The 72,089-nt window shown below is 35.5% G+C and overlaps 2 protein-coding genes across 2 annotated transcripts; one reads left to right on the top strand and one right to left on the bottom strand.

Moving 5' to 3' along the window:
- The first annotated feature begins 21,863 nt into the window (after positions 1-21,863).
- On the top strand, positions 21,864-54,279 carry LOC145165763 (GDSL esterase/lipase At5g45670-like). Its single transcript, XM_079084618.1, has 5 exons — positions 21,864-22,170; positions 22,334-22,458; positions 33,718-33,969; positions 53,528-53,753; positions 53,872-54,279. The coding sequence occupies exons 1-5, from the start codon at positions 21,933-21,935 to the stop codon at positions 54,120-54,122; spliced, it is 1,092 nt and encodes a 363-aa protein (XP_078940744.1). The 5' UTR covers positions 21,864-21,932; the 3' UTR covers positions 54,123-54,279.
- LOC145165758 (uncharacterized) lies at positions 27,674-30,538 on the bottom strand. Its single transcript, XM_079084602.1, has 6 exons — positions 30,294-30,538; positions 30,133-30,203; positions 29,697-29,852; positions 29,329-29,562; positions 28,690-28,934; positions 27,674-27,990 (listed from the first exon to the last, which is right to left on the bottom strand). Exons 3-6 carry the CDS (start codon positions 29,700-29,702, stop codon positions 27,861-27,863), a joined length of 615 nt encoding a protein of 204 aa, XP_078940728.1. The 5' UTR covers positions 29,703-29,852; positions 30,133-30,203; positions 30,294-30,538; the 3' UTR covers positions 27,674-27,860.
- Positions 54,280-72,089: the final 17,810 nt, after the last annotated feature.

Genomic DNA, 72,089 nt, shown 5'->3' with positions numbered 1-72,089 from the left:
TGGACTTAAGCAAGCGTCTCGAGATGGAATCTTTGTTTTGACGAGAAGGTCAAAGAGTTTGGTTTTCTGCGAAGCGAAGATGAATCGTGTGTATATGTCAAAGCCAGTGGGAGTGTAGTAAGCTTTCTCGTATTGTATGTCGATAACATACTACTCATAGGAAATGACATCCCAACATTGCAGGAGGTTAAGTCCTGGCTCGGGAAGTGCTTCGCTATGAAGGACCTCGGAGAGGCTTCCAATATTCTGGGAATAAGGATAGTGAGAGACAGAAGTAAGAGACTAATAGGACTTAGTCAGAATACTTACTTGGACAAGGTACTAAAACGTTTTAGTATGGAGAATTCAAAGAAAGGGGAATTACCAATCCAGAGTAATGCCAAGTTGAGTAAGACTGAGAGTCCGAGTACCGAAGTCGAGATAGTAGAAATGAGCCTAGTACCATACGCTTCCGCAGTTGGCTCAATCATGTTTGCTATGACTTGTACTCGCCCTGATGTTGCCTTCGCTTTGAGCATGGTCAACAGATATCAAGGGAACCCTGGCAGAGCGCATTGGATCATGGTCAAGAATATTCTTAAGTACCTTCGGAGGACCAAGGAATGGTTTCTAGTCCTCGGTGGGAGTGATGACTTAAAGGAATGGTTTCTAGTCCTCGGTGGGAGTGCTCGGTGGGAGTGACAACTATCGTTCGCAGTCGGGCTGGGTCTTTACCTTCAATGGAGGAGCAGTAACTTGGAAGAGTTCTAAGCAGGAAACCGTAGCTGATTCAACGTGCGAATCAGAGTACATTGCAGCAAGCGAAGCGTCAAAGGAGGCAATATGGTTGAAGAACTTCATTGGAGACCCTGGAGTTGTGCCAGCCATAAAGGAGCCAATGGATATTTTCTGTGATAATGAAGGAGCGGTTGCCTTGACCAAGGAACCAAGAGATCACGGTAGATCTCGACATATCGACAGAAAATATCACTTTATTCGAAATCGGGTGGAAGAAGGACTCCTCGTAGTGAAGAGGGTATCGTCAGAGGATAACCCAGCAGATCCGCTTACGAAGGGACTGAGCAGGGTTAAGCACTTGCAGCACGCTAGGAGCATTGGGCTGAAGGATGATATTAGTTTAGATTAGATAGTTTGGAAACGTGTAATAGATAAGTTGTTATTAACATTTGATGATTAAATAAAGGAGTATTATTTATTAGTAATGTTACTGTCTTATGTTAATCTTTTACCTATTGTTTCATTTTGCATGTTTTGACTTCCTGAATAATTGAGTTATTTGATAATTATTCGAATGGTCCACAGTCGTTCATATGTTGGAAGTAGATATGAATGAAGACTGTCATGAATTGGTGTGTAGATTGTCTAAAATGTATCAGACATAGCAAAAGTTAGCTATAACGTTCATGAGTGCTAATGAACTTGATTTGAGCATTGGAATAAACCCACACTTGCTGGAATCACTTCATGGAATTTATCACGAGTGATCGCAAGATGGTAATATCTTATGGTCTTAAAACCTAGATATATGGTTTATTGTTTGCTAATTGGTTGTGCATTGATAATGCGTAAACGCATCAGTAACTTGATGTTATAAAACGCATTATTGTGTATGATTTGATTAGTGGATAGTAAATGCATATAAGTCGAAGTTTATCTGCTCCTTTTATCCTAAGAGGGTAAAAGTGATATCAGGGCCCCTCGATGATTTGATTTGACTTATGTGTCGGGCCCGGTCAGGAATGAATTGATGTGTTCAATTAAGTTCTATGTTAAATGAATCTGAGATCGAGAAGCCAATTGCTGGACAATAAGTATGACAATGTTCCATGTAATTGTCCGCACGATATCTAGAACAGAGGATTATACGATCCCTTATCTGCAGGACAAGTTACTGATAAGATAAGAGTTTGACAGCGTCTTTGAGAGCTATGATTGCTAATCGGATAGTGCTTGCATTTATAGTTACTAGACTTATCCAAGTGGGAGACTGTTGGATTAGTGTCTAAGCCCGTAACTATATTTGGTAAGTACTTGACCCGGTTGTGCATGGTCCTTTTGGGTTGCCTTCACCATAGCAACTTGACTGGGTGATTTATGAAGAGAGAAGAGATATTATTAATATATATTATGAGAATAATATATTAAAGGAATAATAATATTATTTGATTAATATTAGTCATAGATTAATTAAGAATTAATTAGGTGACTAAAAGAGGTTAATTAAATAAAGGGGCTTAAACTGGCAAATGTGTGATAGTTGTATTTTGGGCTAGGAAACCCTATGGAACAAGGGGTGGACGAAATCATGGGAGGATCCCATCTAGATTTCGTCCAAGGGCCTTAACCCAGAAGGTTCCATGGGCTGCTTGGTGATTAAGTTGTCCATTAGGGTTTTGGCTGAAACCCTAGAAGCTCACAGTATAAATAAACCCCATGGGTTGGAGAAATCAATCACCTTGCTTCCTTGGGAACCCTAGAGCCTATTTCTACATCCCTCCTCTCTCTCCAAATCAACCTCTTGCTAGTTGGTGTTTGTAAGCCATTAGAGGAGTGACAATTGTGACTCTAAGCTCCAAGAACAAGAAGATTCAAGCAAGCAATCAAAGGTATTCATCTAGATCTGATTTCATATGTTATGTTTCAATTGTATTCACTAGATCTAGGATTGTAAGCCTTGGATACATTGCATGTTCAATTAGAGAAACCTAGATCCAAGCATTAGGGTTTGCATATGCACATAGGAAAGTTCTTATGGCTCAAACCCATCAATAATTAGATCATGTATTGTTCTTCTGCTATAGCATCTTAGTATGTTCTTACTGTTATAGTATCTTAATATGTTCTTACTGTTATCGTGTATTGTATCTTCCTCCCTGTTTCTCTTTATAGTATGTTCTAGTATCTAGTATGAACTGAACCCCTAAACTATACCTATTATAGTTTACTAGTATGATTACTTGAACTGTTACTTGAAAAAGACTCATTTATCTACTAAGTTATGATTGTACTTTAAAAATAGAGTTTTATAAACTATAAAGTAACATAACTTAAAAAGAGTTTTTGAAATACTTTGATCACTTATAAAAACATAAGTAATCCTTTGAAAGATGTTTATAACAAACATTTACACAATTGTCATTGTGTTCAACTTGTATTTGTTGGATTAATGTCTAAGTCCATAACTATAATTGGTAAGACTTGACCCGACCCGGCATGGTCCATTTGGGTTGCATGGCATCATGCATTTGGATAGACTATAATGAGAGAAATAACACTTAAGGTTGGTTAATATATTATAAGTTCTAATATATTAATAAGGTTATTTAATTAGTATTGATCAAGAATTAATTTGGAATTAATTAAGTGATCAAAAGGAGACTAATTAAATATATGGGTTTATTGTGTAAATCATTCATTCTTATATATGTGGGCTTGTGATCCAAGATTTCTTATGTTGGACTAAGTCCATGGGGTGACCCATGGATACTCCATGGAGGTTAAAATCCATGGAGCATAAGGAATGGGTAAAGTTAAGAGTTACATGGTGTAACCCTAATAGCCACCATATAAAAGAATCCCATGGCTCAAGAAATCGTGCACTAATGTGTGAATATGAGGGCTAGACGATTTCAAGGAGTGTTCCATTTCTCTCAAGTCATTCCATGTGCATTTGGTGTTGTGTGAACCATTTGAGGTGTCACACTTGGGGCACTAGGCACTCAAGCTTCATGGAGACAAGCTATATCAAACAAAGGTATGTATTCTATCCATTTGATTACCCAAGTATCAAGTATTGTATGCTAGATAGGGTAATACCTTGGAAAGTTCATAATTGCATGTATAATAGAGAAAACATAGATCCAAGGTATTTAGGGTTGCATGTACACTTAGGAGTGTTAGAATGCGCAAAATCCATCAGTATTCCCCCCTTAAAAGCATTTAAAACAGTTTAAAATGTTGATTATAGGGGTATGAACTCACCTTATGTGGGCGATTCAAACGAATATGCGCGTAAGGATGAGAAGTTCCACGAATGAAGTCCCGAGACACAAACGAGTCCTAAATGACATATATGGCATATAATGGCATGAATATAGTGTTTAAAAGCAACTATATGCAAGGAAACACGTTTAGGGACTAGGAAACACTTGGACCAAGTGTTAGAATCACATGTGATTCATCTAATGGGAGTGTACGGCCACTAAATGGAGTGTGCGGCCATGGGTGTACGGCCATGGAGTGTACGGCCGTACACTCATGGTCACAAGTGCACAAAAGTTTGCTTGAATGATAAGGAAGCTTGTGGGACTATTGCTCATCAAGTGTTGAAGCTAGATTTACACTTTGGAGGCCCTTTAGGGGTGTACGGCCACACATGGGTGTACGGCCGTACACTCCTTATGATCTTGAGTTTTGGTCATTTTTAGGGTGTTAATAAAGTGTTACTAACAGGTACTAAGCATAGGGAAAGAGTACTTACGATTTGGAAGCTCAAAAGGGTTCACAATCACCAAGAACAAGTGTGTGTTCTTGGTGTTCTTGGTGAAATGGATGAAGATTTGAAGATCTAGTCAAAAGATGATTTCCATGGATGAAATCAAAGGGTGTTACTAGGTTAAGAAGGATAACAACAAATCAAAACGGAAGAAAGGCTTACATTCTTGAAGATCGGGGTGAAAAGCTTGATGATAGTTGAGAGAAAACTCGAGTTCTTTACTTGGAAACTGAAGAAATGATTGGAAGGATATCACTCTTATGGAGGGGGTGTACGGCCCACATGGGTGTACGGTCGTACACTAATGTGTATGGCCGTACACTCATGTGTACGATCGTACACTCCCTCAAATGGAGTGTTCGGCTCGATTTCAACGCGAAGAACTTACGCAACTCAATCCTATACTCAATGCTTGAATTTACTGAGCTTAGAACCCTTAAACAGACTCTAAACAATGCTAACTGATAGTAGAAACGAGTCTGACACTCGGTTGAGTTGAATGGTTGGGCTTTACAAGGAAAGAATTTTCGGGTTGTCACAGTTGTGGAATTGATTCACAACTCATTTCGTCAAAACACTCACTCGTCATTAGTATGGTTCTTGTGGCACAAGATCACTTGCTCACTTGGATCTATTTTTTGATGTTCGAGGTAGCCTTCGTATTCTCTGGTGGAATAGGGTCACCTGGCCACTAGCTGAATGTCGATAGTACAATTTTTAAAGAGGATAAAAACAGATTTGGTGATAGATGTTTAATTAATTTCACTGACAACTTTATTTGTTATTGTTGAAACCTTTGATTTGCTCAAATTGTTTCATAGTAAAGATTGAGATTCAACTTAATGATATCATCATTAACCTTTCCTTGTGATAAAGAAAATGAGTTTTGTAAACCAAGTCTTCTTGGAATATCTTAGGAGTTGTGGAATTGATTCACAACTCATTTCGTCAAAACACTCACTCGTCATTGGTATGGTTCTTGTGGCACAAGATCACCTAGTCACTTTAATCTATCTTTTGATGTTCGAGGTAGCCTTCTTATTCTCTAGTGGAATAGCGTCACCTGGCCACTAGTTGAATGTCGATAGTACAAGTTTTGAAGAGGATAAAAATAGACCCTTCAATCTATTATATGATGTTTTTAAAAGAACTATTTACTTTATAAAATTTTAGAATTATGCTCACTGTATATATATATATATATATATATATATATATATATATATATATATATATTCCAACCAAACAAGTGGATTAAATACTTTCATTAGACTAAGGATGTAACAGTTTGTCCTTATCTAAAATGAATGGAGTTATAGAGCTTATATTAGACAATGAGCTTAACTACTCTAGCATCTACTAATTGCATTTATGTAGAATATCATAAATGATTGTTTAAGATGAAGTCTCCACTAATCTCACTAATTGTCATTCCAGAAGACAAGTGCTTAAAAAGTTCTTTTTCTAAGTGGGAGCTATTCTGAACTTTAAGTGCTAAAGATCCATAAGATAAATGCATCATAGTTTGGAACTAGCATGTTTTCAACTATTGTTGAATCTGCTCAATAGTTGATCAGAAACTAATAAACACATAGAGATGCATTCATGTATGATAATAAAGTATGGGCTTGATTAATCTTCCTCGATATATATTATGAATATAAAGAGTAAGTGATTTTTTAGATGAGAAAACATACATGAATGAAAATCTTTCCAAAATTTAAGCTAACATCTCAAAGTAAGAATCTTATTTCTTATAAGATAATTACATAGTGTAATTTTATTATAAATTAAGAAGAATCTTGTGTTTTCTACAAAGCTAGTGGGAGCACAGGAACATTCCTAGTTTTATATGTAGTCGACATACTAATTATTGGAATAAGGATCGATATAGATAGGTCATGGCAACTTAAAGGAGTAAGTAAAATTGCATTAAAAAGCTTAAGATAAAGGACTCTAAGAGAGTTATCTTGTCAAATACCATATGAAATTATTTTGAGAAAAATCCTAGTGAAAATGTTTTGAACTATATGATTGTATTCAATGTGTTGTTTCAACTGGAATTAATCATATATGTCATGATTATGCATAAAGGCCAAATAAGTCGTATGCTTAGAGCATGTCGATTGATACCAGTATAATCCGAGAACAAGTCATTGTGTGACTTGTGGGAACATTCTAAGGTACTTGAAAGAACTAGAGAAATATTCCTAATATGTGGAGTATTTGAAAGAAAGTTATGTTTAAAGATGTTACACATGTGCTAAACTTTCAAATAGATTGAGATGACTCTCAGTCACAATCGGACGTATCCTCATTATGAATGAAGAGAAAGTTACATGGATAGTGTTTCCATGTAGATTTTAGTTACAATTATACATCAGAGTTAGAGTATATTGTGGTTTGGAGAACCACATACAAAGATGCTTAATGTATAGTTCTTTATGACTGTGAGTAATCCCATTAAGCAAGTATTGGTATCTAAGTTATATTTAAGCATCTAATACATTCTCAATAGTTTTCTTTATATATGAGTTATATATAAAACTGAATATGTTTGTATTCGCAAAGTTTACAAAAATCAAGTTTGAAAAATCTACTTGACAAAGCTCCTTCTTTAGCTAAAGCATGAAAGTCAAGTTGGTGCTATAAGGCCTTGTTGATATAAGTAGATGTATATGATTGAAATTTAGTATTTGCATATTGGAACAGTACAAGCAACATATATTGTAATGAATTGATATATTTGATATGAGTCTTTCATTGAATAATTGTTATATTCTATATTAATATGTTTAAATCCTTAAATAACTAGGTTATTCTAAATGTCCATAGTCGTTCATAGCTGTGGGAGCATCTATGAAGTAAGACTAATATGAGTGGATTGGTGGATTCTCATAGAGATGAGAATAGTGTCACAACCCGAAAATTTTATTCTTAAAAGTCAACTTTGGTCAAAATTATTCCTTCCTTTATCTCAATTTAGACGGATTATTTGGTTTATAAGTTCTAAACCTAGAAACTAAGTGTGTTATAGTTTGGAAGAGAAAAAGCATAAGGAATTGAGAAGCTTCGCAGCCATAAACAAGACCAAGACCTCGCAGCCATGAACGAGGCCGTGAACGGCTTCGGACCGTGAACACCGAGCCGTGAACCTGCGAAGCCGTGAACATCTTCGAACCGCGATCAAGCCTCGGACCGTGAACCCTCGGTTGACGCCCGTGAACTCCTCGGCCGCAATCACTTCGCTATATATAAGTGTTTGATGTGTTTTATCTTCATTTCTTCTTCATTTGGCCGCAAACAACCCATTCTCTCTCAAGTATCATCCTCAAGAACACCATCTTTCACTCTTAAACACCCTTTTTCCTTGCTAATCCTTAGAAGCTTACTAGGGTCTTCAAACACTTGCCAAAACACCAAGATCTTCAAGTGTTCTTCAGTTACGCAGTGAACCATTCAAGTTGGGCCATGAACCATTCAAGTTGGGCCGTGAACCATTCATCAAATTGGGCCGTCAACACCCCATTGGACCGTGAACACCTCAAGCCCAGTCGTGACCACCCTTTCAGCCTCCTAGCTTGCTTCTACCACTATTTTGGTGAGTTATTCTTGCATCCTAGGTTGTTTCCCAATCACCTTTGTAGTTAGATTCACTAATTACATGCCAATATGTATCATTATATGTCATTTAGGACTCATTTGTGCCTCAGGACTTCATTCGTGGAACTTGTCATCCTTATTCGAATCTTCAATTGAATCACCCACATAAGGTGAGTTCATACCCCCATGTCTTTTTCCAACTTTTTAAATGTTTTAGGGTGGAGAATACAAGTATAACACAAGAATTGTTGTGTTATAAATTATAAATTGCTTATTATGTCTCTGTACCAATAAACTGTATTTAGAACATGAAACTTTCATTAGAACATAGTAATGAGCTTATAAACTTTAATAAGTTTAGCTTAAGGAACAAAAGGATCTTTTTATAAACTTATCTATTAATTATAAAAAGGGTTTTCTGCATTATTACTTGTAAAGTCGTTAATCTAACTTGTGATATACGTCTTCGAGTACTCACATAAGTACCAGTGGAAGTCTACCCTTACGACCAGAGTCTCCTGGAGGTAGAGCATGAGTTTATGTATAGATCTGTACGGGATTGACAATCCCGCACCTCACTGTTAGCTACAACCGGACCGGCAGGTCTGCGGGTGACAAATGTCATATTCTTTTCGACGTCTACAATACGTCGTGTTTAACCGGTCCAATTAGTATGGTCGTAAAACTCACAATAGATAACAACGATATATTTACGTAGTAATATACTTTTCATGAACAAATCTCAAAGGATATTAACTATGTGCTTACCCAAAGTATACTTTAGGGTTAGATAAAACTAAAGTCCGATAGACAGTGGAATGTGTGCTTTCTGCCTTACTTCCTGTTCCTTGTTTGGTTGTGGGCTTAGGGCAGATTCACCCATTCAAATGTCTATTCGATCTCGGTTATATGCAACTCGTATGTATTAGGTAATTATAGGAGGGTAGTATCGTCGTATCAGGTATCCAGAACAACCAAGTCTTTATTTAGTTTAACATATCAACAAAACTAGACATCATTGTAGTAAGTATATGGAGTATACTTGTGCTTTTCAAACTTAGATCAACATGGACATCCAGTTGGTTTTTATAGAAAATATAGGATTTTCTATGGTAAACATCATTCTTTTAAGGTAAACAGTTTTTTATTGAACTTTATGAAAACAATAGCATTTGTACCAAAAACAATGTTTCACGATAGAGTTAGTGAAACTTGAAACTCATTTATAAATGGTTTAATGCTTATTATTAAACTAGTATAACATAAAGGACCTTAAGTGGTTAATTCTATAATACCTTAGTTTATACATCAGGGTTATATATAATTAATATCCGACAGACAATTGGATGTGTGTTTTCCGCCTTACTTCCTGTTCCTTGTTTGGTTGTGGGCTTAGGGCAGATTCACACATTTAACTGTCTGTTTGATATTAGATTATATATAGCTAGTATAAACTAAGTGATTATAGAAGGAACTATTGTGGTTACCATTTTACTAAAAGGAAATATATGATTTTCTTAAGGAATGTTTTCTTCGAATATAAAAGAACTATTACAGTTAACTTCGTAAGTACCAAATGAATACGCCAGGGTTATATACAATGAAGATCTAACAAACAATGGGATGTGTGTTTCCGCTTCATTTCATGTTCCTTGTTTGGTTGTGGGCTTAGGGCAGATTCACACAATCGATTGTCTGTTTACTCTAAATTGTATATAACTTGTATCCACTTAGTACTCATAGAAGGAATCGTACAGTCATTTTTACTTATCATTCATCACATCAGAAAATATAGGATTTTGTGGAGGAACAGACGAACTTTTCAAAAGAACTTATAGTTTACTTGTCATAACCAAAATACTTATGAACTCAACAACTTAAATGTTGATCTACCCTTTCAAAATAACTTTTATTCTCAGGAAACTAGTAGACAGGTACGCGCACTGGGATTCAGAAGATGGAGTATAGTAGCTTCATGTCTTGTTTTGTTATTTACTTTTGGAGTCAATCTTTTGTGAATCACATACTTTGTAAACACTTTAATATTAATGCAATGGTTGTTTGTTACTTTTATTACTATGATGCATGTGTTGTGATACTAAGCATGACGTCCTCTGCCCCCGAACGTTTCCGCCGTTCCGGTTTGGGGTTGTGACAGATTGTTATGAGAGCATTGTTTATAGTGAACTAAGTATATCAACCCATAAAATATATACAACTATAAATGCAATGGGGCCGAAGTGCTCTGACTAAAAGTATATTTTAAAATATAACAATATTTTATAAAAGTATACATACCTGCTTATACATATATACATACTAGAACAAGTATCACAAGAAGAACAAAACAGAAGTATTTAAAGTTTGGACACTACGGTCAAACCTGGACAGTTATGTAATCATATCTGGGATCAATATAGCCTGATCAACTATATTCATTTGAGATATGACTAACATGTGTTTGGGAGTGATGTGGTGTTGCAACAGTCTTAAAATTTACCTAACTCTATACACGAAGGATTTCTGGATCATAACATAAAGTTAAAATACTATAGGAGTATTTTTATGATACTCTAAGATAACAACAAGTTTAAAAATTACTAAGTTCATATTATTAAAATACTATATGAGTATTTTAGGCACTATAAATAACTTATGTGATAATTTAAAAGACCCTTCTGGTAGGTTTATAATTCCGGAGTGTATACTCCCAAGGTTTTATATAATTAAGGCTTTATAGACTTAGAATTTGTAATCTATGCTCTACTTCCTGTTCCTTGTTTGGTTGTTCTTTTAGAGTAGGATCACTTATTCGAAGATCTGTTTAATCTTAAAATTATATGCAACTTGTATACATTGCCAATTATAGGAGGACCCGGTAAGGATCACCCCATAAAGGTTTCACTTAATCTCATAGATTTTTTAAATACTTCCATTCTCGCACGAAAAACCCAGATAGATGTAACCACTCCATCATAGCAGTCAGTAGAGGAGTCAAGGAGGAACAAGAAGAGATTCATGAGGAGTTTTCCAAAGAGGGATCAGCCGAAGGAACCAAGCGTCCTATACGTCACACTAATAAATAATAATCTAAAATGACTTAGTGAGCTAGTGAATACACTACTCACACTATGTGTTAAGATTATTTATTTTTCATGCAGCCAGTACCAGATATTCAATTCACAGAAATTCATTCAAGGATAGCCACTTCTGATTCATAAAATTTATTTTATATAGACTCTCATTATGAATTGTTTTTTAGAACCCTATGAAAGTCAGAACCAGATGCAATCAGATCTAGGATAACTTAGTCATTCAGTATTCGGCTTATAACCACTGCTATAGACTTATTTCCGTTTCATCTTGTATTCATTATAGCAAAAGATGCCTCGCGGTAGACCTGTAAGGCGCGTAGTCAATACCACAACAGAGAATCCACCACCACAACACGACCCTGCTGCTCTCCAAGCAGCGATAACAACCGCAGTGACAACTGCTATGAATCAAATCCACGCAAGTGGTACCGGTGGATCTGGTAGCGGTACCCACCTAACTAACCCCGGAGTTACCCACGGACACCCACGGGAGTGTTCGTACAAGGACTTCATGAACTGCAAACCCAAGTCCTTTAATGGAAATGGGGGATTCATTGCTTTAATGCGATGGTTCGAGAAAACAGATTCGGTTTTCAAAATCTGTCTGTGCCCAGAAGGGAGCAAAGTGAAGTTTGCTGCCTACACCTTCTCCGACAGAGCCCTAACATGGTAGAATAGCTATGTTAAGTCACTGACCCTATCAGTGGCTAACTCGATGGGTTGGGAGAACCTGAAAGAGATGATGTTGGAAGAATACTGCCCTAGGGGTGAAATTCAAAAGCTGGAGCAAGAGCTATGGGAGCATACCATGGTCGGCTCATACATAGTGGCCTACACTGACAGGTTTAGCGACCTGGCAGCACTGTGCCCTGGAATGGTTACCCCGGAGAGTAAGAAGATAGAAAAGTACATATGGGGCTTATCTACCCCGATTCAAGGGGATGTACTGTCTTCTAATCTAACTACCTTCGATAGCGCCAAATGTCTGGCTCAACGAATCATTGACCATGGAGTCCTCCATGATGTGGTGGTCCCCGTTCCTGAGCCATCAAGGGGAGGGGACTATAAACGAAAGTCAGGAAAAAAGGAATGAGCGAACAACACAGGAACCCCCGCAAGAGCAACAAATGGTTACTGTACACGCCGCTACAACACCTGCCACTCCAACATCTGTCAGTCGATATGCTGGAACTCTCCCGAAGTGTGGTAAGTGTAACTACCACCACACCGGAGTATGTCGGGAAATGCAGTGCATGAATTGCCGCAGGAAGGGGCACAATGCCCGTTTTTGCAGGGCACCGGCACAACCGATCTCCTAAGTCCCCGGAATAGAAGTAAACCAGGCCTGCTATGGTTGTGGTAAGACTGGGCATTACAAGAGGGACTGCCCGATAACGAAGAACTCTGGCGCGGATGGACGAATTCTGATGATCACCACAGGAGAAGCTGCCCCGGAATCACCAGCGAACAGCGGTACGTCTTGTAAATAAAAATTTCTTTAAAAATTTAATTTATATTTTATATTAAGATTAAAATTTGGGGGATGTTAAAAGTAATTATAATAACTCACTCGTCCTCACAAGTCACAACATTCATAAGAGAACTAATGATCCGTACATGTGAGCTATGATGGCTTAGTATATACATCAGGGTTGTGCATACCTAAGATTTTGCTGACTAAGAGTGAGTGATTCCGCCTTAATTCATGTTCCTTGTTTGGTTGTGGCTTTAGGACAGAGTCACTCAGTCGTCCGTCTTATTCATCTTAATTATACATGACTTGTATATGCCCAACGATCATAGAGGTACCGAGGAGGATCATAATATAAAGTATCGACACTAGTTATCAAAGCACTTTCACCGTTAGTACTCGCTTATCGTGGTACAATTTGTGGCAGTGGTAATATCAAGGAGAAAGCTGAAAGCATTAGAAAATCTTCATAGAGTACATTGTCGATCACACCAAGGATACACCATCATATAACAAACGTTTCTTTCAAATCGGCCTAACATTTGTTTCTATAAAGAGTCTGTCGGCATCATTCTTCATGGATTGGCGTGGTCCTCACCATACCAAGTTCATGTGTTTCGAAATTCCTTCGCCTTAACCGACCGATTAACGAAACCCTCGTCATTCGTAAAGACAACACGACTCAGACCTCATAAATTGTCTCTTGACTTCTAAACCCCGAAGTAGTCATGCGAGGAGTACCATGCCCTCCAAAACCTTGCGGCCATATACTCAACAGACCTTCCCGAACTACCACTCATCTAGCAGATCAAGTTCAAGAACAGAGGCTAAGGACGAATACAACCCACCTATCACTATTAAGTGTATACGCGAGGGTGGTATATAATTATGATTATGCAGATTTAGTATGTGTGTTTCCGCCCTATCTCCTGTTCCTTGTTTGGTTGTGGACCTGGGGCAGAGTCGCACATCCGACCGTCTTACTAATCTTAATTATATACGACTTGTATACACGAGGTGATGATAGATGGACCATGGATGAATCCTATCATGAATGTCAGGGAAAAGTTGCCCAGGTCTACGAATGGATATTCTACCATTCAGAGGAATACGACCCCAAGAGTACTGCTGAGAAAGCTAATTTCGGGATGAAATTCCATCTAACGGGGGGATGATGTCACAACCCAAAAATTTTATTCTTAAAAGTCAACTTAGGTCAAACTTATTCCTTCCTTTATCTCAATTTAGATGGATTATTTGGTTTATAAGTTCTAAACCTAGCAACTAAGTGTGTGATAGTTTGGAAGAGAAAAAGCATAAGGAATTGAGAAGCTTCGCAGCCGTAAACAGGACCAAGACCTCGCAGCCGTGAACGGCTTCGAACCGTGAACCTGCGAAGCCGTGAACATCTTCGGACCGTGATCAAGCCTCGGACCGTGAACCCTCGGTTCATGCCCGTGAACTCCTCGACCGCAATAACTTCGCTATATATAAGTGTTTGATGCATTTTATCTTCATTTCTTCATCATTTGGCCTCAAACAACCCATTCTCTCTCAAGTATCATCCTCAAGAACACCATCTTTCACCCTTAAACACCCTTTTTCCTTGCTAATCCTTAGAAGCTTACTAGGGTCTTCAAACACTTGCCAAAACACCAAGATCTTCAAGTGTTCTTCAGTTGGGTCGTGAACCATTCAAGTTGGGTCGTGAACCATTCACCAAATTGGGCCGTCAACACCCCATTGGGCCGTGAACACCTCAATCCCAGTCGTGAACACCCTTTCAGCCTCCTAGCTTGCTTCTAGCGCTCTTTTGGTGAGTTATTCTTGCATCCTAGGTTGTTTCCCAATCACCTTTGTAGTTATATTCACTAATTACATGCCAATATGTATCATTATATGTCATTTAGGACTCGTTTGTGCCTCGGGACTTCATTCGTGGAACTTGTCATCCTTATTCGAATCTTCAATTGAATCACCCACATAAGGTGAGTTCATACCCCCATGTTTTTTTCCAACTTTTTAAATGTTTTAGGGGGGAGAATACAAGTATAACACTAGAATTGTGGTGTTATAAATTATAAATTGCTTATTATGTCTTTGTACCAATAAATTGTATTTAGAACATGAAACTTTCATTAGAACATAGTAATGAGCTTATAAACTTTAATAAGTTTAGCTTAAGGAACAAAAGGATCTTTTTATAAACTTATCTGTTAATTATAAAAAGGGTTTTCTGCATTATTACTTGTAAAGTTGTTAATCTAACTTGTGATATACATCTTCGAGTACTCACATAAGTACGAGTGGAAGTCTACCCTTACGACCAGAGTCTCCTGGAGGGAGAGCGTGAGTTTGTGTTTAACCGGTCCAATTAGTATGGTCGTAAAACTCACAATATATAACAACGATATATTTACGTAGTAATATACTTTTCATGAACAAATCTCAAAGGATACTAACTATGTGATTACCCAATGTATACTTTAGGGTTAGATAAAACTAAAGTCCGATAGACAGTGGAATGTGTGTCTTCCGCCTTACTTCATGTTCCTTGTTTGGTTGTGGGCTTAGGCCATATTCACCCATTCAATTGTCTATTCGATCTCGGTTATATGCAACTCGTATGTATTATGTAATCATAGGAGGGTAGTATCGTCGTATCAGGTATCCAGAACAACCAAGTCTTTATTCAGTTTAACATATCAACAAAACTAGACATCATTGTAGTAAGTATATGGATTATACTTGTGCTTTTCAAACTTAGATCAACATGGACATCCAGTCGGTTTTTATAGAAAATATAGGATTTTCTATGGTAAACATCATTCTTTTAAGGAAAACAGTTTTCGATTGAACTTTCTGAAAACAATAGCATTTGTACCAAAAACAATGTTTCACGATAGAGTTAGTGAAACTAGAAACTCATTTATAAAGGGTTTAATGCTTATTATTAAACTAGTATAACATAAAGGAGCTTAAGTGGTTAATTCTATAATACCTTAGTTTATACATCAGGGTTATATATAATTAATATCCGACAGGCAATTGAATGTGTGTTTTCCGTCTTGCTTCCTGTTCCTTGTTTGGTTGTGGGCTTAGGGCAGATTCACACATTTAACTGTCCGTTCGATATTAGATTATATATAGCTAGTATAAACTAAGTGATTATAGAAGGAACTATTATGGTTACCATTTTACTAAAAGGAAATATATGATTTTCCTAAGGAATGTTTTCTTCAAATATAAAAGAACTATTACAGTTAACTTCGTAAGTACCAAATGAATACGCCAGGGTTATATACAATGAAGATCTAACAAACAATGGGATGTGTGCTTTCCGCTTCATTTCCTGTTCCTTGTTTGGTTGTGGGCTTAGGGCAGATTCACACAATCGATTGTCTGTTTACTCTAAATTGTATATAACTTGTATCCATTTAGTACTCATAGAAGGAATTATAGAGTCATTTTTACTTATCATTCATCACATCAGAAAATATAGGATTTTCTGGAGGAACAGACAAACTTTTCAAAAGAACTTATAGTTTACTTTTCATAACTAAAATACTTATGAACTCACCAGCTTAAATGCTGATCTACCCTTTCAAAATAACTTGTATTCTCAGGAAACTAGTAGACAGGTACACGCACTGGGATTCAGAAGATGGAGTATAGTAGCTTCATGTCTTGTTTTGTTATTTACTTTTGGAGTCAATCTTTTGTGAATCACATACTTTGTAAACACTTTAATATTAATGCAATGGTTGTTTGTTACTTTGATTACTATGATGCATGTGTTGTGATACTAAGCATGACGTCCTCCGCCCCCCAGCGTTTCCGTCGTTCCGGTTTGGGGTGTGACAAATAGCAAGAGTTTCTACCAACTTCATAGGTACTTGATTGGGAGAATAAGTATTGGACCTGACCCACATCAAAATCACTTTAGGGATCGTAGTCAAGAGTGATGTTTTGATCAATGTTGCATCTTTGTATTCTTAGACCTGAGATACATATTTGGGACTTGAAGTATAGTAATTGTTGTGCTTTGACATGATTTAACATTGTTACGTAAAAGGCATTCATAAGGGCCATCGATGGGTATGACATGAATACATTGATGGGCATATATAGTTGAGATGGTATTTGTCCCTCTTATTCGTTGAGGATTAGACATCTAAGTCCTTACTCAAAGTTAAACACTAAATGAGATTGATTGTGATTCATATCTCATGTTCAACATGATGTCTGAGACAAAGGAATAATTGATACCACACCTTTAGTAACAATTATATCTTATAGATCCTGGAATTGGATGTTGATGAGATGACACCCTTCATATATTGTTAGGGGCAGTAGCGTGTTGCTAGACGTCAGCTACTGTCTAAGCCAATCTATAATGAACCTTGTGCAAATGGGAGATTGTTGAATTTATATGCCCACGAATCATTATTGAGTGACATTGCTAATAACATATGATCCTATAGGGTCACACATTTATCAAGTTGGCACATTTTGTATATTTATTATTAATATGATTGTTAATAAATAATATCAATTATTGTAATTTAATTAGGGAATAATTATTGTTTTATGAAAATAATAATTATAAGAGAGTATAACTAGTTATTATTTCATATGGTATGAATTAATAAGTCATGCACAACCTTTTGGACTAGTTGGATTCTTTTGTCTTTTACCTACAGACAAACTTTATATTATAAACTAAGATTTTATAAAAATTAAAGAATCCATCATCTTTTGAGAGGTATGGCCAAAATTAATAAAGTAATATGGAGGTTGCTTGTCAACCCCCATGCTTTGTCTCCCCATTCTTCTAAAGGCTACACATATTTTAGAGTATTTTATTATAAGGCCCTTACTTTGCATGGGGTATATAAATGATGGTCTTGCATGTTTTTTTGCTAGTTTTTGGTCTTAATCCTTCTCTTAAAGCTTATGGCCAAAATTTCACTAGATCCCCCTCCTCTCTCTCTTTTGAAGTTAGTTTGGTGGTTTAAAGCTTCCTTGAGTTGTCTCTTTTAGTGCTTATTTGAGTTAAGCACTTAAAGGCTTAAGACACTCAAGAGTACAAGAAGGAACTAGCATTCCAAGTGTCTTACTCTTGATGGTAGATACATATAGAGCAATCATATTATTTGATTTTTTCTATCTTCATCAACACCCAAAAACCAAGTGGGTTCAAATGCTTCAAATGTTCTCATTCTAAAAACTCTTTGGTTGTTTTTCTTTAATTCTAACCTCCATAAATGGATCCTTGATGGTTTGGTTTTGTTATAAACTAAAAATAAACTTCTAATTTGTAAAGACTTCCGTTGCTGGTTTTTGTGAAAAATAAACTTATATTTTGTATCAAAACCCATCAATGTAAATGAATTTTATTTTTCTTTAGGTAAAATAATTTTTATTGTTTATTTTTACGTGTAGTCATGCGATCAGTAATTTAATGAAAGTCATGGAGTAGAAGCGACAACTCCACAAAATATGGTGGCAGAATTGTGAAGCACATAGACATTTTCTGTAAATTATAGGGACAATTTTTTTTAATTAGATTTGGACACATGGTCAAACCTGCCAAAATACAAAAATATTACGCATATGGACTGTTTTTGAAAAAAAAAACTTTACAGGAACCTTTTTTATAAATTAAAAATTACAAAGAGTAAATCTGCCTGTCGGAGGGTATAACCTTTATTGCATGGTCTAGACATGCCAAAAAGTTTTACAATGAGTAAATCTTAGGGATAATGACTTATAAGGGTAACGTATTTTTTGATTTGTACACATTTAGTCACTGAAGTTTTTTTTGTCCATATTCTCCCATTGAACTTGTTGATTTGTTTAAAAAATATCCTTATGACCTACAATCATAGATTTGTCAGTCTCCGGCGTATCTCACGGTCGTCTTCTCCGGCGAGGTTCCGGTCATCTTCTCCGGCCAACGTTTTTTCAGATTTGGAACACACATCACACTCATATTTTGATTTTCAGATTAAGAAAACACACACACATCAGATCTGGGTTTTTGAAATCCATTGGAACATCAGATCCGACACAAATCATGTTATCTTCATCAGAAATCATGATGAACTCAGAAATTGTTATGAACATAAAAATCGGGTTCATCCATAAAACAAACACAAACAATTTGTGAGTGTGAGTTTTTGAGTTTGATTTTTTGGGTTTGTGTTCGTTTTCTTCATCTTTTTCTGAGTTTGTTCTCTAAACACATATATATGCACAAACACAACTCATATGCAAACATGAACAAGAAATCAGTCATACTCACATACAGATGGGTTCTTGAAATCGAACACCCATCTGAAATGGTTTCTTGAAAATCGAGTTCTATAAAATCATACATACATTGAGTTTGTTCTTTCGATTTCTGCAAATCGAACACCGATATGAAATGGGTACTTGAAAATCTTCATCAGATCTGAAAAATCCGACTTCTTCATCAGTGTGTGTTCATGTGTGTGTTTATGTTCTTCATCAGATCTGAAAATAAACCTCAAGATAAAAAAACTCAAATAATTAATGGGTTCATGCCATGAGTGCCACTCGACCCCTGGAGGGCCACCCATCTTCTATGTCGTTGATGTTCATCACAGATCTGGAGGAGTTGCTTCGAGTTTCCGGCGAACCATAACAGATATGGAGGTTCTTGGTTACAAAATCGAGTTTATGTGTGGATGTGTGTTTGGATTCAAGTTCTAGGAAAATATTGTTCTTGTTGAAAATTTTTGTCGGATACTCGCCGGAGAAGATGACCGGAATCTTCCCGGAATTGCAAAGGCCGCAGGAAACCGGATTAACCCACACCAACCGGTCATTAGGGTAAGATATAGACAAAAAAAAAGTTCAATGGGCAAATATAGACAAAAAAAAAGTTCAATGGGCAAATATAGACAAAAAAAAGTCAGTGACTAAATATACACAAATGAAAAAATATGTTACCCTTTTAAGTCATTATCCCTAAATCTTATAAAACCTTTATTGTAAGAAAAATGTAAAAGCAAATAATTAATAACACTATGCTATTTTGTAAGGGATAATGACATGAAAGGGTAACGAACTTTTGACTTTGTTCATATTTAGTCACTAAATTTTTTTTCATTATCTATTTGTCACTGAACTATTGAAAATGTTCACATTTTACCCTTATGACCAGTTGTTACCGGTCATAAGGGTAAAATGTGAACAGTTTCAATAGTTCAGTAACAAGTAGATAATGAAAAAAAGTTTAGTGACTAAATGTGAACAAAATCAAAAGTTCGTTTCCCTCTAAAAAAAATTTAATGACTAAATGTGAACAGACTTTCTCTTGTATTATGTTTTAACAAATTATTTATTTTTGTTAAATTCTAGCAACATTTGTTGATGAAGAAATCTATTAAATAAAAAAACAAAACCCCAAAAAATAAATTAAATAAAACGAAAAACCGAAACCGAAATAAAAAACCAATGGTTTGGTATTTTCCAAAATAAAAAATCAAAATTTCCAATCCGATTTTGGTTTAACAAAAAAATGAACAATTCTTACTAGGGGTGTGCACCAAACCGCATAAACCGCACAAACCGCCCACACCGTACTAAACTGCACCGCATAATGCGGTTTTCGACGTTTGCGGTGCGGTTTGTGGTTTATATTTACAAATTCGCGGTTCAAACCGCACCGCACCGCAATGTATATATATATATATATATATATATATATATATATATATATATATATATATATATATATATATATATATATATTAATTGCGTTGAAACTCAGACAAATTATATATATATATATATATATATATATATATATATATATATATATATATATATATATATATTGCATTGAAACTCAGACAAATCGAACCAAATTACGTATATATAATTATATATTATCGATCCAAATTATATATATATATATATATATATATATATATATATATATATATATATATATATATATATAACTGAATTTGTATAATTTGTTAAGGGTTGTAATATATTTGATGACCTGTAGAACGATAACTAATTATGCAATGTAATCCAAACCATATATGTACTCTGATATTCAACAATGACTATTAAATATTTAATATATATATATATATATATATATATATATATATATTTGCAATGGTATCAAACCCCACCGCACCACATAACGTGGTTTACAACCTTCGCGGTGCGGTTTGCGGTTTCCAAATATTTCAAACCGCACATGCGGTGCGGTTTGCGGTTTTGACTCTAAACCGCACCAAACCGTACCAAACCGCACCGCGCACTCCCCTAATTCTTACCCATAACTATTAAGAAATTGTGTTTCATGGTCAGAAATTACGATGTATTCTAAAGAAAGAAAATAAAAAACCTTATTTTTTTTAAATAGTTATTTAAATATGAATTGTTTTTTTTTTCTAAAACATTTTAAAATTATGAGTGACTTGTTTGAAAGAAAAAAAAAATAGCGTCGTTTTAATTGTTGAATATATAGCTATTTTTTTCTAAAAAAAAAATATTTTTGTAAAGGTAATTTGGATGAGGTGGTTTGGACGCAACACTTCATAAAACATGTTAACGGTTTTACTTAACTCTATATATCTAGTTAAATAATCATAAATTTCAATAATTATTCAAACTTTTTAAGAAAATACAATCTCAAATATAAATCAATTGTCCGGGTAAATTAAAAAATGTCTAAATTCCAAACAACTTCACTTTCATTTTCGATATCCTTTTTAATAGTAATATACTAATATGATGTATGTCAATACATGAAGTATAACAATATATAATGTATCAATGTACGTATGTATTTTTTTATAAACATTGTATATGGTTAATGTATGTCAATTTATATGTTGCATAATTTTATAACACAAAATTTATACATATAAACAATGTATTTGCCACTAAACTATTAAAACTGTTCACATTTTACCATTATGACCGGTTGTTACCATTATAGATAAAAAAAATTAATGACTAAAAATACACAGATAAAAAAATATGTTACCCTTTTAAGTAATTATCCCGGATCTTATAAAACCTTTATGGTAAGAAAAATGTAAAAGCAAATAATTAATAACGCTATGCTATTTTGTAATTTCTAGTGAATAACACGTGTTGATATGTGTAGTTGTGATTGTTGAATGTATATTAAATGTATGGGGAAGGGTAGGTGATATATGTAGTGTAAACGTAGAACCACCCTTTTGAACATCATTGTACCACTTTACCTCCGATGCCGACACTCACCCTCTTTGTGTTCTTGGTGTCGACAGCAACATTATTACTCACCAATGGCGACCCTCCGCCTCAGGTCCCTTGTTACTTCATATTTGGCGATTCCTTAATGGACAACGGCAACAACAACCACCTTCGTACTCAAGCAAAAGTTAACTTTCCACCATATGGTATCGACTTCCCCGACGGCCCTACTGGCCGGTTCTCCAATGGCCGGAATATCGCCGATGTCATTGGTCTCTCTCTCTCTCTCTCTCTCTCTCTCTCTCTCTCTATATATATATATATATATATATATATATATATATATATATATATATATTTGTGTGTGTGTGTGTGTGTTTGTAACATTAGTTGTGATGCAAGGTCCTAACATGGTTTTGCTTATGTGATAAATAGCTCAATTACTTGGGTTCAAGAGTTTCATTCCGCCTTTTGCGACTGCAAAAGTTGAAGAAATCATAAATGGCGTAAACTATGCATCCGGGGGAGCTGGAATTCGAGATGAAACGGGACAACATATGGTAGGTCATTTTTGATTATGCCATTCACTTTTAAGTTAATTCGTATTCTTTGATTGTCTAAATGCTTCTTGCTGCTTTGGCAATTATTGTTTATATAAGTGACTTGTTTTGTAAAGTTATTGTATAAAACCATGGAGATTATGGCAATGGGTATTAACAAACCCAAGTCAACATTACTAATTTTATATTACGTTTTTCAATGTTATTTCTGAAAAAAAAATTACTACCTTTAAGAACGTATATAAAATATAACTTTTTGTTCTGTTATTTTTATTTTTTATTTATAAAGTTTATAAGATACTAATAATCGTCCTTTTTCTGTGTATTTTTATTTTAAATAATAAATCTGATTTATAACATATACCTTTTGTTAAAAATTTGACTAAATTACTGGTTCCTACCCTCGAATTTTTTGTCTATTTTTTAAGTTATTGCCCGGACATATTACGTATTTTTTTTCCCAATGTCCTATTACGCTATTTTTTTTTTCTCAATGTCCTATTACATATTTTTTCCAATGTCCTCATATGCTATTTTTTTATTTACTTTTTTAATATCTTCTCGCTTTCACAAATTATTTAATTTGTTTTTACAAATTCGTTTTCATGTATTTAAAATTATTAAAACGCATTTTCTTTTATCTAATTCATTTTTACAAAATTGTACCAAAAAAAAATACTTATTTGTAAACGAAAATTTCTAAAAAAGTTTGGGCTTCCATTTATCTGTTATTTACAAATCGGAAAAGGATAACCGAGTTGTCAAAATGTTTTATCCAGAATTAATGAGGAAAGTGAGCCAAGTTCCACATTCGTTTTTTTTTTTTTTTTATTATTCTATTGCGATGAAGCTAAGTTTAATGGTCAAAACTCAAACGAGTAAAAGGAATTAACCAAATGTAAACAAAAATAACAGTTAATTATCCTGATAATTCATTTTCTACTGTCCGATTCAATTCCACCGAGTGATCATCAAAACCAAGATTCACATTACCTTTTTCAAACCATTTTAAATTGAGACACAAAATTACAAAAAAGCAAAACCACAAGTTATATCCTTATGAGAAATTTAAAATATAGATAAAAAGTAATAATTTCAAAACAGTTTCGAAATCATTGTGTCAAAAACTAAAATAAACCTCTTATGCACCTATCCATTCTTTTTCATTTTAATTTTCTATTTTTACTTTTATGAAGTTTGATTGAATAGGATCATGATTTTAACATGGCATGAAGATAGAGAGAGAGATCAGCCAGCTGTGACTAACTACCAACCATGAATGGGTGGTTGAGGACTGAGGAGTAGTCCTTCTCTCAAATTTGAGTCTGACAATCTGTACAGATAAGATATGTCCCAAACACGGACTATACATACATTAACCCAAAATTTGAAGTTCTATATAGATTAATATAGATTAAGACCTTCCGCCGTACGTATCAAGAACAATGGAACTACGAGACCATCACTAACCACGAACCATTAATTGTTGTTGTACCCGTGAAGAGAGAGAGAGAGAGAGAGAGAGAGAGAGAGAGAGAGAAGAAGAAGAAGAAGGCTGCTCTGGGAAAGAAGAAAGTCGTGGTCTTTTGTTGGGGTAGTGTGCACAGACGTTTTTCTGTGGTCACGTAGACCAAGAGACGGTTCGTGTAGTGTATACCGGACGACTTAAGAGAAATGATAAAAATAGCCGCTATCATTAATGACTTTTCATTAAATAGTTAAAAAAGATAGCCTTTAGTTAAAAATAATCGACGAAATAGTAGGTTATCAAGAGAACTATGGCTCCAGGTAAGAAAACTATGGTTTCGGCCTAACCTATTTAAAGAACTACGATTTAAGGCCTTTGGGCTTCGGTTTGGAGGACCGTCTATTATTTCATGGCTCATTAGCCAAAAATATATAAAATTGAAAAATTCTCAATTAAGTCATTTTCCTTTGTTTGAAGTTAGAGAAAACACTCTCAATGGCAGCTCCAAACAACAACCAGATAATGCTCGTATTCTACGGTTTTTTTTTTGCTTACTTTGAAATCTGTTAACATTGAGTATATATATATATATATATATATATATATATATATATATATATATATATATATATATATATATATATATATTGCTAAAATCGAAAAAAAAATTACTGAAACTGTAGGTGATGTATGCACCTACGGTGTACAAGCTTTTAAAGCACAAATTGTGCATCAACAGTTTGTACACCGTAGGTGGCCACATCAACTACGGTTTTGGTATAATTTTTTTTTCGATCTTGTATATTGATATAGTTGTATGTAAATATAGGTAATTTGAATTTGGTTTCTTATTTTGGTAGAAAAAGTAGTTAAATGCCAAGAACGGAATAGTAGATATTCGAAGGAAATAGTAGTTAACTGAATGAAACAATAGTTATTATTAGGAAACGTTAGTTTTTTGAGGAAATAATATATGGTTTGTACCTATGATTTGAGATACCATATACTATACAACATATACCATAGGTGACTAACTCAGATATGGTTTCGTTAAAATAAATGAACTTTTTTTATAGAATACCTCGAAACTGTAGCCCACCTCTGAAAAACAGTGGACGATTTTACACGTCTACGTTTTCCTTGGCTATTTTTAGTTGAGGGCTATATTTTGGCTATCTCTCATAGACCAGTTAAATTGCTAACAAAAGTTAGTGAATATGTAACATTACTTTTTGTGTACATAAAGGCCAGAGCCGGTCCTGGGGATTCAAATACCCATGACGAGCCGGAAAAAAATGTCCTTATGCCCTAACATGTAATGAATTAATTATATAAATTGAAGTTTTTTTAAAACGACGATAAACTTTATAGCAATAAACATTGAAAAATCATAGTATTTTAACGAATAATAACATATCGTAACATCTAAACAACAACCAAAAATGAAAATGGGGCCTCTATATATATATATATATATATATATATATATATATATATATATATTGAACTTTTATAAATTTATATTTGTCATTTTGTTTATTAATTTAATTTATTTTTTTAGTTTTTCTTTATGACAATTCTTGTTAGTTGTTAAGTAGAGGTTTTGTAATTAAATCTCATTAAAAAAATAAACATGACTTTTAGTTTCTTTCTTGGCTAATCCGGTTGACATTGTATATGTGTCAATTAATATTTATTTTTTTGGCTAATCCGATCACACGCCACGTCAAAAATAAAAGTCATTAAATTTCTCTCCCTCTTTAATCGATTAAACGTCTCTCTCTCTCTCAGGTTGTGAACGAAGATGTGTTCTTCGTTTCTTGTTCATTCTCCTCCACACTTTCCCATTCCATCACCGATCCACAGTCGGAGGACGCCAAGGACAGTGACTAATCCAAATTTTTTGAATCTGGACATGTGTTCTTCGTTTCTTGCCCTCTTCAACATCCCTTTCTTCATCTTCTTCATCCCAAATCCAAATATGAAACCTGATCCAATACGAGACCTAGATGCATTCAATCGAGATTAGTACTTGTCGTCTTCGTGGTAATCGAATCCAGATTTTTTTGAATCTGAACATGAACAATGCATTATCGTCATCAATTTCTTCCACTAAAAGTCAGTTGTGAACATCCAACGGAATTTGAATGTGGACACCATCGATTTCGACTCTTTCATTTCCGATTAACCCGTCTCTGTCTTTCTTTTCCAGTGATTCCAAAGACGGTGAGCTTATGGGACAGATCCAAAAGATTGATTGATTTTCTAGATTGTTTCAATACTCTCTTCATCTTCATCTTCTTATGAAGACCAATGGCAACGAAAGAATCTTAGTCGATGGTATAAGGTAAGATAAGGGAAGACTTATATACACCAGTAATGTTTGATTTCCTACCGTTCCCATCCTCTTTTGTCTAATACAAGAAAAAAATCAAATACAAATATAGAACATAGATTTCTGAACATCTAAGAAGAAAACATCTGCGATGGCGGGTTTGATTTTTCTTAAACGAATAAATTATCAAAAATCAATTTTTGCTGCAATCAGAGATCGATTTATGGGTTTGTGGGACAGATCGAGTTCTGGTGTGAGTGAGATCGATTTTCTGGTGGACTGAAAAAGCAAAATCTATATTGTAGCGAGAGATGGATTTATGGGAGGCGGACGACGGTGTAGAGGATGAATTTTAGGGAAGAAATTTTGGGTGTTGATGGAGAGTGCTCGGGTAAAACATGACGTGGCTACCAAATAATAAAGACCGTAGATTTAGGGTTAATTACATTTATCTTAATTTTAAAAATCAAAAATAAATATGTGGATTAAATGATGTGGCTACCAAATAATAAAGACAAATTAATTATTAAATGTCATATTAGTTTTGTGACCTGGTAACCGGTTAATTTTGATCAAAATGGTTTAACTGATAGATAAAACATGATTTTACTGGTCTAATGTGCCAAAAAACTTTAATGACCAAATTAGACAAACAGAAAAAATTTATTGTGCTACAATGATATTATCCTTTCGTTTTTAGTAAATTTATCTTAACTATACAATTTAACCATATTGAGCACATATTCTTTTGTTTTTGTTTTTAGTAAATTTATCTTAACCATACAACTTGGAGTTTGAGTTTTTTACTTTTACTATAAAAAATATATATTTGTATTATTCTTTCTTTTCTTTTAACTTGACAAAATTATATGGTACCCGCGAATGGTTAGCTAATTTAGAGGCATTCCCTAATTTGAGGCAAAAACTCACTTGGAAAAAAAAATTATTTTTATTTTTTGACTTTTGTGCAAGAAAGTATTAAGTGGCGACAATTTAGTACTATGATACTAGCTTAGTTTTTTAATGTTTTATGTCTGGATGGTGTGAGTTCCTATCCTTCCTTATGCTTTTTCTTGCATTTTTTTAAATTAGCTAATAACTAGGGAAGAGTCCCTGCGTTGCGGGATTGGATACGCAAAAAATATGCTTCAGTTAAATTTCAACATTTGACTATTCCAGTGTTGTCATGAGCAACAAAATTCATACAAAAATAAAAGTGACCAAAGGGATGGCAACAAAAATCCTCTAAAGTGCTTTAATTTATTTTTTACATATTTAGATGATGATTAATTTGTAAACTTTCTTTTCTTTTTGGAAAAAAATATAACACAGAGCTAGCTCAAATTACATAAATTGGTGATAAAATATACTAATGTTTATAATGGGGCATTAATAGTCAATTCAGTCGATGATTTTGAAAACTTTGTCTGCACAATTGATTTCATTCACATGGGCATCAGCGTCAACATGCTCAATTTCAACTGTTAGTATTCCACACATATATAGAAAAGTTAGGTTAGGTTTGGACATGTCGACCAAAATAGGATCCAAAATGTTGACTTTGACCTATTAGCAAATTCTTCAACTATGACGCTATTGTCATAGCTTCCCACCATATGATGGTTGTATATGGAACTTGCAGGGCAGTTGACCATAGGATCCAAAATGTTGACTTTGATTGACATTTGGGAAGCTGCTTGACAAAGCATGCGTCCTAGTTGTCCTCCACCTAAAACACAGACGATGCATGATGAACAATAACGAAAAATCAATCAAATAAATCATAAATAAAAAAATAAAATAAAAATAAAAAAATAAAATAAAACATAGAAAAATTGGGGAAAATGAGCAAAATACACATCAAATCCATCTAAAATCGAACATGTTACAAACCTTAGACACCAATCGACAATACTAATGATAAATAGGTTTAGGAAGAAGTTATAATCATGTATTTCACCTGATCTGCAAGTAGTATCTTCTAGGAAGCAACATAAGGATGAATTGGCGACGGATTCAAATCAACCCACATGTATTTAACATGGGTTTAGTAATAAAATTTATATAATTATGATTAATGAATTTTTTATGTACATTAGAACCCATATAAGGTCATAATAAAAAATATATGTTCTAGTTATTTTTGGAAGATAAAAGTACACTTTAATTAACATCATGAAATTACAAAAGTAAAGATATATGTGATTGAAATGACATAAATAAAAATGGGCAATATTGCCATTTTTCATTCTTTTCCATGATGGAAAATCACAATCTTTCAAGAACTATTCATTCCATTTCTTCAGACAAATTTAAATGGTTTTTTTTTCTTTCATTCCCAAAGAATGAACCATTCCATGGCTTCTTTCATTGCATCATACCAAATGATGCATCATAGTTTACAATTTTTGAGGAAGTAGAAACAAACCTAGATGGGTTTGACATTTCCTGTTTATGACTCGTTTTCAAATCTTCAACAGGAGTCTTCTTCTCTACAGTTGACTTAGCTACAAAGTCAACCAAGTCAGCTGTAGATGGAGTGTAATCAGTTTTAGGAAGTGGAGAATGTTCCTTCTCTTGCTTGATTTCCCCAAATGAACCTGAAAATGGAGATGCACTTGGAAAATCTTCCTTGGATGCTTGTCGATTCTCTATATTTTTACCATTTGACTCCTGTAACAGTTGACTCTCAAAAGTCAACACAAGTCATAGCAAAGTAAACTCCTTTTTCACCAAAATTATCAGAGAAATAAGAGGATTGATTGATTCCTTATGAAGTGGAGTGAAATGGAATTCAATTGCATTCCATTCTGGCGTTTGATTGCAAAAATGAATACATAATTGAATTCTGTTGGAATTCATAAAAGCTAATAATAGGTTAAGAAATTCAATTTTCCTTCAATAAACGCATGGGAGTTAACTCCAATCCTCCCTCATTTATACAAAATGATGGAAATACCCTTTCTAAACCGTATTAGTAGATGGTAATTTAAATATTTTTGCAAGTTTAAATAAATTTGTTAACAAAAATCAATAAAGGACAATTTCGTCAATTGTCGTTACTTACGTTTAAGTCCCCAATGTCAGGATCTTGGTTTATGGTTGCCCCAACATCTGTGATGAGTTTCATAATTCTTTTGGCTTGTGTATATGTGGCGAACGCTTTCCCTCCAAATATACAGACTCGAGGGGTAAATTTGTCTTTTCTCTCAATGGCGGCCATTTCTTTCATCCTCTTGAATCGGTAAAGAATTCCCAAGATATTTAACAACTGTCTCTTGTATTCATGAATACGTTTCACCTATCGACAAATAAACTCATCATCAGCTCTAAAATGGATAATTTTGTTTAATGTATAAGAAACAATAACATAACAATGTATGTAGAGGCAAAATTTAGAAAGTAGATAGAAAATTTATTGGATATTTGAATCACCTTCATAGAACAGATGCAACTTCACATATTATTGATTTGGCAACTGTTGGAGGGGTCACCTGAACTCATCTACTTGAATTATTGTCTTTCTTTCAACGTTGCCTTGATCAAAACCCATCTCATCTAGTACAGTAGCCATATAACGCCATTTGTTCTCTAATTAGAGGACCAAAAAAGTATTATTGAAATTTTCACAAGCCACTCTTAAAATTTGCTAATTTGGTACACACTCTTCGATATTCACACTCCACTCTTAAAATTTGCTAATGGTAATCAAAAATCATCATTGGACTTTCATCAAATAGAGAATTGTGTTACCACTAAAAAGTGTAGAATCTCACAAAAACACACAAGCAATCCAAAACCTCATCTGAATTTCTGATCTAGAGTTCAAAATTACCAAGTTATAGAAATATAATCGAATGGAATGGAAAACCTGGTCAATAGTCAACGTCAATCCCAAGACAGAACTCAATCCACGACCACTTATTCTTAGCGGAACCAACCCTATGCACAAAATGGTGATAAAAGTATATAAATTACTAAAAAAAACAGATGAACCTGAGTAACTGAGTGTGGAGTAGAGGGAGAAAAAACCTGAGTGAATTATCAACAACATCTTCTCTTTTGGTCCTGCATCATAAACTCGAATCCAGAAGCTGAGCAAGATTGGAACTCCAAGATACTGACATCATCTGTCGATATCCCCTGTGTTTGTCAATTAGGGCTTGGTACTCCAAGTAGATTCAAATAATAACATGGAGGTTATACATACTTTTCCACTATAAGAGGGTATACGAAACAATTTGAAGAGCAAAGTATAATATTATCCAAAATAATAACATGGACTGACATCACTCCTTTTAGTCTTAATAGGGGTGCTTAATTAAGCCTATGACCCGACGTAAGTTTATATTTTGATATAATGATACGTTTATCATATTAATTATAATTTCCATTTCTAGATATTAATCATTTTTAATAGTTATACAACTGAATACTTAATAAAAATTTATGTAAATATATGTGATATTAAATATAATACAATAAGCAATCATTACTAATTCTCTTTGTAAGGCTTTCGTATATTGAAACTAAGGGTGGATTTGATACGGTACCAATTCTTTTTTCTTTAAACCGTGTACCGTACAAAGTATAATTGGTATAAAAAACTTCTACAGCTACCGTACCAAGTATACTTGGTACCAATATATTTGGCTACCAATAAGTTTGATTGGTACAAATTGGTAATGGTATATACCAAATTCTTTTAATTTTCTATTTTAAGATTTAAAAATAAGCAATGACATCGAGTAATTTTTATGTTTAGTATAAAAATTAGTTATATAGTTCTTTTAGTTTACAAAAGAATTCTATTGAAATAACGTTAAACTAACGTTTTAATTTTTTGCCTTAACGCGCTAATAACTATTGACTAATACGAGCAAATGACTTATATAATGTTCTTAAAACTATACATACTAAAAATAGTTACCGGTTAAAATATATGATTTCATATATATATATATATATATATATATATATATATATATATATATATATATATATATATATATATATATATATATACATGAATTGGTTGGTATGGTATTACCATGATATTCAAAATTTTGTACTATTATTGTGTCAATATTGTTTAATTGGTACGGTATTACCAACCAACCATGTTGGTTACCAAATATGTTGGCTACCAACTTTTTTGGTTTGGTTGGTAGCATGGTGGTTGGTTTTCTGTGGTACAATTTTGTCAGCCCTAATTGAAACACCATGTCAACGTGTCTGGCGGAAAATTGACAGATGGCATTGCAAATTAAATTGAAAGACACGAAGCAGATGCTCTTAGGCCTTCCACATCACTGCAATGTCACTCATCTTTCAATTGTGTCACATCAGTTTTGCAATTATATCTCACACCACTGCAATAACAACACTCTTCCAAAAGTGTCACCTCAACAAATATTATATATTATTAATTATTCAAAAAACACTTATATATATATATATATATATATATATATATATATATATATATATATATATATATATTGGTTACTGGAGTAAAAAAAACAAGAACCATATATTTGATAGAGTACTATTTTTTTTATAAGATGAATTTACGAATTTAAAAATAAAATAACTAATGTAACAAAAGTTCTAATAGAAAGAAAAATATTATATTTACATAAAAATATCACTTGTATTCTTTTTTGTAAATATCGTTTTAATATGATATTTTTTATATTTAATCGGATAGTATATGTACAATATTTCTCGTATGATCAAGCTTTAATTGGTTTGCCTTTCAATTTAAAATCAAAACAGTCTTCATAAAATATTTAGAAAATCAAAGATATCCCTTGTATTAAATTTTAAATATCTATGTGGGCCATAGAGTTTGCCTTTGCAAGGGCTCATCCTATATGGCATTCAATTTGGTTTTAAGAGGGGTTTGCAAGACCGATGTGGATGCTCTTAGTGTTTTGGAGTTTTTTTAAACCAAGGTTTTTAAACATCAAAAAATGATTTATTTGTTAAAAAAAACATATACAATTTTTGTTTGTAAAAAAACATATATAATTTTTTTTTTGGTATATGGTAATTTTAGTCATTTTTACGAACAGAGATATAATAAAAATAATTAATAAAAGATAGTTTATTTGATTTGCATGTTTTACATCTCAATTTTTTTGATAGATTTTCATTGGGGCGGATTGGTTCGGTTATTGGTCAAAACCGAACCATAACCATTACAATTGGTTAATGTATTTCGATAACCATTGAATAGCGGTTAATATTAGTATTGATTAACGGTTTTAGTTGGTTAATGGTTAATATCGGTTAACCATAATGGTCCAAGATGACATAAAAATAAAAATATTTTTTTATAAAAATTGTAAAACATAAAATTCATTGTTATAAAAAGTGAATGATTATGTATATATAATTGTATTGATAGAAGATTATTTATCATATTTAATTCCAATTAATTACCTTTTAAAATTTTAAATTCTTAAAATAATTACATACCATATATTTAATATTATATTATACTAAAAACATTTATTATATTATTGGTTCGTTCGGTTTATAGTTGTTTCGTTTTAGATGAAAACCATAACTGAACCATATTTTTTCGGTTAATCAAAATTAGAAACTGTACAATATCTTTTTGTAGTGGTTCGGTTAAATTGATTCGGTTATATCAGTTAATTTGGTTATGGTTCGATTTTTTATTAATAATCTCACGCCAAGATTTTCAAACCAAACACAAATCGAACAAATAATTTATGTTAACCAACCGCGTTAGAGATTCAAAATAAATTCAAATTCAAAAGGATTTTAACTCCCTAGATTCTAGTTAATTGAAAAGATTTCAATTCCTTTTTGAACATTATTATGTGAGCCAACGCCCCCTTAGATTTTAGGTTAAATTCGGTTTACGTAATGATCGTTATGTTTTTATTTTGTATAAAAAAACATACAATTATGTTGGTTCTCGATCAAAATATACAATATTATGATTATGTTTGTTGAAAAATAAAAATGAGTTAAACATGTTAAAAACTTAAATTTAAACACAAATTAGAAAGTTAGCTATATCTTGAATTAGGTCAAACGAGTTTAAAATCTACAGATATCCTTATATGTATAGCCTTATAGATCAAAGCGTTTAGAATATTTTCGTTACTAATTTAATAATAATTAGTAACTAAACAAGAAAACATAATACATGAATAAACAATTTGGTCCATGAAAACTGTGGATAATTTTAAAAACAAATTTTCAACTTATATCATTAGTCAAAAACATGATATTTTTTTATGAATTTTCCCCTAAGTATCACATTGTTAACCTAAGTATCACTATATTAAATGACACTCCAATGGTTTGATTATTAAACTATAAATCAAAATCCTTAATGAGTTCGAATCTCTCACTTAACAATTGCTTTCTCATTTCATACTCGAGTGACCTACATAACGATAATTGGTCATTGCAGGGTTATCGAATAAGCTTAAACAAGCAGATAATCAACCATCGGATAACGATTTCACAACTCTCCACCTTGAATGGAAAAGGAAGTTTTAACGTGACAAGAAAATACCTAAACCAGTGCATATATACTATTGGGATGGGGAACAACGATTACATTAGCAACTACTTTGTTCCCAATTACTATGAGACGAGTTCTGAATATACGCCTGAGGAATATGCAAAAGTCCTTGTTGAACAGTATTCCCGGCAACTCCAGGTTTGTATTTTGTTCCCCTTATGTTTGACTTAGCATTAAGGAGATGAAAATCCAATAGTGAGATCTTATTTCAGTTGTTTATCAACTTATAAAACTGAAATGGATGTTGCAACCATCTTGTTGTTACTTCTCAAATATCATGTCTTTTGATTATACCACGAAACACTGTCACATAGTGTGTATAAATACTATTTTGTTACGTAATATAAAGAAAATATAGATGCTCATTTAACCATTAAAAGAAGGGAAAAGAATTAAAACACAAGCTATTATGCAACATATTAAAAAAAAACATATTATTATTTTCTTGTCTAGACAAAGACACATTATTTTTTACCTACCGATTTATCCAAATTTTTGATACAATTATATTTATCGGTTTTATTTAATAATTTGACAATTATGGCTCATAACATGAGTTGTCCATGTCATCCCTTGACCTCTTATAATGTATCAAGATGTAAAACAATATCGACTGTGATGTTTGCTAATGACACGGTTGATGATCGAGTTTTGTGTATCGATACATTATAGGATATCAAAGGGGTGACATAGACCACCCATGTCATTGGTGACATCATATTTATTTTCTACATCACTTAAATGGAAAAAATTAATAAGTTTTTACCAAATTTTTTTGGATAAGATCATGTTTTTTTAACATGAAAATAGTTTAGGGTTTTTATTTATATATGTATGTATTGTTGGGAATGACTCTATGCCATTTTCTCATTTATGATCGACTATATATCAATTTCACAATAGAGACCCTGATACTTATGGGATATGATTTTACAAGATAAATATAATACATTTTTATTATAAGTCGGCTAACAAGACCCCACAATTTGATTGGGAGGTGGACGGGCACTCAAGTTGGATCTGAAGCTAATGAAAAACGGATGAGGCAACCCTTTTGTGAAAATATATAGATACTAGTATGTGGATGGGATGTGAAGGTCTATTATATGGCTAAGGGAAACATTTTATAATACAAATTGTATCTACATATCGATATGTTTGGTCTGGTGGTGTTGAATCAAACCTTCGGAGAAGTGAATTGTTGATATGTTGTCATAATATAACAATGTGGCACAACTCAGGGGAACGTGAAACTCTAGAAGAAGATTGTGCAACCAACATATTTTAGAGACTACATTGGTGACCCCATAATATTTAGATTCGGTGCTAGATCGGGACAAGGTAGGTCGTCGTTTCGCAGACCGTGGAATAAGACTGTTGCCCAAAAAATGTTGTATCATAAGGTATATAATCGAGTATTAGGGTAGTCACCCTAATCGATAAGAAATCAATTAATCATGCATATGAAAAAAGATGTAATATGTGTTCTAGGGTACCCCTAAGTATCATAGAATACGTTTTAAGACATTATAATGCATATCACATGGTATATGCATAAAGAAACATATTTGTTGGACAAAATATGCTATATATGGTCTTGTAAATGTGAGGTATTGCAGGGCACATACTAAACTAGGTCTCTGTGGGAATAAAATCGATTTGTAATTTTTATAGTTTGGCCAGTTTCATAATTTCCACATCATATTTACGTTGGTCATGTAACATACATTGAGATGTATGAGTTATACAAATGGCCAAAAAAACAGGTGAGATGCCCCAAAAAACGGGTGGGATGCAGCATTTCAGTCATGTCAAACTCAGATCTTAGATTTTAGGGACCAAATTAACACATTTGTTAGTGACTATGAGGAAGCTATTAAGACGATATCATCCATATACAGTAACAGATAAGCTATGGCATTGCCACACCTATAAACAAATAACGGCATAAGCCCAATTTAAGGAGATAAAAGGCAAAGTGTTGGTACCATGGATTAGTTACTTGTTTTAAGCCATATATGGATTGAGTTAAGAGTGTATTTACGATTACATAGTGAGGTTGTGGTATTTCCATGACCAGGAATTGGAATATGTTTTCCATTTCCAACTAAAATATAATGTTGATTGTTTAAATGAGAGAGTGCAGATATTTTACCCGATCCATTTATAAGATGAGTTGTATAGCCTAAGTCCATGTACAAAGAAGAATCTCGTTGCAGCAGTGTAACGTCCCAAAAATTAAGACAAAAAATTTTGATATTTGTATTAATAACCTAATCAATATCATAAAACCATAATGAAAATCAGAGTGTGTCAAATAATATCCAAGTACATCAGAGTCATAGAAAACGCAGAACAATATGGTGTGTGTAATGCAGGCATCCCGAGCTCATAGAAAACATAAACTGAAAACTGTAAGCACAAAGCTTAGTGAGTTCCCCAAAATACCACATACCATACATATCAAACATATAATAGGCCTCGCCCGTCATCAGGCCCCGCTCTGCATCGAGCCCCGCTCGGAATAGATCTGTCAGTCATCAGGCCCCGCCCGGTATACATATAAACATATAATCATATAAACACATGAAATAATCACAAACATAAATAGCATACAAGATAGTCATTGGGCCCCTCCCGGTATACATATCAATATCATACATGTAAGAGTCGTGCAGACAACTAACATCCTAATGATAACAAACCATGGGCCGGCATTGGTGCCTTCAACCCGCTAAACACAGTGAGGAACTCACCTCTAGTTGTTGAATCTCTCAATAAATCTCGGTCTGCTGGTCCAGAAAATCTCCGCGCTAACATCATTAAATAATATCCAATTAATAATTAGATCTCGACCCATAATCAAGAATCTAAGCTTCTTGTCCAATATCCAGGGTAAAAGACCATTCTACCCTTTTTCTTACATTGCCCAAAACCAAGGCCCAACCCATTTGCTCAAAAGGCCCAAATTCCTAAATGGCATCCCTAGGCCCAATAAGGCCCAACTTCCAAATTGGGCCCAAAAACCATTATGGACACAATCCCAAGAAATTCCATAGTCTATCCATGGCCCAAAATCAGAAGTCCAATAGCCCAACAAGGCCGAAACCCTAAAAGCCCAAAATATAGACCAAACCCTAGGAAGTTAACCCAAAAGTCAAACAACTGAGTATGCTAGGCGTACTTAGACTTATGTTTGGCGTACTCCTTCTGGGGCCAGTACGCTCAACGTACGAGCTGAGTACGCCCCGCGTACTCCGCAGACAGCCAACCCAACTCATTAATCACTTATTCGGTTAAGTTAACATGCCAAACTCTCAGATATGATTCTAAAAGGTGACTTAACACGTAAAGTTGGCAACTTTACATCCATGCATGACTTAATGGGACCCAACACTAAAAAAGAAGCTTAATAAGAATCTTAACACTTGCATGGACCAATAACACTCATAAGGATTACTTTTTATGGACAAGGGACCTCAATGGAGCTAAGATCTAACATCCCAATTTCTGGAGTAGCTCATACTCCTAAACAAAGCTTAAAGGACCCAAAAATTCATAAACAATGCCCTAAACTAGATCTAGCATAATGAATTATCAAGTAGGGAACTTTATACCTCAAATAGCTTGCAAAGATGATGATGAACCTGGATCTACAAGCTCAAGCTACCCTAAGGCAGTCTCCAAGAGTTCTTCTTCCTTCAAATGACCAAAAACACTACCAAAACTCACTTCCAAGCTCCAAAAATCACAAAAGGAACTAGGGTTTCGTTCTTAGGGTTTAGGGGAGTGAAGGCTGACCAAAAGATACCACCAAGGAAACATAAGTTGCTTAAATAGGGAACAAATGCTAAAACTTAGGGTTTTCCCAATCCTTGTGTATGCTCTGCGTACTCCCACGTACGCCCAGCGTACGAGGGTGAACCCTCAATCAATCGGAGAGCTAGTACGCTAAGTGTACTCATAGAGTACTCCCCTCATACTAGATAGGGACCAAAATGTAATGAATTAAGCATTAAGGGTTAAAAAAGGAAACATACCAGTCTGTGACAACCCGAAACTTTTTCCGTTTCCGTTACACGGTTTGCGTTAATAAAATTTCAAATTCGTTAACTTTTCGGTCAAACTTCTTGGTTTAGAAAATAATCTAGTTATATATAATTAAATTATTTACGAGTCGGAACCAAAAATCGCACGGAAACCCGATTATTTCGAAAAATCAAGCATTTGCGGTCTAAATGAGATTACGACCGTAAACGTGTTTACGACCGTAAACTTGTTTACGACCGTAAACTTGTTTACGGTCAGTAACGAGTGGACCCCGCACAACACCCCTATAAATACGATGCCTCCACCTTCATTAGAACATTTATGGCCAAAAACTCTCTTCTTCTCTCTCTAAGAACCTTAACCGTAAACACTCAAAACGCCTTCAAATTTCAGAAATCATCGAGAAAACCACGTTTGGGTCGCTTTGGAACGTCTCAGGGCACTCATCTCTTCGAAATCAGCATCCAGCTCTAGTGTTCTTGAGTTTACGGTCAGCCTTCAGAAACCGTAAACTCTGTTCTTGAGTTTACGGTCCAAGCCTTCAAGAACCGTAAACTCTGTTCTTGAGTTTACGGTCCAAGCCTTCAAGAACCGTTAACTCTGTTCTTGAGTTTACGGTTCAAGCCTTCGAGAACTGTAAACTCTGTTCTTGAGTTTACGGTCCGAGCCTTCAAGAACCGTAAACTCTGTTCTTGAGTTTACGGTCGTAAACTCACCGAGCCTTCAGGAACCGTAAACCCCTCTTCGACCGTAAACACCTTTTTGGTGGTGCTTTTAGCTGAAAAATCATTTTCTTCGATTCGATCAAGTCCCGGTAACATTCCTCAACCAAATTCAAGTGTTCTTATGACACTTTATCTATCGAAATCGCTAATGTAGATACATATATGTATTTATTTGATAATAGGATTTCGTTAAGTGTCACGTGCAACAACTCAAGGATCTTCATTCAGTCAACGATTTCACAACAAGAACTGTGAGTTCATACCCCTACATTTTCCGTATTTTTAATGTTTTTAGGGGGGGGGGGGGGAATACAAGCTAAACAAAATTTTTTTCAAAAACTTATGCAAATCTCATACATTAAATCCCTTTTGTACTATGCTGAGCATAAGGGACGTTTTCACTAAAATTTGCATAGTTTTCCGGACACGCTATTCACTATACAAGCAAACTATAATCAGTATAGTTTGGGATTTTCTAAACATAACGAGTATAGAAACTTTCACTACTAAACGTATGCACTAAGACAGAAATAGTTTACAGTTACATCACCACTTTATCATGGCTTTTCATAACTGTAATTATCATTATATACGGTATACATACGGATTTTCACTACGATGGAACGCTACTACACTACATGTAAACTAGATTGTACGATACTGTGAGGCGCTACTTCACTACTGTACCCTTAGGTGTACAGGGATAAATCCTACAACTGTATAACCAGAGTCTCCTGGAGGGAGAGCGTGAGATTTGTGAATAGATCTATTCGGGACTGACAATCCCACATCTGGACTGCTAGCTACAGTTAGGCGGGCACACCTGAGATGTACAAATGTCATTTAACTCGACGCCTGAAGAACGTTGGAAAGGTCTCTAGTCATATCAAGCATGGTTATACGACTCACAATATGTATAAACCACCTTTAGTTTACAGCTTAACACTCTTCAACAGTTCTACTTTTACTAAATAGAACTGATACACACTACGTATTCTGGCTAAAGCCAGGGTTTTTCAAACAGAACCGATTATGCAATGGGTTCACATATAAAATACTTACACTTCATGATTAGTTTTAGCTAGTCACATGAGGTAGTATTTTCGCATATCACTACAATTTTCAGTAACGAACATTCATGGTTTTATACGAAATCGATAATGCTACCCTTTCACTAAAAAAATATTGGATTTTCTTGGAAACATACAGATATTCATGGTTTATTACAGAACTGATAACACTACATTTTCACTAAGGAAAATATCGGATTTTCTTGAAACTATACAAATATTTTCCGAACTCATCAACGATTTTCACTGCAAACCAGCTTTATGCTGATACTCTTTTAAACTGCTTGTATTCTCAGGAAATCAGTAGACAGGTACTTGCTGGATTTTCGAGGAACGGGAGCAATAAGAGTTTTAAGTTATACTATACAAAGATATTGAATGTAATTCAAACAACGTTTGAAACTGATGTAAACATTTTTGCTTAAGTATTCACTGTAATGGTTGTGTTGCTATGATTGTTGTTATTCATTGGTTGTGATGCTATACATGACGTCCTCCGGCCCGGAACGCTTCCGCCATCGGTTTCGGGGTGTGACAGATTGGTATCAGAGCCCTTGTTTATAGCGAACTAGTATACCGAACCTTACGTGGTATACAACTATAAACACTAAGGGGCCTAAGTGCTCTACGCTAAAAGTATACTTTCAAAATATAAAGTATTTTTATAAAAAGTATACGAGCATGCATACATAACAAAATTCGTGTCGCTAGTAGAAAAGAACAAAAGTATTTGGATGCTGGAACGTTGCGGTTAAACCTGGGCAGTTATGTAATCATGTCTAGGGTGAATATAGCCTGATCAACTATATTCAGTCGAGACATGACCAACATGTGCTTGGGAGTGACTGTGGTGTTACAACAGGCCTAAAACTTACCAAACATCATCTCACATAAAATACTATAGGAGTATTTTCGCTAGAGCCAAACTCAGTATACAGATTCACTCTAAGTGTTGCTACCTTTTCTCCCTTAAGCAATAACTTACTCGTGTTAGTAACCTTCTTGTGCTTATCGCTCGGTAGTATACTTTTATTATCAGGATGAGATATATTTTGTTTTATATATATCTCGAGGACTTACCGTCCTCTTCTTCCTGACTGTTTTCTAGAACGAGATGCCTCCTTGACCAAGACCCATCAGAAGGAACGACGACACTCCGCCACCACCACCACCCCTCAGTTCGACCCCGTCATGTTCCAGGCAGCAGTTACAGCCACCGTGACTGCAGCATTGGCACAAGTGAATGCTGGTGGGGTTGGAGGTGGAACCAACCCTCAAAGACAAGACGGATCCCAGGGACAACAAAAGGAATGTTCCTACAAGGACTTCATGACTACAAAACCCAAGTCCTTCGACGGAAATGGAGGTGTCATCGCCCTGACTCGATGGTTCGTGAAGATCGAATCCATCTTCGAAATTTGCGTTTGTTCTGAAGCAAACAAGGTGAAGTTCGCCGCCTGCACCTTCACTGACAGAGCTTTGACCTGGTGGAATGGTCGAGTCAAAACCCTAACCCTGCCAGTGGCTAATGCCATGGGTTGGGAAAGACCGAAGGAGCTCATGCTCGCGAAGTACTGCCCGAGGGGCGAAGTGCAAAAGTTGGAACACGAACTCTGGAACTTGAAGATGAAGGGTTCCGACATCGCTGCCTACACTGCGAGATTTTGTGATCTGGCTCTCCTCTGTCCGGGAATGGTCACCCCGGAAAGCAAGAAAATCGAAAGGTACATCTGGGGACTGACACAACCAACCAAGGGGAATGTATTGGCTGCGAGGCCGACCACATTTGAAAGCGCCAAGGATCTGGCATAGACTTTGATCGATCATGGAATCAATCTGAATGAAGTGGAAGCTGTCTCTGAATCACAAAAGGAAAGCGGTGGGAAGAAGAAGAAGTTTGGTAACAAACGAAAGGGTCAGTCTTCGCAGGAGCTCTCCAAGAAACAACAAACAGTGGCAGTTCATGCTGTTACTGCTCCTGCTGCTGCTCCCACTACTGTTCCAACCACCCAATCTCCTACCGGTGGTTATGCTGGAAAACTACCCCTGTGCAACAAGTGTAACTTTCACCATCACGGACCCTGTCGTGAGTTGATATGCAACAACTGTGGAAAGAAAGGACACACAGTTTGATACTGCAAGACGCCGGCTCAACCAACCAACCAGGCACCGGGAGTGGGCGCTGGTCAAACTTGTTATGGATGTGGAGAGGCTGGGCACTTCAGGAGAAACTGCCCCAAGACAACAACTGGTGGCAATACAGGAAGAGTTTTGGTGATGGGCCAGGAGGAAGCAGTTGCTGATCCTACCGTTGTTACGGGTACGTTCCTCCTTGACAACTCTTATGCATGCATTCTCTTCGATTCTGGTGCAGAGAGGAGTTTTGTTAGTCATACATTCAAACATTTAATCAAGTGTGAATCCCAACCTCTAACCGAAACATTTACCGTCGAGATGGCTAACGGAAAGAAGGAGAGCACTAACGACATATTCATAGGTTGTACTCTTACTCTAGACAATTATTCGTTTCCCATCGACCTTATGCATGTGTCCATCAAGAGTTTCGACGTCATTATCGGCATGGACTGGTTAAGCTCCAATCATGCTGATATTCTTTGTTTCGAGAAGGCTATCCGTCTCAATCTTCCCTCTGGCGAAGCTCTCATGATTTACGGAGATAAGCCTAGCTCGAACCTCCGTATCATTGCGTGCATCAAAGCTCAGAAGTATCTGCGGAAGGAGTGCCATGCGTTCCTAGATCATGTTGTCGACAAAACGCAAAAAGTTAGAGACCTCGAGAGCATCCCCGAAGTCTGTAACTTTCCTGACGTTTTCCCCGAAGATCTCCCAGGAATCCCTCCCGAGCGCCAAGTCGAGTTTCGTATCGACTTGATCCCCGGAGCTATTCCTGTAGCTAAATCTCCTTACCGCTTAGCGCCAGCGGAAATGCAAGAATTATCCAGCCAGCTCAATGAGCTGATCAGCAAAGGATTCATAAGGCCGAGTTCCTCACCCTGGGGAGCTCCGATCTTATTTGTGAAAAAGAAAGATGGATCCTTTCGGATGTGCATTGACTACCGTGAGCTGAATAAGCTTACCATCAAGAACCGATATCCCTTACCCAGAATCGACGATCTCTTTGACCAAATTCAGGGAGCCAATTATTTCTCAAAGATAGATCTAAGATCAGGGTACCATCAGTTGCGAGTTCACGAGAATGATGTGCCCAAAACAGCATTCCGAACTCGCTATGGACACTACGAGTTTGTAGTAATGCCCTTTGGTCTGACCAACGCACCGGCAGTATTCATGGACCTGATGAATCGGGTGTGCCGCCCTTTCTTAGATAAGTTCGTGATTGTGTTCATCGACGATATACTTGTCTATTCGCGGAGTGAGGATGACCATAAACAGCACTTAAGGCAGGTGTTGGAAACATTAAGGGCAGAAAAACTATACGCGAAATTTTTGAAGTGCGAATTCTGGATCAGGAAGGTGAATTTCCTTGGAAACGTGATTAGCAAGGAAGGAATACACGTGGACCCTTCCAAGATCAAAGCGATTGAGAATTGGTCTGCACCAAAGACACCCACAAAAATCTGGCAATTCTTGGGTCTCGCGGGCTATTATCGTAGGTTCATCCAGAATTTCTCCAGAATCGCTAAGCCTTTAACCACCTTGACACAGAAGGGTGTAACCTTCAGTTGGGAAGCCAAACAAGACACTACATTTCAAACATTGAAGCGGGCCCTGTGCAACGCACCTATCTTGTCCCTGCCCGAAGGGACAGAAGACTTCGTGGTCTACTGCGATGCATCCAATCACGGCCTAGGGTGTGTTCTCATGCAGAGGGGAAAGGTCATCGCCTATGCCTTGAGGCAGTTGAAAACACACGAAGTCAATTACACAACTCACGATTTAGAGTTGGGAGCAGTGGTCTTTGCGTTAAAGAGCTGGAGACACTATCTCTATGGAACCAAGTGCACTATCTTCACCGACCATAAGAGCTTGCAACATATTTTCGATCAAAAGGAGTTAAACATGAGACAAAGGCGATGGGTAGAGTTACTCAGTGACTACGAGTGCGAAATTCGCTATCATCCCGGAAAGGCCAATGTGGTAGCAGATGCCGTCAGTCGAAAGGAGTATTCAGGACGTAAGGTGAAGACACTAACAATGACCATCCATTCCCACCTGTCCGCGTAGATCAGAGAGGCTCAGCTGGTAGCCTTAACACCCGAGAACGTGACAGATGAAGCTTTGTGGGGAATGGACAAGAACTTGGAGGTCAAAGGAGACGGAGTGTATTATTTCATGGACCGGATCTGGACCCCAAAGTTCGACGGGTACAGAAAGGTTGTCATGAATGAGGCTCACAAGACAAAATACTCCGTTCACCCAGGGTCGGATAAGATGTACTTGGATCTCAAACAGCTCTATTGGTGGCCAAACATGAAAGCAGAGATCGCTACCTTCGTGGGCAAGTGCCTGACTTGCGCCAAGGTGAAGGTCGAATATCAGAATCCCTCAGGTCTACTTCAGCAGCCGGAAATACCTGAGTGGAAGTGGGAAAGAATAACCATGGATTTTATCACCAAGTTACCCAGATCTCCGAGTGGGCACGATGCCATCTGGGTAATTGTCGATCGGTTGACGAAGTCCGCCCACTTCCTGCCAATCAAAGAAAGCTTCAAGATGGAGAGACTCACATGGATCTACCTTCAAGAGATAGTTCGCCTTCATGGTGTACCTGCATCCATTATCTCCGATCGAGATAGCAGGTTTACATCGAGGTTCTGGCAGTCACTACAGAAAGCTCTTGGAACTAAGTTGGATATGAGCACGGCTTATCATCCGCAGACTGATGGACAGAGTGAGAGAACAATTCAGACCTTGGAAGATATGTTGAGAGCCTGCGTCATCGATTTCGGCGCGTCATGGGACACTCATCTTCCTTTAGTTGAATTTTCCTACAACAACAGCTACCATACCAGTATCAAGGCTGCGCCGTTTGAAGCCCTCTATGGCCGTAAGTACAGATCCCCTCTGTGCTGGGCTGAGGTGGGTGACACGCAGCTAGCCAGGGGTCAAGTCCCCGACAGTACTCTCACTGGTCCTGAAATTATCCGAGAGACAATTGAAAAGATTGTGCAAATCCGAGAACGACTGAAAGCCTCACGAGATAGACAAAAGAGCCACGCCGATGAGAGACGAAAACCCTTGGAGTTCCAGGTTGGTGACCGCGTCCTTCTGAAGGTCTCACCCTGGAAAGGCATGATACGTTTTGGGAAGCGTGGAAAGCTAAACCCAAGGTACATTGGACCGTTCGAAATCCTTGCTAGGATCGGTCCCGTGGCATACAAACTTCAGTTACCGCGAGAGCTCAGCAACATCCATCCTGTTTTCCACGTATCGAACCTAAAGAAGTATCTGTCCGATGAGACACTTGTGATCCCTCTCGAAGAGATTGAAATCAACGAGAACCTCAACTTCGTGGAAGAACCTGTCGAAATCATGGATCAGGAAGTCAAACGAACGAAACAAAGTCGCATCCCGATAGTGAAGGTTCGTTGGAATGCCAAGCGTGGACCTGAATTCACTTGGGAGCGCGAAGATCAGATGAAACAGAAGTATCCGCATCTCTTTCCTAATCCATGATTTGTATTCTAGGTTCGAATTTCGGGACGAAATTCCCTCTAACGGGGGAATGATGTGACAACCCGAAACTTTTTCCGTTTCCGTTACACGGTTTGCGTTAATAAAATTTCAAATTCGTTAACTTTTTCGTCAAACTTCTTGGTTTAGAAAATAATCTAGTTATATATAATTAAATTATTTACGATTCGGAACCAAAAATCGCACGGAAACCCGATTATTTCGAAAAATCAAGCATTTGCGGTCTAAATGTGATTACGATTGTAAACGTGTTTACGACCGTAAACCTGTTTACGGTCAGTAACGAGTGGACCCCCCACAACACCCCTATAAATATGATGCCTCCACCTTCATTAGAACATTTCTGGCCAAAAACTCTCTTCTTCTCTCTCTAAGAACCTTAACCGTAAACACTCAAAACGCCTTCAAATTTCGGAAATCATCGAGAAAATCACGTTTGGGTCGCTTTGGAACGTCTCAGGGAACTCATCTCTTCGAAATCAGCATCCAACTCCAGTGTTATTGAGTTTACGGTCAGCCTTCAGAAACCGCAAACTCTGTTCTTGAGTTTACGGTCCAAGCCTTCAAGAACTGTAAACTCTGTTCTTGAGTTTACGGTCCAAGCCTTCAAGAACCGTAAACTCTGTTCTTGAGTTTACGGTTCAAGCCTTCGAGAACCGTAAACTCTGTTCTTGAGTTTACGGTCCGAGCCTTCAAGAACCGTAAACTCTGTTCTTGAGTTTACGGCCGTAAACTCACCGAGCCTTCAGGAACCGTAAACCCCTCTTCAACCGTAAACACCTTTTTGGTGGTGCTTTTAGCTGAAAAATCATTTTCTTCGATTCGATCAAGTCCCGGTAACATTCCTCAACCAAATTCAAGTGTTCTTATGACACTTTATCTATCGAAATCGCTAATGTAGATACATATATGTATTTATTTGATAATAGGATTTCGTTAAGTGTCACGTGCAACAACTCAAGGATCTTCATTCAGTCAACGATTTCACAACAAGAACTGTGAGTTCATACCCCTACATTTTCCGTATTTTTAATGTTTTTAGGGGGGGAATACAAGCTAAACATAAATGTTTTCAAAAACTTATGCAAATCTCATACATTAAATCCCTTTTGTACTATGCTGAGCATAAGGGACGTTTTCACTAAAATTTGCATAGTTTTCCGGACACGCTATTCACTATACAAGCAAACTATAATCGGTATAGTTTGGGATTTTCTAAACATAACGAGTACAGAAACTTTCACTACTAAACGTATGCACTAAGACAGAAATAGTTTACAGTTACATCACCACTTTATCATGGCTTTTCATAACTGTAATTATCATCATATACGGTATACATACGGATTTTCACTACGATGGAACGCTACTACACTACATGTAAAGTAGATTGTACGATACTGTGAGGCGCTACTTCACTACTGTACCCTTAGGTGTACAGGGATAAATCCTACCACTGTATAACCAGAGTCTCCTGGAGGGAGAGCGTAAGATTTGTGAATAGATCTATTCGGGACTGACAATCCCACATCTGGACTGCTAGCTACAGTTAGGCGGGCACACCTGAGATGTACAAATGTCATTTAACTCGATGCCTGAAGAACGTTGGAAAGGTCTCTAGTCATATCAAGCATGGTTATACGACTCACAATATGTATAAACCACCTTTAGTTTACAGCTTAACACTCTTCAACAGTTCTACTTTTACTAAATAGAACTGATACACACTACGTATTCTGGCTAAAGCCAGGGTTTTTCAAACAGAACCGATTATGCAATGGGTTCACATATAAAATACTTACACTTCATGATTAGTTTTAGCTAGTCACATGAGGTAGTATTTTCGCATATCACTACAGTTTTCAGTAACGAACATTCATGGTTTTATACGAAATCGATAACGCTACCCTTTTCACTAAAAAAATATTGGATTTTCTTGGAAACATACAGATATTCATGGTTTATTACAGAACTGATAACACTACATTTTCACTAAGGAAAATATCGGATTTTCTTGAAACTATACAAATATTTTCCGAACTCATCAATGATTTTCACTGCAAACCATCGCTTATGAACTCACCAGCTTTATGCTGATACTCTTTTAAACTGCTTGTATTCTCAGGAAATCAGTAGACAGGTACTTGCTGGATTTTCGAGGAACGGTAGCAATAAGAGTTTTAAGTTATACTATACAAAGCTATTGAATGTAATTCAAACAACGTTTTAAACTGATGTAAACATTTTTACTTAAGTATTCACTGTAATGGTTGTGTTGCTATGATTGCTGTTATTCATTGGTTGTGATGCTATACATGACGTCCTCCGCCCCGGAACGCTTCCGCCATCGGTTTCGGGGTGTGACACAGACCTTGAATGTTACAAGCAGATACATGAAGTGAAAGGCAACGTCAAGTTATGTTGTTGTTATGGGCTGGCCATGGGTCGATTATGTCTAAGAAGTCAAGTGAGCTGGTATTTGGAGTCTGTTAGGGATGTGTATTTGATCGTGGTCCAAGCATGTCTGCTTGGTGAGGCAGAAATGTTGTTGGGTAAGGGCACGGTGGGTTTTCCTATCACTCTTAAAGACACTTAGGGAAACATTGAGTTCCATGGTGCTGGAGATTTTTTTGCAACTGCAAATTGTTGCTGACCACGTCCTAGACCTCCCCATGGTAGTTGTTTCCTTCTCGGTAGTTGCTGCCACAATGATATCCACCACGAGTGGATGACCGACTGCTATTTCGAGGCACACTCAAGAAGGATGGGGTTAATTAGGAAAATCATTGGGGAGTTGTGTTGTAACACCCCCTTGTTAGGGCCTATTTACAATTATCCTTAAGAAAATCATTTGTGATCATATCCCAAAAAAGATTCGATACTTATGTTTTGTGGAAAAACAATTTGGTCCTAAATTATTAAACATAATTTAAGTTTGAAATCTAGAGAGATTGTTAACAATAAATATATCAAAATAATATTTAGCTCACCACACATTCGGTGGCCTTCTTAAAGTCCAAGCTAATCCCTAACCCAAGCTAGGGTGTTCACTTTGAACACATATGAAAATAAGCTAGACAATATATTTCCTAGTAAGTTAGCCGATATTAGTTGATTTAGAATAAGAGGATGCAATCTATCTTACTCGAACCAAGCCTCCAAAAATACTTTAAAACACAAAGAACGATTATTGCTTAATAACCCAAATCAAATCAAGGGTTTTATATGCTCAAAAGTTTTACTTTAAACAAAGCCTTTTCCAAAAGGGACAACTAAGTCCCAAAATTTACATAAAAAGGTAAACCAAAATGAAAACAGTAAGTAAGATGAATTGCATGAAACTATTCCTAACCCTTTGCGAATCTCATAAGTCCAACTCACCAACAAAGACCGAATATTTAGAGCTCATGACAGACGACACTAATTCACTAATATCCACAAACAAGGTTTGATGGTAAAATATGAAGAGCTCATGAGAGACGATAATGTCAACTTTTGCACTTATATCCATAAACAGGCACTATGGACATCATCCTATGCCATATAAGGGGTAGCGATCCTCTACTTGTGCATGTGAGAATAATTTAGAAATCTACAGACATTAAACAAACAAAACAAATATCCAATTTGAACCAGGGATCTCACAATCACACTCATCCTAGCATGATATACACAAGTAGGATGCTTAAATCATTTTCAAAGTATGTAAGCTTTTTGATTTTATAATCAAACCATTTTCTAAAATGGCATTTCATGGATGCACAAATACATATAGTATCATTTAGGAAATATCATAACAAAAATTCAAAGTAAGGTAAGGCATGTGTGTTCCCGGTAACTAACGTTAGTCTAAAGCTATCCTTTTTAACCTTCAAGGTATGTAAAATGCTTCTAACAACCTTTTTTCTTCTCAAGAATGTAGTAACTCAAGTGGCACCTAATTGCATTAAAAGGTGTATCAAAACTCTATTAAGTGATCCATTAAGTCACTTATTAAGCTCTTAATCCTAGATCTTAAATTTTATTACTTCATTTATGTTAAAACATGAATGTAGGTGAAAACCGCACATTATTTCAAGTCCAGAAGAAACAATTATGAATGTTTTAAGGATAACCAATGACTTCTTAACAGAACACAGAATACGACCTATGTCAAAATAACACGATGCATGTTATGCCAACAGTCCAAAAATGTCCCAAACTTCATTTCTAAGTGTTATACATTGGTCTCTATGCACCCAAACCGTCTATATATCACCCAGATGACTCTAAGGGACGTAACAAGTCTATGAAGCTCATTTGATACCCATTTATGTTCCATTTACATAAGTACTTAACAGTTTAAAAGTCTTAAGGGCACAATGATCATTAAACTCGCAATAAAGTAGTTATGAGCTTAATTTATAGACGAGCTCAACAATGACCAATATGATTCATCCAACACCATCCAATATTCATATGAATGCCATCAAGTGCATCATATCATGCTAAAAGACATTCTACATGGTTCTAGATACTTAATGTAACTATGGAATTACCAAATTCATTCTATAGTTTCCCAAATTTCCCTTATGACCAAATAATCTTTAGAGTCACCTAGAGCTCAAGCAATTCTTCATGTTTTGCATCCAATTCATTCCTAATATATTAATTCATGATTTAGAATATAATTTACATATCTGAATGGATAAATCTACATATTATTTTTCTAATGTCAACAATGAAATCCCTAAATCATCATTTAAGCTATGATTCTCTCATTCCAATGGGTTTGTGTATCCATGATGGATTTATTGCAAGAAAATTACATTAATGATCATAGAATCATTTAGGAATACTACTTAAAAAAAATTCATGATCATAAATGGAGATTCTAGGGTTTGTGGCATCATTCAATCCCAAATACAAAATCAATCAAAAGAGTGATGGAATTAGGATTAAACCACATCAACACTCTCAGAAGTGTTAGAAACAAAATTCTAGCCGACAATTCATTATAAAAACAAATTCAGATTTACAACCCTTTCACAAACTCTAATTTTAGATGAAATAGTAAGGAATTATACCTTACAAGCCCTAGGATGCTTCAAATCTTTCTTCACTAGACCAATTACTTCTTTAATTCAAACTCTTTGTGAAATCATTCATGAAATTTCCATTGTGATACTCTTTATCTCTCTAAAATGTGTAGGAGAAGAAATGAGGGCAAATGGTGAGGGTATGCATCTTATTTCAAGTTTCCTACATCATATTTTTGACCACAAAGGTTTCAAATTTTGAAAAATTGACACCATAACAATTACTAGTTCAGTCAAAGTCAACTCATTTTTCATCAATTTGTCAGTTTTTCCCATAAGCTTCATTCTACCAATCAGTAGTTTTTTAAACTTTAGGAGTTAATTCTTTTAGTCATTCTCCATCCATTTTTTTCAGAGCGTCTCCTCCAAAAGTAGCTTTGACATGGCTTTGTTGAAATGAGTAAGCGATCAATTTGTTGAATAAATGTACCAATGGTGTTGTTGTGACTTAGCTTTTCTAGGGGGAATGGGCGTAATGAAGTTTATCCCTTTTCAAGAGTGTCAAGCAAATAACCTGAGAACATACACAAATCGTAAGTCATTTACCAGGGATAGTATTCTTAGGAAAACGCTTCGACGATCAAATTAGGTTTGAATTCGATAAGTGTATTCGTATGTTGTAGGTGTAAGAATGAGTGTATAAATAACTTACCTTCTATCGATTTATTTATCTCTTTCTTCTTCTTCTTCTTCTTTCTTTCTCGGTAAGTGCTATCTTTCCATGCCAAGCAGGTTGCTGTCTTTTCATATTAAATGTTTGTAAGGCTGAAAGTACGAGATTATGTTCGAAGGTAATGTCATTAGCACTTTTCTTATGACAAAGGTACAACTAACCCTTGTTGGAAAAAACATGTACATTTCTGTAATCGACGCATCATCATTCCTTTGAATTGCTTAGCTTATTATAGTGTAGATTCATTATCCATCCATGTTCGTAAGTAGGCATGGTTTCGCAATAATGGTTCAATCAGGTGATCGTGGTTCGGTTGTCATGGATTGACCATGTCAAGCCGATCATAGTGAACCTTATTGGCTAGGGCATATGTGTAATTACACATAAACCATATTAAGTTCCATAATCACCTTTGCAAATACCATATAACAACTATATCACCATTTAGTTTTATGATACAGGATTATCAACATAAGTTAGTTGGTCAACTTGAGATTTGAAGGGAGAACAAACATTAGTGATGTTGGAGCCTACATGAAGACGAGTTGTGTTGAATTTCTCTTCTATATATGAGGCCCGTGTTGTTTGTTGTATTGAAATATTTCTGCCAGCGTCCCATAGGCTCGCTTCTTCCCGCCCCTTATTAAAAATGAAACTAACGAGCAATCAAACAAACTAAAGTGCTAATGTTGTGTTGCTTAGTAAAGCAACGTTTCGCGCTAGGCGCTCACTTTTTTTCTGGGTGGAAGCTGGCGGCGGGGCTTGCTTAACCGGATACACGAAATTGGGATCTCTGTCAAAGTTCTTGGGCAGATACACATAGTTTCTTAACTATCTAAAGAAGGTTAGTGAATATGGTGTTGTAGATCCATTGTTTTAGAATGACATCTAATCGTTTCCATATTGGAACGTCAATGGTAGTAGGGTGAGGGGTATTCGATTCAATGTGATAGAGCACATTTTAGGTGCATGTGTACATCTGAAATAGTTCAACACATGATGCATAGTGTCAAATCGCTTTTATTGAGTTGAATAGATATAAAATTCTTTATGTTAGTCACCGCAAAATCGACATGAAATGGGAATTTATTCACATCTAAGGTTGAATCTATGGTCACCTTGCGTTAGTGTATCCTATATTGGTGCGACACAGTCATATAAGTGTCTATATATGTTGGAGTCCCTAATCTCTCCATAAAATTTATTTTGGAGCCATAATCTTGGACTCCACATATATCTCTCTACACATTGGTGCTACACGGTCCTATAAGTGTCTATATATGTTGGTTCCCCCTCTCTCCATAAGAGATATTTTGGAGAGATAATATTGTACTTCATATATATCTTATATGGTATCAGAGTCGGTGTCCCTCACCCCTGTGGCTTAAAACATCATTGTGTATCCTTGTCGAGCCTTTGTTTTCTCTAAGAGAAAGACCTATAAGTGTCTACATATGTTGGATCATCTCTCTCTCTCTCCCTCTCCCTCTCCTTCTCCCTCTCCCTCTCTTTCTCTCTCTCCTTCTCTCTATTAGGGTTTTTTTACGAGACAATTATAGACTCCACATATATTTTACACCATGGTAAACGAAGAAGGTTGACCAGATTAAAGAGAAGAGGAAGGTGTTTCGTGGTGGCTAGAAAAGCTAAACGATGTTGGTGCTACTAAGAAGCAGAGAGGAGATAGAGAGATAAGGCTGATTTACTTGCACTCTGAAAACATATTAACATGGATGAATTAAATACACGGTTCTAAATAACGTTATGCGTAACTTGGAGGCAATGTCAAGCCTCAAGCTTTTACGAGTCGTGGTGAGACACATCGTTTGTATGGCATGACATAACGTGGAAATTTTGTATACAATTAATATTTTAATATGTATTTTCTACTATTATTCATAAATATATACATATGACATAATGCAACATTTTTTTAGAGCTTGGCGCCAACTACAAGCTTTGGAGACATGACACACCATGACGAATGCTTTGGAACCTTGATTAAACATGAAAGAATTCATGCCCTCTTATTAATAATGATCAACTATATATGAAGGTTACAATAGATATTTCGGGATAAAAGATAAATATAATACATTTGAATATATATATATATATATATATATATATATATATATATATATATATATATATATATATATATATATATATATATATATAAGGCGGCTAACAAGATTTATAATAGGTAGATGTATAAATATAAATACATTTGAATATTTTTTTTTTCTTTCAACTAAATCGTAATGAAAATTATTGGATTGAGCCCAATAATGTGTCAAAATTTTGGTCTGTATTATTAAATTTATTTGATTCAAGATTATATTTCTTATTTTGAGATATTTTGTTCATCAAATCTATTTCGTGATGAAAAAATAAAACGAATTTACAAATATTAATCCACAGGAATTGTATGAATCTGGAGCTAGAAAGTTTGGAATTTTTGCAGCAGGCTATTCGGGTTGTTGCCCAGGGATCATGGCCGATTATGGCTTGAACTCTTGCGTCGACTTAGTTAATAATGCGGTCAAATTATTCAACACCCTGCTTAATACTACTCTAAATGATCTTAACAATAGATTCCTTGATGCAAAGTTCATCTTGATCGACGCTCGTTTAGTATATCCTAATGGTATAAATCATCACTTTTGACAATATTGTTTAACCTTCAAAGTTAAAATTTGTATTTTTGTAGGATAGAATAGAATTATTTAACATTTTACTAATGTGCATAGTTTACATGCATACAGATTTAAATGTTACTGATAAACCATGCTGTGAAATTGAGTTAAGAACCACCGGAAAAGGGAGTTGTGTTCCGAATCAAGTTCCATGTAGCAACAGGCAAAATTATATATTTTGGGATGCTTTTCATCCCACGGAGAGGGTGAACGATATAGATGGAACAAAGGCATATGAAACACTCTATCCTTTTTATACTTCAGAAGCTATATTACATTTAACACACAAAGAAGCTGGCTACGAAGTTAGTGATGCATGATATTAATGCTGGTTTTAGTCTAACCACCAAATCTATTTTGATTGGTTTTTTAAGTGTATTATCGTTTTATTTATTTGAATATGTGAATAAAAACCAAGAGAAATTCAATGTTTTAATTGTAAGTTGTGGAAAGAATTAATGTAATTGTTTGTTGTAATATAGATTTATTTAATTTAAATGTCTAAATGAAAAGAACCAGAAGTCACTACTAGAAAAAAGGCACAATGTCTATCGTAAATGCCTATAGATGAGAGACAAATATGTGTCATTTGAAGTCATGTCATAAATGAAGATGATAGAGAAAAAGACATTTTGTATCCCATAAATTTATGACCAATAATTAGGACATGCATTTACAATATATATATATATATATATATATATATATATATATATATATATATATATATATATATATATGATTGATTTTGTCTGTCGTAATTTGTAATACTTTTGTAATTCTTGACAGACATTAATATATTAGCGAAAAAAATTTAAACAATTGCACATATGAAAATTATACGGCATTTTAAGTCCTTCGTCAATTAAGTAATACATTTACTTACATCATTATTCAACATTTCAATTCCTACATCGTTATACTATTACATAATTGATGGGTTTTGAGCAAAAGAATATTCCTATGTGCACATGCAAAACCCTAAAGCTTTGGATCTAGGTTTCTCTATTGTACATGCAAATTTATCCAAAGCTTGTAAACCCTAAACTAGCATACAACAAAAACAATTGAATATCAAATAGACAATTTAAATGCATACCTTGATTGTTGATTGTAGATCTTGAAGCTTTGAGAACCTTAACACCCCAAATGTTGTGCCTCTAATGAATCACAAACACCAAAACCAATTGGATGAAACAAGAGAGAGAGAGGGGAGAGGGAAAAATCGGCTCCAAGACTTCTAGGGTTAAGGTGTACCTAAATTCTCATGCCCAAGGGGTCTTTATATAGGTGTGGAAATTAGGGTTTCGGTCATTATCCTTATCTGGTTACTTAGCCACCAAGCAGCCCATAAGATAATTCTAGAACCCCCTTTGGACGAATTCCTTAAGGCCTTATCCTTAGAATTCGTCCACCCTATACTCTAGGGTTTCCTTACCCAACTTTGCAACTATCACATAATTACAAATTCAGTCCCCATTAATTCAATTAACCTCTTTTGACCATAAAATTAATTCTTAATTAATTCTTAATTAATTCTTGACCAATGTTAATTAAATAAATATGATTTCTCTTTTAATATATTATTCTTATAATATATTAATAAACCATAATAACCTCTTTCTCTATTATTCATCCAGTCAAGTTGCTTCGCTGAAGGCAACCCAAAAAGACCATGCTACAACTGAAGGGTTTTACGCATTCTAACACTCCTAAGTGTACATGCAACCCTAAATACCTTGGATCTATGTTTTCTCTATTATACATGAAAATATCAATTTTCCAAGGTATTGTTCTAACTAGCATAATATAAAGTACATGTAATATAAAATCTAGTAGAATTACATACCTCTTTGTTGTAGCTTGATTCCATGAAGCTTAAGAGCCTAGTGCCCCAAGTGTGACACCTCAAATGGTTCACACAACATCAAATACACTTAGAATAACTTGAGAGAAATGAGACACTTCATGAAATCGGCTAGCCCTCACTATTCCTTCATAGTGGCCGATTTTTGGGAAGAATAAGATGCTTATATAGTGTGTCACAATTAGGGTTACACCATGTAAACCCTAATTGTCATGGCCTTTCATTCCCATGATCCATGGGTACAAAAACACCATGGAGCATCCATGGAGCATCCTATGGGTTTTAGCCCAACTTGATAATCCATGGAGCGTTAGCCGACTATACAAGTATGGATGATTTACACAATCAACCCATATATTTAATCAGTCTCCTTTTGATCACTTAATTAATTCCAAATTAATTCTTGATCAATACTAATTAAATAATCTTATTAATATATTAGAACTTATAATATATTAATAAACCTTAAGTGTTATTTCTCTCATTTTAGTCTATCCAAATGCATGATGCCAAGCAACCCAAATGGACCATGCCAATCGGGTCAAGTACATACCAAATATAGTTATGGACTTAGACACTAATCCAACAGTCTCCCACTTGGATAAGTCTAAAACTATTATTGCGTATGACTTCAAAACCCGACGACCAATTGTAGCTCTTAAAAGCTGTTGTCGTCGAACTCTAAACAAATCAATGACGCGTCCATCAGATAAGGGATCATATATTCCTCCATTCTAGATATCATATGGATTGAGACATGGATTAAAATCATTCTCTCTGTCCATTTGTTGTTTCCCGATTTACGATTTATGACGACCGACTAATTGAACAAATCAAATCAGTCCTGGCTTTGCCAAGCACTCACATGTGTCATCATTAAATCATCGAGGGGCCCACAGATATCGCTTTTATCCCTTTAAGGGTAAAAGGAATGGATAAAATTCGACTCATATGACTTGTTCTACTACTTGTTGAATCATACACAAAGGCACGTTTTATAACATCGAGTTACCAATGTGTTTTCGTGCAATCAATGTATAACCAACTCATAGTAACAACTCATATCTCTAGGTTTGAAAGATATAAGATATTATCGTCTCATGATCACTCGTGATAAAATCTATGAAGTGATTCAAATGAGCGTGGGTTGAATCCAATACTCAGAACTTATGAGCACTCATGAATGTTGTAGCAACTCTTACTATGTCCACTACCTTGGACATCTACAAACCAGCTTCATGACAGTCTTGATTCATATCTAGTTCCAACATATGGCCGACTGTGGATGGTTTGAATAACTTAGTCATTCAGGAAGAACGACCTAGTTATTCTGGAAGTCAAAACATGCAAAGTGAAACACAAGAATAATCGAATCCAATATGGTCTCAGAACTTATGAATATAAATAAAACACCTTTTATTTATCACCATATTGATTACACATTATTCATTGCATAATGTTTCAAACTATCAACTTTATACTTGAATTAAAACAATAGTTGTCCCATGCTCCAAGCATGTACACTATGTTTTCTAAACACTAGTCATGCCATACACCAAGTATGCACACTATGTTTTTCCAAACATTAGTTATACCATACACCAAGTATGCACACTAAGTTTGTCTATGATCTTTACTTTGTGAAATAGATTGATTGAATACAATTCCAATGATTCTCATTTCACAGTCCCAAATCCTTACCGTAAATGCAAGAATTCCAAATTCATGCCATTTACCGAAATATTGTTAGATTTTAAACTTATATGCATTGATCCTCTTGTAATGATTATGCACAAAGTCGCGAAGACTTGTCAACAGACATTACAGAGTATTCCAATGGAGATCAACTCCATGGAAACATCCTTCTTGCATTAAGTTTTTCTAATCTTACACAAATTGAATAACTTCCACCTATGGAAACATTTCCATATTCCCATTTTGACTATCACTTCTAAACAATAGTTGCCTCTTTTCAGAATATGTCAATATGGTCATTTCCAAAAATTAACACTATACTTCCAACTGTCCCTGAGCAACCAATCTTTGGTAAACCTTAGATTGTCCTCGACAATTGCTTAATCAAATTAGTCATATTTAGTTCTAGTACTTTTTCCCTCTTAATGCTCTAGGCATTTGGAAAAATTTAGAACAGATGAATATTGTAGTACATGCAATCGACCCTATATCCGAAGCATATGGGACACGATTCATGATGTATCACATAAAGACATGATACTAGACCAGTCTTTTTGCTACAATATTTCTATTTGCCAAGTTCTCATAATTCAAAATATGAAAAGGGATGCCGTAATCATAATCGAATTTTAGAACGCAAATAATGGACCCATATATAGAATTTCCTTATGTTGAGCCATTCCAACACAAAATTCATATATATCCTTGACTAAAGATGATTAAAACCTCAATCTAAGCTTTTTAGAATTGAAATGAAGTATAATCTCCTCTCCATTAATTATAGCAAAACAACTTTTCAACCCCTGCAACTTCACGAATTGAAACTTTTGTTTTCTATAATTAACATTGCTATCTTGCAATACTAATAATAACTATCATGCTCCTACTAACATGATGATTATTAGCATAACCCTTATGCTCCCACTAGCTTTGACATGTACTCAGAAATCAGCTGAACTTCTAGAAATGAATATTTTATTGACTTTCTTACCAAAGTTCAGATTTCTGATACGAGATGTTTTGATAAGACTTTACCAAAATCACACACCTTTCCTTAGATAACTCATATGTGTGTCTGAACAATTTTTTAGAACTATGAAAAGGGATGCCGTAATCATAGTCTCAATTGTGTAGACCTTTTCCATTTTCTCACAAGTCCATGTTAGTGTGCCGGTTAACCACACTCGCTCCACTAACGACATTGAGAATGCAAATATCACAATTGTTATCTACATAAAATCTAATTAATGAAAGTGTTTCCTCACCATCATTTTCATGAATCGGAGAGAAACCTTATGACACTTAGATTTTATGGTGTATGTGTTTTTATCCATGTGAATTTGTCAAAACCATAATCACAAGACAAGGTTAGTGACAAATCCAAACTCATATGTACTGAACTTGTGCAGTCTTAACTTCTTGCCACCTGGCAGCACAAGGGTCTGCCATTACTTCCAAGTTGTTATGCTACCAATTGAGAACTCTTAGAACTCATATGCAAAGCCAAATTTAACTGCAATGGGCATAGAAATAGAAATATGTCAACACGATATGTTATAAACCTCACGTTGTGTGATAGTGTCAAACTACAGGTTTTTATTCTTGATTAGATCTTGAAATTCTTTCAGGATCTTTAAGACTCCCACTGTCCTCTTGACATATAAGACTATCTTGCTAAATATTCAAGAGATAGTGCGGATTCTTTATCAAGACAAACTCTTCACACAATTGGCCTTAGTTGGTCTGTGTTTTATCCAAAACATCACAACTTACTAATTTCAAATGTACAAGAGTAGAAAACATTTTACTCTTACATTTGACAAGTGTTATAAACCTTCTTTAAGATGTGTGACTCAAGTTACAATCTTGGAGTATGACTCTAAGACTTGTTTTGGAACGAAGTATGACTCATCTTCTTGATTTAACCATTTCAACAGTTCATGACTCCTCTCCTTTGCCATAAGAATTCACTAATATGTCCTTAGAAGACCAATTGTGATATGTTTCTTTAATCATTAAGATGATCATAAAACATGATACTAAAGTACTCTCCCACCTTTTCAGAATTGAGAAACTTTTATCTTTCTGCCTAATTTGATTCTTCTCATTCGTTCTACCATACATCGAAACTTTTCCAATGTTTCAGAATTATACTTAAACTTGTAAGTATAATCATATTTACTAAACTTTAGTAAATCATGACGAATAGTCTTATCGATCTTTTGTGGTGGACTTGACCAGTGCACACGAATGTGTACTCGATCCCTTAGTCCTTCACTTGACTCACATATACATGTGAACAAGGTATTAGTCTTAATTTTCCAAAGATGAAAATTCTCATTCACCATACTATACAACTTGCATGATTCCAAGTTTCTATCCAACTGAAACTTGGTTGATGAGAATCTTTCCTTATTTGGTAAATTATGGCACTACCACAAACGACAGAATCAAATTCATTTTCCAATATTGCTATCAATGGAACCATATAAACAACAATTTTTCACAAATGCCATTGAAAGGACACTTAAAATAAATAAAATCAAAAATTTTCTTTTATTTTAAAACTTTGCGGAAAAAATTATCCTTACAATGCAGATGCATATGAAAAGTATGTTGTTATTTATTCCTAAGCAATCTATCACAACTCTTAAGTAGTAGATCAAAAATTCTGATCACCGAACCATGCGATCGAAATCCATCTTCGCGATCAGAATCAACTCACTCTTCTTTAAGCTTCCTCTCCTTTCTTTGATTCTTAAAACTTCAACATGTGACCCAGTCACATGATGTAATAAGAATCTCCAAATAGGAACTTAATAGAGTTAGATAGTGGACTTACCTGAAGTAGAGTCAAACTTTTTGACTAGACCTTCTCTCAGATCTTTCAGGTAGTTAAGGCAGCTTCGCAACCAATTCCCCTTCCTTTGGCAACAGAAACATTTGGACTCTTTGGGAATGGCACACAGGACTATCTCAGACTTAGCCTTTCTCTTTACCATTTGGTCAACCGAGTTAACTATGGCCGATCCCTTTCCATTGGGAAGAAAAAGCTTTTCTAGATATCCAATGTTACCAATTGTCAATGTCCATGGTAGTTTGGGAAGTTGATCTTCTTAATCAAATTTGCTCTACCAGTGCTCCAAGTCATTGCTGATTCAGCTGCACCTAGCAAATAGATAAGATCATTAAGGGTCATGTCATAGTCTGTTCATAGTAGTCCCAAAGGAAACTCACTATGTGACTTAGAAAGTGATTGAACAACCAAATTTCTCAAGACTTTGACACCCAACTCTCCCGCCGTGTCAATATGTGACTTCATATCCAAGATGTGAGCACACATAGACCTTGCTTGCCAATAGGGCTTGAGTGACCTTAAACTTGTAAGTTAGGGAGAATAATTGGAGGAGGTGGAGGGAGTGAAGAATGATTTTCGAGACATCATCTTCATTAGGAAAGCTTGTTCCAAGAGTTTTGGGAAGATCATAACTGTCTGAACCAGACATCTTTTGGGAGATATTCAAGATAGTTGATTTAAAGTCCTTAATATAACACCCAATATGAAGTATTAAGGCTAGGACCCAACACAATACTTTTATAACTTGGAAGAGGGATGCCGTAATCCAAGCTATAAAATATTTGAAGGTAGGTGAATGACGATTCACCAATTTCCACCATTAAAACGAAATAATTTAATTAGGTTTTACTTGGATTTGAAACTCCTAGATCCTTTGAGATTCATTGAACTGTTCAATGGCATGTTTCAATCTCGATTGTGCCCTCTCAAATTTTATGGCTGGGATGCCGAGGATCACAAAACAATGTGTGAATAACCATGCAAATATACTTGGTACCCTTAATATTTACCCCTCAATCGATGTGCCGGTTAACCACACGCGCTCCACTAACGACTTAAGCAAAGTGCAAAGTGTAATTTCATGGGTTAGCACCAAATTCACATTTTCCTAAGTAACTAAGATTGGGAATTTATAAAAGTTTAGTTACTTAGTATTTATCATTAATACTTTTAATGAAGGGAGAATTCTAGTCCTTGTCCTACCCGTTCGGCTAACGACCTTCCACCAGTCAAGGAAGCGGTGGGTGAGAGTGGACACCCATTAAACTGCCGTTTTATAGGCAGTAACCTTATACCCCCCTTATAGACCGGCTTCGTGAATGAGGCCTACTAACGGTAAGAATGACTTGCTCTTATATATATATATATATATATATATATATATATATATATATATATATATATATATATATATATATATATATTAACTTATAATGCTATAAAGTATAAGGGTTGAATTTTAACTTTTAAAATTTGAAGGGCTTAACTTGGAATTAAAGTAGTCATAAGGGAAAACTTTACAAATTCCAAAACTTGAGGGCAAGTTTTGAAACTATTCAAAACTATTCAATTCCATAACTTATGTGTTTAAAGTAGTTTTAATTCAAAAAACTCTTCAAGTTCCATAACTTGAGGACAAGTTATGGAAGACTTTAAACTATTAAAAGAATATGACTTTTCTTTATTCATAACCTGTGGAAATATTTATGAGTTTTATGAATCTTAAATGTGACTTGTCATATAACTTGAGGACAAGTTACAAAAACACATTTTAGAACCAACTCTTAGATTAATTTGGATTGAAAACAAAAATTTCACATAACTTTTCTATTAGTCTAAGCAACTCATCAGAACAAGATAATTCAATCAAACTTTTTCATGTAATTAGATTAACCATTAAACTAATACAAAACATGAATCTATTGACAATTATCTTTGAAATTGGATTAGAATGAACATTATCACATCAAAAACAAGTTTATAGGTTAAAAAACAGCTTAGGGTAATGATTCTAGTCCAATTCCAACCTTATAAGTCGAAAATATGTTGTCAGGGGGTCCTACTCGTCGAGTGTATGAACCTACTCGACGAGTAGGATGAGTTTCCTCATGGACTCGGCGAGTCTAGTGCCCAGACAGCCCGAAAATCGATTTTTTCAGCATTTTTCAGCACTTTTCATCAAGTATAATTGAAAACAAACCTGAGCTCTGATACCACTGAAGGGTTTTAAGCATTCTAACACTCCTAAGTGTACATGCAACCCCAAATACCTTGGATCTATGTTTTCTCTATTATACATGCAAATATCAATTTTCCAAGGTATTGTTCTAACTAGCATAATATAAAGTACATGTAATATAAAATCTAGTAGAATTACATACCTCTTTGTTGTAGCTTGATTCCATGAAGCTTAAGAGCCTAGTGCCCCAAGTGTGACACCTCAAATGGTTCACACAACATCAAATACACTTAGAATAACTTGAGAGAAATGAGACACTTCATGAAATCGGCTAGCCCTCACCATTCCTTCATAGTGGCCGATTTTTGGGAAGAATAAGATGCTTATATAGTGTGTCACAATTAGGGTTACACCATGTAAACCCTAATTGTCATGGCCTTTCATTCCCATGATCCATGGGTACAAAAACACCATGGAGCATCCATGAAGCATCCTATGGGTTTTAGCCCAACTTGATAATCCATGGAGCATTAGCCCACTATACAAGTATGGATGATTTACACAATCAACCCATATATTTAATTAGTCTCCTTTTGATCACTTAATTAATTCCAAATTAATTCTTGATCAATACTAATTAAATAATCTTATTAATATATTAGAACTTATAATATATTAATAAACCTTAAGTGTTATTTCTCTCATTTTAGTCTATCCAAATGCATGATGCCATGCAACCCAAATGGACCATGCCAATCGGGTCAAGTACATACCAAATATAGTTATGGACTTAGACACTAATCCAACAACAACCGGGTCAAGTACATATCAAATATAGTTATGGACTTAGACACTAATCCAACAGTCTCCCACTTGGATAAGTCTAATAACTATAAATGCAAGTATGACTTCAGGATCCGATTAGCAATCGTAGATCTCGAAAGCCGCTGTCGAACTCTGATCTTATCAGTAACCTGTCCTTTAGATAGGGGATCGTATAGTCCTCCGTTCAAGATATCGTGCGGACAATTACATGGAACATAGTCATAATTATTGTCCAGCAGTTTGTTTCTCGATCTCTGATTCATTTGACATAGACCTTAATTTAACACATAAATTCAGTCCTGAATGGGTCCGACACATAAGTCAAAGCAAATCATCGAGGGGCCCAGATATCGCTTTTACCCTCTTAGGATAAAAGGAACATATAAACTTCGACATATATGCATTTACTATTCACTCATCAAATCATGCACAAGAATGTGATTTATAACATCAAGTTACTGATGCGTTTACGCATTATCAATGCACAACCAACTTGCAAACAATAAACCATATATCTAAGTTCAAAGACTCTATGATATTATCATCTTGTGATCACTCGTGATAAATTCCATGAAGTGATGCCAGCAAGTGTGGGTTTAATCCAATGCTCAAATCTTATTTCTTAAGCACTCATGAACATTGCAGAAAACTTTTGCTATGCCTAATACACTTTAGACAGTCTACAAACCAATTCATGACAATCTTCTTTCATACCTACTTCCAAAGTATGAGCGACTATGGACTGTTTGAATAATCTTATTATTCAGGAAGTCAAAACATGCAAAGTGAAACAATAGGTAAATAATTAACACAAGACAGTAACTTTACTCATAAATAATACTCCTTTATTTAATCATCAAATGTTAATTACAATTTATTTATTACATGTTTTGAAACTATCTAATCTAAAATAATATCGTCCTTCAGCCCAATGCTCCTAGCGTGCTGCAAGTGCTTAACCCTACTCAGTCCCTTCGTAAGGGGATCTGCTGGGTTATTCTCTGACAATAGCCTCTTCACTACGAGGAGTCCCTCTTCCACCCGATGTCTAATAAAGTGATATTTCCTGTCGATATGTCAGGATCTGCCGTGATCCCTCGGTTCCTTGGTCAAGGCAACCACACCTTTGTTATCGCAGAAAATTTCCATAGACTCCTTTATGGCTGGAACAACTCCAAGGTCTCCAATGAAGTTCTTCAACCATATCGCCTCCTTTGACGCTTCGCTCGCCGATATGTACTCTGATTCGCACGTTGAATTATCTACAGTCTCTTGCTTGGAACTTTTCCATGTCACTGCTCCTCCACTTAGGGTAAAGACCCTGCCTGACTGAGATCGATAATTATCTCGGTCTGTTTGAAAACTGGCGTCACTATACCCTCGCACCCTTAAGTCATCACTCCCACCGAGGACTAGAAACCATTCCTTGGTGCTCCGAAGGTACTTAAGAATATTCTTGTCTGTTGTCCAATGCGCTTTACCAGGGTTCCCTTGATATCTGCTGACCATGCTCAAAGCGAAGGCCACATCAGGGCGAGTACAAGTCATATCATACATGATCTAGCCAACTACGGAAGCGTAAGGTACTCGACTCATTTCTGCTATCTCGGCCTCGATACTCGGACTTTGAGTCTTACTCAACTTGGTATTGCTTTGGATTGGTAACTACCCTTTCTTGGAATTCTCCATACTAAAACGCATTAATACCTTGTCCACGTAAGTATTCTGACTAAGTCATTTTAGTCTTTTACTCATGTTTCTCACTATCCTTATTCCTAGAATATAGGCAGCCTCTCCGAGGTCCTTCATAGCGAATCACTTCCAAGCCAGGACTTAACTGAAGGGTTTTCAGCATTCTAACACTCCCAAGGTGTACATGCAACCCTAGAAACCTTGGATCTATGTTTTACTAAGATACATGCAAATTTGATTTTCCAAGGTTCTTAACCTAACTAGCATGGCATGGGTGTGACATCCCCGTTTTCACGGCCAGAAAAGACCGATTTTTGTTTATGCTTTATAAAAATCAGAGTACTTCTTTTAATAAAAATGTTGCGGAATTTGTTCCCAGTAAAACATGATAAATACGTTATCAAAGCATTTCCGAAGAAATTTATTTTTATTCATTTTAAAACATTTGGGATGTCATTGTCAATACAGAAACATAAGCATAAACAGAACTTACATTCATTTACACTAGTGATCTACACCTCTTTAATCTCTCAGTGTATTGTAACTTCATATCGACACCTGTGATACAAATAAGCTTGAGTGGGTCAGGTTGGGAAACCTGGTGAGTACATAGGGTTTTCAACCCACAATAATATAATTGTTAGGTTTAATCATCAAACAATTAACCCAATTACCCATCCCCATTATCTTATTTATTCTTAAGGATCTACCCTAAGAATCAGCTATTTCTCGTTCATTCATTCCTAAGGATCATCCTAAGAAATCGGCACGAAGTCCATCATCACCGGGGTTTAGGCACTAAGTCTGCATAGTCGCCAGGATTTATACAGCAGGCACTAAGTCCGCATAGTCGCCAGGGTTTTAGGCACTAAGTCTGCATAGTCGCCAGGGTTTATACAACAGGCACTAAGTCCGCATAGTCGCCAGGGTTTTGGCACCAAGTCTGCATGATCGCCAATGTTTAGGCACCAAGTCTGCATGATCTCTAGGGTTTAGAGTACACCGGGTGAACACATCGTTCACAACACCTACAGGTTGCGAGCCTGCTAGTGTTCCACTGGACTGTCTAAAATAGTCCGTGGTTGTCATCCATACTCTGCTAGATGACGAGGCCAGCATTTGGGAACAAGGTTTCTCACATCGTCCACCTTTCACCCTTACCTCATGGTCTATATCACCTCTCAACTCATCATCCAACTCATATTTCATCTACCCATGTTTTACCCAACATATTATGTAGATATAAATACATATACAATTTAAATCATATAAAACTTGTATAAAATCGTTCATTCAGCATAGATAGCAAGTATACAGATAATACGCACACATAGCACGTAGTTTATATAAAATACTTCATATCTATGTGTAAGATGAAAGTAACTATGCACTCACTTGAAAAAGTGGTGATTGCGAACTCAGACAGCGCTTTGCTTCTTAAAAAAATAATTTCCTTCGACGAAACATAGTATTATTACCACTAGAGTTTAGTCTATTATTCGCCGAAACTAATTAATAGTCTAGCTATTATTACTATTATATAAGCATTAAAAAATACTTATATAACCCATAATAATAGCCCAAGTACTTATTATAAGTTCCTAATAACGTTACTATAATTAAATAAAAGCTATATTAAAAATAGCGTAGGCGTAGCTCACTTACAACGGGTTTTATAGAAAACCGGGCTTTGCTTGGAGCAGCGTTCCCGAGCTGAAAAGCTCTTCTTCTCGGAGCCGTCGAGCACTCCTGGGCTTCCGCCTCGTGCTAGGGAGGTTCCCTAGGCTTTTCGGGGGGTTTCGAGGCTAGAGAGAGGTTCTAGAGAGAGAGAGAGAGAGAGAGAGAGAGAGAGAGTAAAGAGAAGAAAGAATGGGAAAGGTTTGAAGAAAATGAGGGTGGGAGAGGTTCTATTTATAGGGTGAAAAATGGCTGAACTTGGTGCCACATGTCACCATCTAGTGGCAAGACTTGGGGAGAAAGCAATGGCCAAGATTGTGCCACATCACCCATTTTCGCACAGCAAACTTCCGACTTCTAAAATCCGTAACTTTCACATACGACCTCCATTTTTGACGTTCTTTATATCCACGCGTAGGTAAACATAAGATCTACAGTTTTCATTTTGACTCCGTTGGCTAATTCTTGAGCGATCTTAAATTTAACAGTACGAGGAGATTATACTGTTAAATGTCCGCGTAAAATTCATAACTTCTACATACGGACTCTGTTTTCGTCTGTCTTTTTACCGTTGAGTTCCTAATAATGAGATCTTCAATTCTCATTTAGGTCGCGTAGGCCAAAAACCGCTCGATCTAAAATTCGAGTTTCGGGCTGTGCACTGTTAAGCCAAATCTTAGAAAATTCATAACTTCCTCATACGAAGTCAGATTTGGGCGTTCTTTTTTTGTATGTTCTCGATTTAACATATACTACAACTTTTGTTTAGATTTCTAAGGCTAAAAATTCCTACATCGTAAATTCACTATTTACGTCTCCCGGTGTCGTGCCGGTTTTGCCATAAAACTTCGACGTACCATAACTTCTTCGTTATAACTCGGATTTCAACGTTCTTTATATATACGGAACCCTTGAGACGTATTCTACAACTTGGTTAAGATTATTTATTCTAAATAATCTTTTGTCAAAAAGTCATTTTCGACCCCTATTATCTCTAAATTGACTAGCCCGGATCTACGGGCGTTATAATGGGGAACTTTGAAACATAAAAGCTAGTAGAAGAACATACCTTTCTTGTTGCTTGGATTCCTTGAGAACCTTGTGAGGCTAGCACCTCAAGTGTGATGCCTCAAATGTTTCACACAACACCACAACACTTGGAATAACTTTGAGAGAAGTACAATATCACTCAAAATTGGCTAGCCCTCTTGTTCTACACATAGTGCCGATTTTGGTAGCCCATGGGGTCCTTTTATAATTGTGTCACAAGTAGGGTTACATCATGTAAACCCTAATTGACATGGTTTTTCATATTCCATGATCCATGGGTTTTAGCCTCCATGGAGCATCCATGCAGCACCCTATGGATTTAGCCCAATCCAATAAACCATGGATCATTAGCCCACTATAAAAGAAAGGATGATTAACACAATCAATCCCATATATTTAATTAGTCTCCTTTTGATCACCGAATTAAATTTTGATCAATACTAATTAAATAATATTATTAATATATTAGAACTTATAATATATTAATAAACCATAAGTGTCCTTTCTCTCATTTAGTCTATCCAAGTGTTGCAATGCCATGCAACCCAAATGGACCATGCCAACCGGGTCAAGTACATTCCAGAAATAGTTATGAACTTAGACACCTAATCCAACAGTCTCCCACTTGGATAAGTCTAATAACTATAAGTACAAGAATGACATCAGGAACCGATCAGTAATCGTAGCTCTTTCAAGGTCTCGCGGAACTGAGATGATGATGATACGCCATTTAAGATAAGCGATCATATAATCCCCTGTTCTAGATATCAGCGGAACAAATACATGGAACAATGTCTTACTTATTGTCCAACAGTTTGTTTCCCGATTTCCGATTTGTTTGACATAGAACTTAATCGAACACATCAATTTAGTTCTGACCGGGCCCGGTACAAAGGTCAACACAAAATCATCGATGGGCCCAGATATCGCTTCTAATCCAAGAAGGAACAGATAAACTTCGACTCATATCCTTGTTCAACTACTTGTTGAATCATACACAAAGGCACGTTTTATAACATCGAGTTACCAATGCCTTTTTGTACAATCAATGTATAACTAACTCATAGTCAACAACTCATATCTCTAGGTTTGAAGACTTATATGATATTACCATCTCACGATCACTCGAGATAAATTCCATGAAGTGATAGAAGTGAGCGTGGGTTAGATCCAATACTCAGAACTTATGAGCACTCATGAATGTTGTAGCAACTATTGCTATGTCCAACACTTTAGACATCTACAAACCAACTTCATAACAGTCTTACCTTAATACCTATTTCCAACGTATTATCGACTGTGGATGGTTTGAATAACTTAGTCATTCGGGAAGAATGACCTAGCTATTCTGGAAGTCAAAACATGCAAAGTGAAACACAAGAATAATCAAAACCAATATGGCCCCAAGCACCTTTGAGAGTAAATAGAACACGTTTTATTTAAACACCATCTTGATTACTCGTTATTCATTGTATAACGTTTCAAATAATCAACTTTATACTTGAATCCGAAACAATAGTCATGCCATGCTCCAAGCATGCACACTATGTTTGTCCAAACAATAGTTACTCCATACACCAAGTATGCACACTATGTTTGTCTATGATCCTTACTTTGTGGAATAGATCAATTAAACATAATTCCAATGATTCTTATTTCAAAATCCCAAATCTTTACCGTAAATGTATGAATTCCAAATTCCTTCCATTTATCGAAATCTGTTAGATTCTAAACTTATATGCATTGATCCTCTCGTAATGACTATGCACAAAGTCACAAAGACTTGTCAACAGACATTACAGAGTATTCCAATGGAGATCATTCCATGGAAACGAAGTCTCAAATTCAAAGTACAATGCTTTGAACATCCTTCTTGCATTAAGTTTCCTAATCTTACACAGATCTAATGAATAACTTCTACCTATGGTACATTTCCACATTCTCATTTTGACTATCACTTCTGAACAAAAGTTGCCTCTTTTCAGAATATGTCAATATGGTCCTCTCCAAAAATTTACACCATACTTCTAACTGTCCCTGAGCAACCAATCTTTGGTAAACCTTAGATTGTCCTCGAAAATTTCTTAATCACTTTAGTCATATCCAGTTCTAGTACTTTTTCCCTCTTAATGCCATAGGCATTTGGAAGAATTTAGAACAAATGAATATTATAGCACATGCAATCGATCCTATATCCGCAGCATATGGGGCACGATTCATGATGTCTCACATAAAGACATGATACTATACCAGTCTTTTGCAATAATATTGCTATTTCTATTTGCCATGTTCTCATAGCACATGCAATCGATCCTATATCCGAAGCACATGGGACACGATTCATGATGTCTCACATAAAGACATGATACTAGACCAGTCTTTTGCTATAATATTTCTATTTCTATTTGCTATGTTCTCATAATTCATATTATGAAAAGGGATGTCGTAATCACAATCGAATTTTAGAACGCAAATAATGTTCCCATATATAGAATTTCCTTATGTTGAACCATTCCAACATAACATTCATATATATACTTGACTAAATTTGATTAAAATCTCACGATCTGAGCTTTTAGATTTGAAATGAAGTATAATTTCCTCTCCCTTAATTATAGCAAAACAACTTTTCCCAATTGAAACTTTTGTTTTCGATAATTAATATTGCTAACTTGCAACACTTATTATAATTATCATGCTCCCACTTTCATGATGATTATTAGCATAACACTTATGCTCCCACTTGCATGATGATTATTAGCAGAACACTTATGCTCCCACTAGCTTTGATATGTACTTAGAAATCAGTTGGACTTCTAGAAATCAATACTTTATTGACTTTCTTACCAAAGTTCAGATTTCTGATACGAGATGCTTTGATAAAACTTTATCAAAATCATTCACCTTTCCTAAGATAGCACACATGTGTGTCTAAACAATTTTAGAACTATGAAAAGGGATGTCGTAATCATAGTCACAATTGTTTAGACCTTTTCCATTTCTCACAAGTCCATGTTAGTGTGCCGGTTAACCACACACGCTCCACTAACGACTTTGAGAATGCAAATAACACAATTACTATCTACTTAAAAAACACTTAGTGAAAGCATTTCCTCACCATCATTTTCATAAATCATATATAAACCTTATGACACTTAGATTTTATGGTGTATGTGTTCCTATCCATGTGAATTTTCAAAACCATAATCACAAGACAAGGTTAGTGACAAATCCAAACTCATATCTATTGAACTTGTGCAGTCTTAACTTCTTGCCACCTGGCAGCACAAGGGTCTGCCATTACTTCCAAGTTGTTATGCTACCAATTGAGAACTGCCAGAACTCATATACAAAGCCAGCTTTAACTTGAATGTAAACACGATAGATTATAAACCTCAAGTCGTGTGCTAGTGATAAACTACAGGTTCTATTCTTGATTAGATCTTGAAATTCTTTCAGGATCTTTAAGACTCCCACTGTCCTCTTGATATATAAGATTCTCTTTCCAAATATTCAGGAGATAGTGCTGATTCTTTATCAAGACAAACACTTCACACAATTGGCCTTAGTTGGTCTCTGTTTTATCCAAAACATCACAACTTACCAATTTCAAATGTACAAGAGTAGAACACATTTTACTCTTACATTTAACAAGTGTTATAAACCTTTCTTTAAGGTATGTAACTCAGGTTACAATCTTGGAGTATGACTCTAAGAATTGTTTTGGAACGAAGTATGACTCATCTTCTTGATTTAACCACTTCAACAATTCATGATTCCTCTTCTTAGCCATAAGAATGCACTAATATATCCTTAGAGGACCAATTGTGATATGGTTTCTTAATCATTAAGATGATCACACAACATGATACTAAAGTACTCTCCCATCTTTTTAGATTTGAGAAACTTTTATTTTTCTGCCTAATTTGATTCTTATCATTCGTTCTGCCATACATCGAAACTTTTCCAATGTCTTAGAATTATACTTAAACTTGTAAGTATAACCATATTTACTAAACTTTAGTAAATCATGACGAATAGTCTTATCGATCTTTTGTGGTGGACTTGACCAGTGCACAAGAATGTGTACTCGATTCCTTAGTCCTTCACTCGACTCACATATACATGTGAACAAGGAATTAGTCTTAATTTTCCAAAGATGAAAATTCTCATTCATCATACGACTTGCATGATTCCAAGTTTCTGTCCAATTGAAACTTGGGTGATGAGAATCTTTCCTTATTTGGTAAATTTAGACACTACCACAAAAGAAAGAATCAACTTCATATTTCCAATATTGGTAGAAACATACAAACATCAATTTTTCATAAATGTCATTGCCAGGAGATATAATAAAATAAAACAAAATTTTATTTATTTATAAAAATGCAGAAAAAAACTTTTTCCTTACAATGCAACTTTTAATGAAAACTATGCTATTACAT

The sequence above is a fragment of the Lactuca virosa genome, chromosome 1 (genome assembly GCF_052849685.1).
Source record: "Lactuca virosa cultivar CGN04683 chromosome 1, Lactuca_virosa_CGN04683_v6, whole genome shotgun sequence".
NCBI lineage: Eukaryota > Viridiplantae > Streptophyta > Magnoliopsida > Asterales > Asteraceae > Lactuca > Lactuca virosa.
The sequence above is the reverse complement of the archived record's forward strand: the minus strand, read 5'-3'. Positions and strand labels throughout refer to the sequence as shown.

Excerpts from the sequence above, each read along its gene's own strand:
- LOC145165763 (XM_079084618.1), top strand. The coding sequence starts at position 21,933 with ATGCCGACACTCACCCTCTTTGTGTTCTTGGTGTCGACAGCAACATTA. Across the intron at positions 22,459-33,717 it reads ATGAAACGGGACAACATATG|GGTTATCGAATAAGCTTAAA; the intron begins GTAGGTCATTTT and ends TGGTCATTGCAG. Across the intron at positions 33,970-53,527 it reads AGTATTCCCGGCAACTCCAG|GAATTGTATGAATCTGGAGC; the intron begins GTTTGTATTTTG and ends ATTAATCCACAG.
- LOC145165758 (XM_079084602.1), bottom strand. Across the intron at positions 28,935-29,328 it reads CTGACATTGGGGACTTAAAC|GAGTCAAATGGTAAAAATAT; the intron begins GTAAGTAACGAC and ends CAACTGTTACAG. Across the intron at positions 27,991-28,689 it reads GAAATGTCAAACCCATCTAG|GTGGAGGACAACTAGGACGC; the intron begins GTTTGTTTCTAC and ends TCTGTGTTTTAG.